Source organism: Rhinatrema bivittatum, chromosome 12 (genome assembly GCF_901001135.1).
Source record: "Rhinatrema bivittatum chromosome 12, aRhiBiv1.1, whole genome shotgun sequence".
Taxonomy (NCBI): Eukaryota; Metazoa; Chordata; class Amphibia; order Gymnophiona; family Rhinatrematidae; genus Rhinatrema; species Rhinatrema bivittatum.
In genome coordinates this window covers 17761871-17814482 of record NC_042626.1, presented here as the reverse complement: position 1 = coordinate 17814482, position 52612 = coordinate 17761871, and the positions used below count along the sequence as shown (strand labels likewise).

General features: G+C 42.4%; 2 protein-coding genes across 4 annotated transcripts; one reads left to right on the top strand and one right to left on the bottom strand.

Moving 5' to 3' along the window:
- Positions 1–5964: 5964 nt before the first annotated feature.
- Positions 5965–29665, top strand: SNRPC (small nuclear ribonucleoprotein polypeptide C). The gene is made up of 8 exons (XM_029572644.1): positions 5965–6116; positions 6350–6392; positions 10536–10644; positions 12662–12751; positions 13629–13643; positions 23156–23260; positions 27838–27864; positions 29163–29665. The coding sequence occupies exons 1-8, from the start codon at positions 6109–6111 to the stop codon at positions 29285–29287; spliced, it is 522 nt and encodes a 173-aa protein (XP_029428504.1). The 5' UTR covers positions 5965–6108; the 3' UTR covers positions 29288–29665.
- A 4691-nt stretch (positions 29666–34356) lies between these two features.
- Positions 34357–52405, bottom strand: LOC115073812. 3 transcript variants are annotated; one of them, XM_029572642.1, is made up of 8 exons: positions 52340–52405; positions 50729–50837; positions 47448–47570; positions 45927–46038; positions 42951–43088; positions 42413–42534; positions 41597–41767; positions 34357–36579 (listed from the first exon to the last, which is right to left on the bottom strand). In XM_029572642.1, the coding sequence occupies exons 2-8, from the start codon at positions 50799–50801 to the stop codon at positions 35531–35533; spliced, it is 1788 nt and encodes a 595-aa protein (XP_029428502.1). In that variant the 5' UTR covers positions 50802–50837; positions 52340–52405; the 3' UTR covers positions 34357–35530. The 3 variants fall into 3 exon arrangements, with proteins under 3 accessions (XP_029428502.1, XP_029428500.1, XP_029428503.1); XM_029572640.1 differs by having other exon boundaries at positions 50729–50842; positions 52340–52402; XM_029572643.1 differs by having other exon boundaries at positions 47448–47567; positions 50729–50842; positions 52340–52402.
- Positions 52406–52612: the final 207 nt, after the last annotated feature.

Genomic DNA, 52612 nt, shown 5'->3' with positions numbered 1-52612 from the left:
CTCCCCACCTATCCGATCTACAAGAAGCAGTTTGGTCAACTGCTAGTAAGTCCTAATGTATTGTTGAAAGAATTAGGAGCAGAGCCGAGCTTTATCTTTGCATATTCTTACTCTAAGGAGCCCTAGAGAATGCAAACTATCTACATTTCTGTATAAATATATGCTATATTTGGATGAGTGCTGTAATTTGTTGTCCTTATGTGTGCTTATTATTGGGCCAATACAGTAAAGTCCGCGGGAGGCCACTCTCCTGTGCACGAGATTCAGTATTCAAATTAGGCCCGGCAGTAAAAAGAGGCGCTAGGGACACTAGCGCATCCCTAGTGCCTCTTTTTGGACAGGAGTGGCGGCTGTCCGGGTTTGACAGCTGCCGCTCAATTTTGCCAGCATCGGTTCTCAAACCCGCTGACAGCCAAGGGTTCGGAAACCGGATGCCAGCAAAATTGAGCGTCCGGTTTTCAACCCGTGAGCCGCGGGCCGACTTCAAATTTATTTTTTTTTTAACTTTTTGTAGCTTTTGGGACCTCCGACTTAATATCGCCATGATATTAAGTCGGAGGGTGCACAGAAAAGCAGTAAAGACTGCTTTTCTGTGCACTTTCCCGGTGCTCGGAGAAATTAGCGCCTAATCGCGGGTTAATCGGCCTGTATGTTGGCATACCCAATATAGTCATCGATTTCTGCAGTTTTCATATCTAACAAGTAAATGAAGGGAGAAAAAACCCAAGTGGTCCATCTAGTCTACCCAGCAAGCTTTATTTATATCTCTCCTGCACCTCCAGGATATACATATTTAGATCCTTCAACCTCTTCTCATAAGCCTTCTGAAACAAACTCCACACCATTTTGGTCAACTTCCTCTGAACCATTTCCATCTGTCTCTAGCCTTTTTGAGAAAGTCTCCAGAACTGAACACCAAGGAGCTGTACAATAGCATTATCATCTCCTTTTTCTTACTGGTTATTCTTCTCTCTATGCAGCCCAACATCTTTCTGGCTTTAGTTATTACCTTGTCACATTGCTTTGCTGCCTTCAGATCACCACACACTGTTACCCCATGGTCCCTCTCCCAGTCCATGCACATATGTCTTTTGCTCCCCATCACATACAGCTCTTTTGGATTACTGCACCCCAGATATATGACTCTGCACTTCTTGGCATTGAATCAGCTGCCAAGTCTTTTGCTATTCTTCAGGCTTTCTTAAATCACTTTTCATTCTCTACTCCTTTAGGCGTGTCTACTCTTGCAGATCTTAATATCATCCAGAAAAAGACAAACTTTTCCTCCGCAATGTTGCTCATGCAGATATTGAACAGAACCAGTCCCAAAATTGATCCTTGAGGCACTCCACTTAAGAGTGTTCTCTCTTCAGAGTAGGTTCCATTTACCATTACACGCTGTCTCCTGTTGTCATGGCTGGTACCTGGAGGGGGGCCTAGGCCCACAGTAAAGATCCAGGTCACAAAACAATTTCTGACAGAATTTGGTAGGCCCTTACAGGTAGTGGCTGGTGGATAGGACCTGAGGCACCATGTTGTAGCTGGATGCGGAGGCATGGTCAGTCAGTCTAGGGTCAGGGCAGGCAGCAAGCAGTACAGTGTCAGGAATAAGGTTGGGTCACAAGGAGAAGCAACTCAAGGAGTACAGAGCAAAACCTGTTGCTAAGGCACCCAATGAGTGGAATGGGCTTTTATATATAGAGGCTCATCACAGACCATCAACAGCCCCACACATAAACAGCCCCACACATAAAGCTGGTCACACCCTGGATCAAATATTCATCAATTCTAATCTCACTTGCACAATAGAACCTTCCTGTACCCCAATCCCTTGGTCAGATCATTTCCTAATAGAATCTTCCTTTTCCACACACAAACAGACACACACCTCTCCATACACCTCTACCATTCAATACAGGAAAGCATGTCCTTCTGACATACTCGGCGATCAGCTATCCAAAGAACTCTCCAACCTAGACCTAGCTAATCCTGACTCAGCACTATCATCTTGGCAAAAGGTTACAGAAACAGTCGCAAACAAATGGTGTCCAATAATCTCCAAATCAATCAACCCAACAAAAAAGGGAAACCAACCTTGGTTCTGCTCGGAACTGAAACAAATGAAACAGGACTTACGCCAGAAAGAAAATAGATGGCGCAAAACACCAAACAAAACAACCCTCTCATCATACAAGGGACGCTTAAATCACTACAGGACCACCATTCTACAGAAAAAGAAGGAATACTATGCAAACAAAATACACCATTTTCAATATGATGCCCAGGCCCTTTTCGCTTACGTTTCACAAATCACTAAATCTACCTCACCACCTATTCCAGATGAACAAGCTCTCTCAAAAGCTATTGAACTCGCTTCTTACTTCCAACAGAAGATCTTAAATACCCTCGCCCTCCTTCCTACAAATACAACTCCCATCAAGTCAGGAGAGAATTCCAATTCTCTAAATAGACCCAAATTTGACTGTTTCGAATCAATCTCCACCAAAGAGATTGAATCCCTTCTAAAAAAACTGAAACCTGCTAGCCATCCGGCAGACAATATTCCATCGAGACTCCTGCTTCTAATCCCAAACTTGATCTCAGGACCTCTGACCAGCATAATAAACAGCCTCCTATCCCAAGGAAGCTACCCAGACATCCTAAAAACCGCTTCACTCAAGCCCCTCCTCAAGAAACACAATTTGGACCCAAATGTACCAGCAAATTTCAGACCCATCTCCAACCTCCCTTTCGTCGCTAAACTAACGGAGAAACTGGTAAACACACAGCTTTCTGACTACCTGGAAGACCACAAGATCTTACACCCTTCGCAATATGGTTTCCGTAAATCACGCAACACTGAAACCCTCCTCATCTCACTAACAGACCATATTATTATGGGGTTAGATAAAGGACACTCCTTCTTACTAGTCTTGTTAGATATTTCGGCGGCTTTCGACACCGTCAATCACACCATCCTGTTGGATCGCCTAGCAGATATCGGCATCTCTGGAACCGCGTACAACTGGTTCAAGTCCTTCCTCAGCAATAGGACTTACAAAGTCAAAATCAATAAAGAGTCACCCCTAACAAAATCTAATCTTGGTGTACCACAACGATCTTCTCTATCCCCAACCCTCTTCAACATATACCTCCTCCCCCTCTGCCAAATGTTAACAGATCTCAACCTAATTCATTATCTGTACGCAGACGACGTACAGATTCTAATCCCCATAACAGAATCAATCTCAAAAGCGCTCACCCATTGGAATAACTGCCTACTTTCCATCACCAATCTACTCAACAGTTTAAACTTGGTCCTTAACGCTTCTAAGACAGAGCTTCTCCTCATCTCCTCAAATGACAACAATATCCACCAACCAACACCACTCAACTCTCAAATCACATGTAATCAGGTTAGAGATCTTGGGGTGATTCTAGACAACCGACTAAATCTAAGGAAAATGGTCAATACAACAACGAAAGATTGCTTTTACAGATTACAGGTCCTAAAACGACTTAAACCTCTCTTATTCTTCCACGACTTCAGGACAGTCCTCCAAGCGCTACTGTTCGCCAAAATAGACTACTGCAGCGCCCTTCTACTAGGACTTCCTAAATCCTCTACTAAACCTCTGCAGATGATTCAAAATGCGGCAGCAAGATTGTTAACCAGTACCAGCCGCTACGATCACATATCACCAATTCTCAGGAATCTACACTGGTTACCAGTAAATTACAGAATTCTATACAAATCAATTACCTTAATCCATAAAACCATCCATCATCAACTTCAACTTGACCTGGAAATACCTTTCAAACTCTACTCTTCTATCAGACCAACTAGAGACATTTACAAAGGCACTCTTAATGTTCCCCCCACTAAAGCCACATGCCTTGCTATGACCAAAGACAGAGCCTTTTCGATAGCAGGCCCATCGATCTGGAACAGTATCCCATCAAACCTCAGACTGGAGCCATGCCTTTTATCTTTCAGAAAAAGACTTAAAACCTGGCTCTTTCAACAAGCCTTCCCTGAACCACCAGACAATCACTAGTTGGCCTTCATTCCTACCCAGTCTGGCACTCCGTTTCTCAAAGAAAATAAATGGACTCTGAGACATTCAGGTTAAAGCACCGTCCTTAAGTTTTTAACTTGTACACTCTATGGTAAAATCTCTTTTACCGGCCTATCTTCTTTCCAGCTTGTTGCAAGCTTCCAAGTTCTCTCCCCCTGTTGATTGTAACTTTGACTTATTCCTACTTATTGTTATCTTTCGTTTACTTGAATTTGTTACTCTAGTTTTTCCCTTTGTTAAACTGTAAACCGATCCGATATGGTAATTTACTATGAAGGTCGGTATAAAAAACTGTTAAATAAATAAAATAAATAAGTCAGGCCTATAAAGAAGTAGTAGAGCACCTCGATAGAGCGGATGTAGAGCAGAAGTCAGATGCTGGGAGCCATGCTGGAGGACCTCAACAGGCTGCAGGTTTCAGCATTGGGACCTGGATCGTGAGGCAGGATGTTGTAGTTGACATACATTACACCTGTTAGTCAACCATTTTGTAGTTTCCAACCTCCCCTTTGCTTCTTCTCTTATGAAGCAGGACCACAACCACTCTTCTGCCTTCTTGCGGCACAACTTCCATTTCAAGGGATCTATTAAACAGGTCTTTCAGTGGACCCACCTGCACATCTCTGAGCTCCCTTAATATCCTGGAATGTACCTCTTCCAGCCTCATGGAAAAGGAATCGTTCATGCTTTAGCCCTGCAACTAGATCTGAAGAAGCTCTCTCTTTCCACACTCAAAACTGACAATTTTAACAAGTATAAAGCCCATTTCAAAATCAAGTCTTCTCTGACATACAGAACTAATATAAAACAGCATAGACTGCAATCACTACAAAATAGCAATATGTGTAACCCCCCTGGTCCATCGGGGCCACCTTCTCAGCTCTGGGAGGTTTGGGGGGGAATTCACCCAAAGTGAGGAAAAACAAAGTTTTCTTGGGCCATGAGCAGGCTAACCTGTAGGGTCAAACTGAGCCAAGGACACACATACATGCCTTCACTACTCTGACTCTCTACAAACTGCCCTACAAAACTGGGAATCCTGTCTCTCCTCCATCAACCAACTTCTCAATGACATGCATCTAGCTCTAAATCCCATCAAGACTGAACTATTAATCATATCCAACAGGCATCCGCTCCCAGACATTCCTCCTGCATACTCATCCACCACTTTCCCCCCACACACTCGCAACTTAGGTGTCCTTATTGATAATCATCTTACCTTTAAACCCATGACTGGGATACTGCCTGGGGCCCAAAGCACCCTTAATCTATCCCTGTATAGTATGAATACTTTGGTTTCTAAATCAATTATAGTCCCCCCTAAACATAATTACCTGCTGCAGATGTTCCTGGTATACTATAAATTCTACCTGAATTCCCTGACACTTCTTTCATTGATGCTTTCTCCAGTGTGCAAGATCTGCCTGGCCACTTCCTAACATGGATACTCATTATCAAGATAACCTAAATACGCACATACAAAATATATATCTAAAAAAATGTTCTTCTAATTAATATAAAAGTTCCTTCCATGAATTATTTTCAGCCATCTATGCTGTATTCATGCTTCACAGGTATATGGGACTCTAAGGATAGGTAAGGAAAAATAGTCACTCTGCAGACCACTCCCAGGAGGGAAGGAAGGAGCGTGGATACCTCCATCCCATCACCTTAGATTCAGTGAGGAATATCGGCGACCAGCAACAACACGAACTGAAAGGTGCACCCTGCAAGGAAAGAAAGTCCTGTTTTTGAACTCGCTGTTGCTGGTGGTTGAGCTGACAAGGGTTACAGATGAACCGCCTGACATTTTAAAACAGCACAAGAAGCAAACAATATTTCCCCGTCATTAAATCCCTCTCCCGGAGGAGAATCAGAAACTGCTCCACCAAGCTTCCGCCTACCGATCAGTTTGTCCCTGCCGCACACGGTTGCAGAGTTTTTAGCACGGAAACTGGGAGTTGCGTCACTTCCGCTGGTGACAGGAAGACGGTAGCCGGGGGAGCAGTTCGACGACAGAGGGCTCATCATGCCGAAGTGAGAGAAAATATAGGACGGAGTTTGGGGTGGTAGAAGGCCGCTTGGTGGGGTTTGCTCTTGGAGTAGGGGTCTGGGTGTGCGGCGCTATCCTTCCCGGCCAGAAATATTCAGCCTGGTCTCAGTTTTCTTTTTATTAGCGCCATTTCCACGTTAAGTAGTGAACCCATGGAGGGACGCGGAGTGTGCGACTGAAGATAATCCTAAATTGTTTGGTTTTTTCTCCTCTACAGGTTTTATTGTGATTACTGTGACACCTATCTGACCCATGACTCGGTAAGTGTGGATTACCAGTAATAACCACTTAGTGATTTTAGTAAGTTAGGCGTTGGAAAAACGGTTGTTCTTTAGGATCAGCATTTAGAGTTGCAATGTCATTGTCTTTTATAGCTAGCTTCTCATAATTCTCGTAAAGAAAGCTGAGTGCTTCTCTGTTCTGCTAAGATAATTTTGTTTTTGTGCGGGAACAGTCTCAAAGTGTTGGAAAAAACATGAAGTGTACAGGGAATCTCAGTCCCTCTGCTAGCTCTGCGCTGTCCTTCCTTTTCAAACGGAAAGCCCATGAGCAGCATGAGGCCCCAAGAGGTGCTGTGCCAGAGCCACCACTGCTGGTACCAGGGCGTGCTGTGCTGGAGCTGCCGCTACTAGGGGAGGGGAGTGCAAGAAAGGTTCACGTAGGTCACCAAATATTCACTCTTGCACTAACCCTGCCTGCCCATGGGAAGAGAAAACGGGGCTGCTGCAGGGTCTGTTAATATCCAATATGTGATCTTGTAGTCCTGTATGCATTTAGTTCCTATCAGCTGTAAGTAGTCAAGAAATATACATGAACTCAACTTGCAGCCCAGCGATCTCACTCACTTACCACCCCCCCATGGTGCCATTGCTCCTTCTTTCCCCTCCCAGGTTGTGGTGCACAGAACTGAGCTGCTGTGCTTTTGCAGTCTTGCCCCACCTCCTCCTATAAGAAACCCAAGTGAAGAGCTGGCATGGCTGCAGTGGAAAACATGAGTACAGAAAGTTCACAGTCCCACATGAAATCTGAAGGTCTTGTCCTAGGTAGCACTCTGCATACCTTGCATCTCAAGCATACCACTGTTGTGTAAGCTTGCCACTCATAGTCTTGAAGGTTGGTTTTAATTCATTCTAAAAATGTTCTTTTCTGGGTGCTTTTAATGAATTGTTCTTGAGCATTTATTTTGTACTTGCCACATTATCAAAGTGATTAATTACCAAATATCTTTTTTTTTAATTTACCATATTTATTCATCTTTTACAAATATTAGAAACATTCACAACATTTGGAAATGTGATATGGAACAGATAGTACAATACAAGCATACATATATTCCCTCCAACAATCCTAAATGCCCCTCCCCCCCCCTCCCCTCACGACAGAGTCTCTTTCCATAGCAACTGAGTCATAGAGTGCAGTAAGCCGTAAGACAATAAGAAAATAAACAACGGCATGCAATTGTAACTTCCAATTCTCTTCATAAAGTTGAACAGTAGAATGTCTAAGTGGTATAAAGTTCAAACCTCTCAAACCATAACAAAGCATAATAAAAGTGTACCTGCTCAAACCTTTACAGCGAACACAGATTGGAACCCCTTCCCAAACCATACTTAGAATATATTACAATTTCTCTAGATAAGATATAAAAGGTTTTGTCATAAAGGAGGACATTCTGTTATATTTAGTAGCTGTCAAGCCAACCGATAATAGGAGTGCAATCTTTCTTTGATCTCCGAGAGCAGAGGTATGCGCTCGGATTTCCAACGTAGAGCTACGAGACTACACGCAGCAATGAATAGGTGAGCACACAAGTGCTGATGGTTCTTAGGTATGGTATCTGGATAGACATTCAATAGATGGCCGAGGGTAATACATCAACCGCCAGGAGATCGCTAAGCCAGGCAAAGTTCTCCCTCCATAAAGGAGTGATTTTGGGGCAATCCCACCAGATATGAAGGTATGTGCCTAGAGATCCACAGTTGCGCCAACAATTTATGAAGTTTATTGGAAGTGAGATACCACCTATATATCATTTTATAACAGTTTTCCTGAAGTTTGGCAGAAATCGAGCATTGCCTGGCCGTTCGAAAGATGTCTCCCCAGGTGCGCACTCCCAGTTGGGTTTGCATATTAGATTCCCAATGTTTTATGAATACACAGTGATCTACACTGTGTAAAGAATAATTGGTAGAGTTTAGATACGGAGCTTTTAAGCAAATCGCTATGCGAAAAGAAAGATTCAACCAGAGACCTGCCAGGCCGAAGGAGTCCAGCCCTTTGTATAGAGCGTATAAAATGAACACTCTGGGGGCGCTGTTGCGCAGCGAATGGAAGCAGTCGCATGATAGCAGAGCTCTGTTCCCCATAGCATATAAACCCTCCTAAAACACCGGTTTCAGGTTAATATTGAGCAACTCAGATTTTTCAAAATTAACCTTGAGGCCAGAGACGGCACTGTACTTATCAAGCTCTCACATCACCCCCTTCAAGGACGATATGGGGTCTGTTAATATTAATAACACATCATCCTCAAATAGCGAGAGTTTGTACTGAGAATTTCCAAGGGTGACACCCTTAATGTCTAAAGATTCCCGAATTCTAGTGGTGAGTGGTTCCAGGTAGAGAGCAAATAGTAGCGGGGAAAGGGGGCACCCCTGCCGAGTGCCTCTATCAATATCAAAAGCTGGACCATAACAGTTAACTTTAACCCTAGCTTTAGGCTTGTCTTACAGCCTCTGTATCCACTGGAGGAAATAAGGCCCGAATGCCGTTTTTTTGCAAGGAAAGGAAAAAAAAAAGGCCAGTGGACTAAGTCAAACGCTTTCTCGGCGTCAATAGAAAGCAACACCACCGGGTTGCCCCTCTTATGAACCCACCACATCAAATCCAGAACCTTACGGATATTGTCTGCAGCCATACGGTGTGGAACAAAACCCACCTGGTCAGTATGGACTAGGCATGGGAGACTTGTTTAGCCTTAGGGCCAAACTCTGGGCTAGTAGTTTAAGATTGACATTGATAAGGGATATTGGCCTGTAAGAGGCACATTGAGAGGTTCCCGTCCCGGCTTAGCCAACACAGTGATAACTGCTACATTGGCTTGAGGTGCAAGACACTCATCCTCTCGGAGGCTGTTTAAAAAAAAAAAAATGGGCCAGTGGTTCAGCTACTGTATGGGCACATTTTTTATAATAAATACCTGAAAGGCCATCAAGGCCTGGAGCTTTGCCCGGTTTGAGGGTTTTTATTACTGCCAGAATCTCATTCACTGTAATAAGGGCATCTAAAGTTTGTTGTTGTTCAGGGGTAAGGCTCGGTAGAGCAACATCCTGTAAATACTCAGTTATACCAGAAGGGCGAATTGAAACACCGGAAGGTCTGCATCGGCTTTCAATGATCTGTTTGTAACGCCCGACACTGCGCGTGTTTCGTTAAACAACTTCGTCAGGGGCTTGGGCATCAATAACTGTGTCTCTGTGTGAATGAAACTCCTCTTAATGCAGTATTGAAATTCGGCGGCATTTAAATTTGATGCTGCTGCACATCACAACAATAAGTGTCTTTTTCCTGTGTTTATAAGGCATTGAAACACTTTTCAATAGTGATTCGGAAAAAGTTTACATGATTTAAAAAGTTTTAAAAAAAAAGTTTTAAAAAAAAAATAAGAGATTTAAACAAGAAAAGGAAAAGAAACAAACCGGAATCTCCTTTACAAAAAAAAAATCTTTGACAAACCCAATGATTATAACAAAAATGGTTCACTTCACATTGAGATATTAAAAAACATATCTTTATAAGTGAATCTTGTTAAACACAATGCGAGCGTATGTACAAGTGTTTATGAATGAGGGTTTTGTTGATATATAATAATATTGGCAACATATAACTATATTTAGTCCCAAGATTTTCTGCACACAGCTCTGAATATTGCCCTGAACTCAGAAAGCAGTCCAAGCCCAGCCAACTCCAGTCCTCAAGAGCCACAAACATATCCACAATGAATATACAATTGAGGCAGTGCACATCTCTCAGGCATATTCACTGTAGATAGCCTGAAAATCTGGCCTGTTCATGGCTCTCAAGGACTGCAGGACTCGAGGACTGGAGTTTATGGCTCTCGAGGACTTCTGTCCTAGGCCCCGACCTCCTCTCCTTGTCAGTTGAACTTGGTTTGTGTAACAGATATATCCTACAAGAGGAAGACAAACTGGAAGTGACTCGTGGTATCTAGAGTTAAAAATCTGTTATATAATGAACCACGTGTTGGTCAGGCAGAGTCTGAGCATTTTGTCATGCTGAACTCTGTTCTCTTTGAACTAGAGAGAGAGAGAATGTCTTAATTACAATGCAGTGGGTGGTTCTTAAGGTGAAATGTACATCTTGTCTGTGTGCTTTTTTTCCAGCCATCTGTGAGGAAGACGCATTGCAGCGGGAGGAAGCACAAAGAAAATGTGAAGGATTACTACCAGAAATGGATGGAAGAGCAGGCCCAGAGCTTGATCGATAAAACAAGTAAGACCAGCTCCTGCTCCATAAAACACCATGCGTGTTCGTTTCTGCTAGAGGAGCCGAGCAGCAAAACATTTAGAACATGATGTCTGGGTAGCAGGTTCTTGTGAGCAAAATATTTTTGTGTACTCGGTGCTATCAATTGTTTTGCTCTTCTCTGACCTTCTAGTTCTGATGCATTTCTTTTGGCTGAATCAAAACAAACCACATGCAGCAGAAGTGAAAGTCGGGACCTACTGTCCATATTGGGTATTAAATAGCGAAAGTGTTATCTAATTGTTTTTGCTTTGTAATACCAAGTAAAATAGTCATCTGCCCCTTCTTATTGGAGCTGCACTTAGTACTAAATCCAAGCATACATTTTCTGCTTATGGGGATAGCTATGGTACCAGATTTCATTTTTACTAATTTCCACTTCTTTCTACCTCACCAAATAGAAACACAAAATATAGTAGCAGATAAAAACCCATCCAAAGCTACCTGTTTCTACTTGATGTCTGATTCTTCTTTGCTTCCCACCATTCTGATTTGTGCAGGTGTTTGTAAATTGATGCTGTTTTGCTCTCACCACCTCCTTTAGGGTATGGTTGTAGAATCCTAATTTGTTTTAAAAATGAACAAAACTGTGTTGTCAACCCTCAGTTTGGCAATAGTGGCATACAACTCAGATGAACAGAACAATTGAGAACAGAACAGTGCTCTAAGTAAACCAAAAGCACTTTTGTTGCTAAATCAACTCTACCATGATAATGTCACATAAAATGTCTTATAAACATAGCAATACTCAAAATCAATGCAAAGCATTTTTATTTCTAAATGAACTCCACCATATCACATAGAAAAACTTAAAAATATATTAAGCCAATCTATAACATCTCCCTGAAGAAACTCCCGATTTATAATAAGCCCCAATCTAAAAGGTATCAAAAACCCCCACAATTACCCACATAAGATGATAAAACATAGAATGATTATAAGCAAGAAAAGGACAATGAAAAGAAACAAAAAAATATCCCAAATCACTGTTGGATAACAGCTGTATCTTGTTAATTGAAAATGACTCACAAAACAAATATATAAAAAATGTATAATTCCATCAACACAATATTGTGCACAGTCTTATTTAAAAGTATTGTAGATATTTCAAATAAAGTGAAAAAAAAAAGGGGGGGGGAGGAGGAATTAAAGCATCTACTGAATTATTTCTCAAGGCGCTCAGCTGTCGTCAGTCCGGTTTGTAAAGTCCGTCCATTTGTAGCAGGACAACTCTGGTGTGTAGTTTGTTGAAGTCTTTTAATCATTCTTGCAGACCGCACTGCTGGCGTAAAATTACCTTCAGTCGCGACCGGGATGTTTTCATATGAATTTCAAAAGAACCAAAAAAAAGCCCAAAGGAGAAACCAGACGCTGCAGCATTTCAGCAGTGCACGCTGCCTGCATCAGGGGACTCAGAGTATCGATAACATTCCTCCTTCTTAGGATACAAACAGCTTACGGCTTCAATCTTGTCACTTGTCTCCCTCTGCTTGAAACCAGCTATGCAAACATTATCACTGTATTGCTGTGTTTATAAGACATTTTATGTTACATTATCATGGTAGAGTTGATTTAGCAATAAAAGTGCTTTGGGGACTTTTATCCCTTTCATCTTGCAGAGAATACATACTATCCAGTTTTGTCCCTTCTGAGACTTGATGCAGTTTGTGGTTATTGCCTCAAGGAGCCATGTTCATTATCTGCCTCTCAGCTGGTAGCAATTATTCCCCCTCTGGTGGGGAAGGAGGCCTGCAGGCAATCTTTTTCATATAATGAACAATCTGTGAGAGGTAAAAGAACAGGAAGCGGACTTCATGCAGCCAGAAATCTTTGTGTGCCATGAAGTGTGCATAGTTCTAACGATAGTTGTGTGGGAAGACTGGACTAGATCAAGGGTCAAGAGGCTAAATGGCTTCTTTTGGGTCTTGAAATAACTGCGTCGTCTTACTGTTTTGTTTTGGGTTTTTTTCCCTCCGTGATATAGCGGCTGCATTCCAGCAGGGGAAGATCCCACCATCTCCTTTCCCTGCACCACCTCCTGGGGGAGCTCTGATTCCACCTCCTCCCAATCTGCGTAAGTTTTCTTCCTCTGCTACATTTTACCACTGCTCTATGTGTTCAGAGAGTGTCAAAACAGTCTCCTTAGGCTTTGGAGACATCACTATTCATCCTTTATAACACAATATTTATAAGTGGAAAAGTATATACCATGTTGTGTACAGACATAGAGACACGTCTTGGATGCTGAAGGCATTTGATCTTTGGCCCGGTGAAGGAAGCACATCTTGAGAGGGCTTTTTTTGATAATTACCCCTGTGATGTGCATTCCCTGTATGTACCGGAACAGTCCAGACTCCTGGGTTTTGCCTCCCTTCCAGCAGATGGAGACAGAAGTTTTTACGGACTCCGTCCTATACCCCTGAGGTGCCACCCACAGTCTGTCAGTATTTCTCTGTCTCCAGCAGATGGTGGAGATGCAAAACCTTTAGTCTGGGTTAGGTGTTAGGAGTTTTGTGGTGGAACTTGATTCATTTGGTTAAAAAAAAAAAAAAAAAGCAAAGAAGTAGAGAGAGGATTTAGGTAGGAGCTGATTAAAAAGGGAAACAGGCGGATGCCTATTTAGCCTCCCAGGGGTTTGTTAGGTCCTGGTGGGACCATCCCCCCTGGTAGTAGGGCTCTAGAGCAGAGGGTTGAGAACCCTGAAACTGTCTTCTAAGAGACCTTTGTGGTATAGAGGGTTATATTTACTTTAGAAAGATAATCAAAGCGTGGTTATTTTCATGTGGCGTGAGGGGTGTTTAGCAGAATAGTTGGGATGGAGGGGAGATGATTGTGAGATTTTAAAGAGTGGGTGGGTGTTATATTAATATGTGTGCTGTTTTTTGGGGTTTTAATTGTTTATATTTTTTTCCCTTTTTTTTTGTGCTGTACATCGCTTTGGGTGACTATAGAAGCGATTCATAAACGTAAGTAAATAAAGAGGCCGATGTAATAAACTGCACTAACCTTAGTGTGAGTTTTGACTTGTGTTAGAGCGCAGATGTTTCCATGCTAAAACATGGATTAAAACGTGTGCTAGGGTTAGCATATCTACATGCAAATTCTCAGCTGTTAGTCTGCAATGCAGAAAGGTGCATTGAGGTGGGGGAGAGATTGCCTAGTGTGTGTTTGGTTTTTTTTTTCTTTTTTTTTACCATGGGAAAACTTTTAGCTTTGGGTCAGAGCAGCCGTTAAACTTCCTGCAGTAGGCAAGCAGCCCAGTCTGGTTGTGAAGGGAACAAAATAAAAATACCAGCTAGTACACTTTATTTTACAAAACGATGTATTGAAGGACATAAATGTGGATGTTTGTCCTGGGGATTATTTATTTTTTAATCATTGGCTGTGAAAGGAGGTAGCAGCAGCAGCAGTACTGGCTAACTTGTGGAAGTTAGTTGGCACACTGGCGGAGAGGAACCTGTTCCAGGGACCCCAGACTCTGCTGGTCTCTTCCCCACCGCAGCCGTGGACGCAGAGCAAGAGCTGAGTCATTACATCCCCTCTGCCCAGGGGGAGCCTGCTGAGTCCCAGCTGAGAAGCAGCCAGTTCTCTTCACCGCCTCGGGATCCAGGGCCACTCGAGACTTTTGATGGATGAGAGAGAGAGAGTGTGTGTGTGGGGGGGGGGGGGTGAGATTGTTATGTCAACGCACTGGACTGAAAAGGCTGTGCACTGTATCTGCGAGGCAGACACTTAAAATGTGCTCTAGCACTGTTTTATCCATTTGTGTGGGAAAAGATGGCAAACAAAATGCCAGAAGTAGTGGTGGTCTGGGTTTAAACTGCAGGTCATGTTGTAGTGGTAATGCAATGCAAGTTCTTAAAAATAAAGTTGAATGGTGATGAGATTCCCCCCCCCCCCCCACCCCCCCCCCACACACACTTCTCTGACGGTGGAAGAGTAATGTGGGCCTCCAAATTATAAACTGGGCAAACCAGTTGAGTTGGAGCTGATCGCTGGCTCTTTGCTACTTGCCAGATGGAATTTGAGGGTGGTTTGTTCTGGGCACTACTGAGGAGAGGGTTTTTTGTTTTTTTGAGCAGATTTGCAGTTCATTGGCATGCAAATGGCCTATAAGTGCCTTTTTTTGTTTAGTGTGTCTTTTTTTTTTTTTTTAACACTCCTGGGGCATTTGCATGTTATTAATTTACTGCATCCCATGGAGCTACGGGTTTTTACCAGGTGAAGAAAGTAAAATCTGCCCTAAAATTTTGTTCAGGTTTTAGCATGGGCTTTACTGTACTGGCCTCCGTGGGCATATAAAAAGCTAATCTTTACCATTGGTCAGTCACTATCATCTGAACATTCAAATAGTATGTATATTAATTGATCATTCTGTATGATCATGTGATACTGTTTGACCAATTAAAAGGATTGTTTTTGTAATTGTAATTACAGATGTTACCAGTAGAGAGTCAGTGACTTTATTGGAGATCTTTTAATAAAATTGAGGACCTGACTTTCTAAGGCTTTTTTTTTTTCCATTTTAGGACTATAGGACAAAAGCTTAGTAAATCAGTTCCTTGTTTTGCTGGAGGCAAATGTGTAATTTATCTTGAAATGTTGCTCACCAAGGTGCTTATAGAGATGTCACCAGATTTTGTGTTTTCATTGTTTGCTTCTGTATGACAGTACTTCTTAGCCACACTATCTGTAAGAAGGTAGATTTCTTGGCAGCAGGACATTGACTGGTACCTTGCTATATCCTTTCACTTGATGAGGGGAGAATGAACTGATTGTGTCACTGTGCTACTTAGTTGTATAAGATATATATATTTTTTAAATTCTTATCCATACTACCTTGTTTATGCTAACTCTTCACAAGCTCGGTACTCTTCCAGGTAAAGATAACAGATACCTGGACAAATTCGGACACAAGACCTTCCAAGCGGCAATGCTTAATGCAAAAATTCCCTGTACGTACCCGGATCAGTCCAGACTCCTGGGTTTTGCCTCCCCACCAGCAGATGGAGACAGAGAAAGTTGTGACAGACTCTGCCATATATACCAGAGTGCCACCCACAGTCTGCCAGTATTACTCAGTATCAAAGCAGTATGGCTCAACAAACTATATACAGGAACCATAAACAGAACCGGATCGCTAATCTCAATTGTGACCCTAACCCCCGAAAACTGGGTAACCAAGAATGATCTGCAGACCAGCATAAATCAACAGTAAATGAGCGGACTCTCCATTATGTCTATGCATTAACTGACGCAGTATCCACCGAGGGCGGGATTCTGGACTGAAAAATTATCAGGTAAGAACCAATTTTCTTTTCCCTGTATGTACCTGGATCAGTCCAGACTCCTGGGATGTACCAGAGCAGATATTTCGGACTCTGGTGTGTCCCTGCAAACGGTTCCTTCTTTTCTGACAAAAGTGGTTTCCGCTTTTCATTTGAATCAGTGGGTGGAGCTTCCGTCCTTTTCTAATCTGGATAGGTCTGATCCGTCTTCCAAGGATTTACAGAAGTTGGATGTTCGCCGGGCGTTGCTGTGTTATCTTGAAGTAACTAATAGCTTTTGGGTCTCTGATCACCTCTTCGATCTTTGGAGTGGTCCAAAGAGAGGTAACATGGCATCCAAGACCACGATTGCCCGGTGGCTGAAGGAGGCGATGCACTCTGCGTATTTACTGCATGGTAAGCCCTTGCCTGTGGGGATTCGGGCACATTCGACAAGAGCACAGGCAGCTTCCTGGGTGGAATGCCAGCAGATTTCTCCACAGGAGATTTGCCGAGCGGCCACATGGACAACATTGCATACCTTTTGCAAGACATTACCATCTGGATGTTCAGGCTCCGGATGTGGACGGTTTCGGTGCAGGCATGCTGCGAGCGGGCCTCTCCGGATCCCATCCCCGGTAGGTAAGCTCTGGTACATCCCAGGAGTCTGGACTGATCCAGGTACATACAGGGAAAAGAAAATTGGTTCTTACCTGATAATTTTTCAGTCCAGAATCCCGCCCTCGGTGGATACTGCGTCAGTTAATGCATAGACATAATGGAGAGTCCGCTCATTTACTGTTGATTTATGCTGGTCTGCAGATCATTCTTGGTTACCCAGTTTTCGGGGGTTAGGGTCACAATTGGGATTAGCGATCCGGTTCTGTTTATGGTTCCTGTATATAGTTTGAGCCATACCGCTTTGATACTGAGTAATACTGGCAGACTGGGTGGCACCTGGGTATATATGGCAGAGTCTGTCACAACTTTCTCTGTCTCCATCTGCTGGTGGGGAGGCAAAACCTAGGAGTCTGGACTGATCCGTGGTACTACAGGAATGAAAATTATCAGGTAAGAACCAATTTTCTTTTCAACACCAATTTTACATCATACAGTATTTGTACCAGTGTTTGCAATCCCTGAAGCCAAACATTTCACCTGCAGCAGGAGACCACACTCTACTTCAATCATTCCCAGATTTAGAGGAAGGCTTTCGCCACTTCCTTCAGACGACTTACGAGGCCTTTGAAACCTCAGCCCATATATCGGCTACATCTATAGTAGCCTGAAGGATAGCCAGGCTACGGGCCAGAGCGATACGTGAAGACGTATACGAGAAGCTGGCAGATCTGCCATGTAAAGGAGGCAATTTGTTTGGAGACAAACTTCGTGAGACTGAATCTCAACTTAAGGAGCAAAATGTAGCAGTCTTGTCCCTTGCTTTTCCATCAGAACAGCAGTCTTCATCAAGGAGATATTACTCTGGCTACAAGAGACCTTACTACCAACGGTTTTCCTATAGGCTATATACAACTTACCAGCCGTCTGCATATTAACCTTGCAGGCAACAGCCCCAGCAAACAGAGATCAAGGGTCATTCCAGAGGTCAACGTTGTCAAAAACAGCAGGGTACCAATCAAAAACCACAACAGAGTTTGAGCTGGGCTTGGCCACAGCTACCATAGACAGTGGGGAGGCAGATTATCCCTTTTTCTTCCATTCTTGGGAAGCGATCACATCAGATTGTTGTGTTTTAAGCATAATTTGTGAGGGCTACAGGCTAAATTTCAAAAAGAACTCAACCCTCTCGCACAATTTCCTCAACATGAGATCAGGTACAAACTCAACTTTTGCAACAGGAGGTACACTCATTGCTCCACTAACAAACATTCTAGATACTACCTCTATGCCAGCACAACCAGGGATTTTACTCCAAATACTTCTTATTCTGAAGAGAACTGGGGGTCTCCACCCAATTCTGGATTTGTTTTCCCTCAACAAAGGAATCGGAAAAAAGAAGTTCAAAATGACATCTCTCAAATCCATTCTTGCATTCCTTCAACTCAACGATTGGATGTGCTTGCTGGATCTCAAGGATGCTTACTCCTATATCCCAATGCACCACTCTTCATGGCGCTACCTGGGTTTCCAGGTCAATGCACAGCAGTACCAATACAAGGTTCTCCCTTTTGGACTCTCATCGGCCCTGAGAGTTTTCACAAAGTGTCTAGTGGTAGCTGTGGCCCACTTGAGAAGAAAGGGAATTCAAATATTTCCTTATGTGGACAATTGACATCTAGTATCCACACAAGCAGCGTCTCTCCACTTATATCCTTAGTCCATCTTCTATCACATACTCTATCCTCTAACATACATCACACTCCACATCCACTTATTAGCGATATCTTGTTTGGGGGCTCTAGGCTTCATAATAAATTACGAGAAGTCCAATCTTCAGCCCACTCAAGTTCTCCAGTTCATGGGAACAAAGATAGATACAACCCTATGCAAGGCCTTTCTTTCCACAGACAGGGCACAAACATTTTGCATTCTGGTGTTGGAGTTGGTATAGTGTATGCACCCCTTAGCACATCAGGTACTTACCCTGCTGGGACACATGGCAGCAGTGATATACGTAGTTCCACACACTCGCCTGCATATGCGCCACCTACATTAGGGTTTCAAAACACAATGGTCCCAATTCATTCAGCCAGTGTCCAAGAAGGTAGCTCTGACCCATGCTATGAAGAAAGATATAACGTGGTGCTTGTACCCACCTATCCTATCAATGGGGGGGCCCCTTTCCTCAACCCTATGCACCAGCTCATTTTGACCTCTGGTGCATCAAGGGGTTGGGGGGGGGGGGGGGGGGTTCATCTCCGACAGCTGAAGACACAAGGGATTAATGAGAAAGGACCCTTCAGATAAATGTCCTAGAGTTGAGAGCAATAAAGAATGCTGTATTCACATTCCAGGAACAGCTTCTGGGGAAGAAGGTCATGATACATACAGACAATCAGGTGGCCATGTTCTACATAAACAAAGAAGGAGGGACAGGTTCCTGGATGCTCTGCAGAGAAGCAATTCAAATTATGGAATGGGCAGAGGTACACTCTATATCATTACAAGCAACCTATCTCCCAGGAGTAGTGAATACCAAATTGGACAGGCTCAGCAGAATTTTCCATTCTTACGAGTGAGCTCTCAATCAGGAATTGGCGAATGACCTATTTGCAACATGTCAACAGGAAATTTCTGACCTTTTGTTTGCAATACCTGAGCCTGAAATCAATTGTCCAAGATGTGTTCCTCATTCCATGGGTGGGAGAACTCTTCTATGCTTATCCCCCAATTTCCATTGATATCCCGAACAATACAGAAATGCATTGCGGACATAGCAGATCTCATCGCCCAGACAATCTTGGTATGCTTATCTATTTCAGCTTTCAGTGAGTTCTTCAATCTCTCTTGGGAGTATTGCAGCTCTACTAACTCAGGAAGGGGGCAGCCTGTTGCACCTCATGCATTCTTCCCTACTGTTGATAGCATGGAGATTGAAAGGAGAGTATTGAACAACCTGCATTTGTCAACAGGGATCCAAGACATCCTAGTGTCGGCTAGGAAACCATTCAAAAGAACTATGCGTTCAGTTGGCGGCGTTACTTGATCTGGTGTAGTGCGAGTAACATAGACCCGTTTTCCTGTTCACCGGAGACACTGCTGGTCTACTTCCATACCCTCTATCAGACAGGATAGGCAACATCATCTATCAGAGTACACTTGAGTGTAGTAGCTGCATATCACCTTCCAGCCAATGATCTTCCTATTTCAAATAATCTTCTAGTTTTGTGATTCATGAAGGGGATTTTAAAATAGAGACCACCAATGGCTAAACCACCTGTTCCCTGGGACATAAACACAGTACTAGAAGCACTTATGCTTCCACCCTTTTGAGCCAATGGATAATGTCCATATGAACTATGTAATTTGGAAGGTGGTCTTTCTAGTTGCAGTGACTTCAGCAAGGCAGGTTAGTGGGCTTCAGGCCTTGGTTCACTATCCCTCATTCTTACAATTTTCCATGACAGTCACTTTACGAACACATCCGTCCTTCCTACTCAGGGCCGGCAGAAGCACTGGGTGAACTAGGTGAGGGCCTAGGGCACCAGGGTTCCAGGGACAGCAGCCACGGCAGCAAGAGAGAAGCTGCTGCCGTGGCAGCAGTAGTGGCAGCTCAACAGCTGCCAGCAGGATAATTCACCGAGTGGCCCGTCCGTCATTGCGTCACCCCTACCAGCTCGAGTCAGACTAATTTGACTCAAGCCGGTAGTTGGGTTTGGGTGAGGATGGATGGGTCGCTCGGTGAAATATCCTGCCGGCAACTGCTGAGCTGCCACTACTGCCGCAGCGGCTGTCTCTTCTCTAGTTTGACTCGAGCTGGTAGGGGGAGGTGCAATGGGGGGCAGGGGGTGGTGCAAGGTAGAAGGTTTGCCTAGGGTGCCTAATACCCTTGCACCGGCCCTGTTCCTACCAAAGGTTGTTTCACCTCTTCATCTGAATCAAGCAATCACATTACCTACCTTTTTTTTCGAAACCACATAAAAATGAGCGGGAGCGACTCCTTCACGATTGTAAGAGGGCTTTAGCCTATTACAAGAGAAGAACTCATGCAGCTAACCAAGCTTCACAAGTCTGTGTCCTTCAATCCAAAGGTCCGCTGGTAGCAAAGAGGACTTTGGCTAATTGGATATCTCGGTGCAATCAATTCTGTACTCGAAACGCTCAACCAAACTGATCACATCAAGTGAGAGCTATGGCAGCTTCAGTAGCACATTTCCACAAAGTACAGTTGCTGGATATTTGTAAAACAGCCACGTGGTTGTCTCTACATACCTTCACGTTGCACTACTGTCTTGACCAGCAAACAACTTCAGATGCCACATTCAGATCGGCAGTGTTGCAATGTACGACTGGAGCTCGAGACTGTCCACAGATTTTGCAGGTTGAGCACATGCCTAACACTTAATTCTGCAAAGGTGTCAACATCCCCCTCCCTCAACAAAGCATCATTGTATGTAAGTCAACTCTAAGCTGGGGACTCCCAGACAGCATGGCTAATTCAGCCTGCTTCTGGATGGGAGAAAGCAAGTTTGCTTACTGTAAACGGTCTAGATAGCAAGATGAATTAGCTGTGTGAGCCTGCCCACCTCCCTGGACAGCTTCTTTGACTTCATTGCATTTAATAGACTATCTTATAAACTGAGGAGGAGAAGCAATCGTGCAGGAAAAGCCGCACAGGTGCATAGTCAAACCTCTGTATTCTTTGAGAGAAGCTCTGCCCAGAGCTGCCTGGAGGTCCCAGACGGCATGGCAAATTCATCCTATCTATGGAAAACACTGTTTACAGTTAACAACCTTGCTTCTCCCATACTTCTGTATATGCATGTGCATTTGTTGCCCCATTCATTTGATTTGTTTTGGCAGTACATGAGTATTTGACGAATGGATAGTGGGTGTGTATTCTTGGCGCGTACATGTGTACACCATTCGTTTTTGTGCGACCATCCGTTTTTCAGTTACGCACGTACCGTCAAAATGAATCAAATGAATGGAGCAACGAATCTGTATTGCTATATTCAAACAGTAACCTAACTTATTAACAAAACACTAACAATTATCTTTATTTTAGTTCTAACCAAGCATGGTTGTGTATCAAACTTAAAGCAATTATAGTATTATGTAGATTAACCAAAAAGGGATTTTTTTTCTCTCATCCTTTCCTATCCTGATCTGAGGGAGTATTAGCTCCTGAAAGCTAGTCAAGAAATGTATTTAGTCCAGTAAAAAGGTATCTCCTTATTAATTGTTTGTTAATCTTATTTCCGTATCAACATATACATGCTTAATCTAAGTAAAATAAGTAAAACAAACAGCTTTAACCTTTTAGGTACCAATGTTCCACATGGGGAACATTTTTTCATATACTTTTAATTACTTGCATTTTTATACCATATTTATACCATATTTGAGTCTAGTTAACTAACATATGTAAAAAGGGGCATCAGGAAATAATTCCTTCCATGAGCAGGATCTAAAAGGTTAATAAATCAAAGTCCTTGGTCCTCTTATCCACAAGCAGAGTGGTTGGAACCAGGACTCCTAACTCTAGTGACGCCTGGGTCCAGTTTAAGTGGTCAGGTTAAAGATACGAATTTCTGGGACTTTTCAAAGAATTCAGTTAAATGAAAACTTGAGAACTTTAAACTCCTTAAACATGAAAGGTGCACTTTAGCGATTACAATGAAAAATCCCTGCAGTATTTTTATCTCTGAATTCAGTTCAGTTTCTTACTGTGCTTTAAAAAAAATGCAGGGCCTTCTGTAGCCAAAACACAATTTGTGGCTTTGTAAACCTCAAATTATTACAGCAAATACAATTCATGGTAGTCTTGCAATCAACCATAGCAAGCTAATGAAATAGTTTATCAGTATTAGAAACTCCACAGAGCAGGGATACTCTCTTGCATGTCTATACAGTGCTGCATTTGTCCAGAAAAGAAGGGAGTAGTCAAAGGGAACTCAAATGATTTCAAGAAGTGATGTCCAGTTTCAAAGACTTTTTCATCCTGTCAGCTACCTTTTGCACATCACTTGCAGGGTCTTGGTCCCTTTCTGGGTTATGCTGGCTGGAGGTAGAATGACTGCCCATGCTTCAGAGAGTGCCTGCCTCCACTGTGTTGCAGAGTAATGCACTGAGCAACTCTCCTTTGGTTGTCAGCAGCACCTTTTGTGCTGTGTTCAGCCCCAGATAATAGCCCAAGGAGTTGGGGACCCAAATCTGGGGCTCCCCTGTGGAAGTGTGCAGTGCTGTTTGCTGAGCCATAAGGATCCGATTTACTTTGTCTGAAACAATAGCTTAATTGGAAAAAAAATATGAAGCTGGGTGATCCTGCTTGCATCTTGTGTGGTTTTGGATAGAATTGCTGTGCTCTCCTCTGTCTACTGATCATAGGTGTGCAGACATCTCATAACATAAGAGATTTCTCCTACATCTGACTGTAGCATTTGGGATATTTTCCTTTGTCAAAATTGTTTGCTACCAGTGAGGGAGCTGGTTGATGGTTAAATATCCTTCCTTCAGGTTCCACGTCACTCATGAACCTTGTAAGGTTTCCTCCCCTCATTACCCAACTATATTTATTTTCTTTCTAGCTGGTCCTCCTCGGCCTGGGATGATGCCAGCACCACCTATGGCTGGTCCTCCTATGATGCCAATGATGGGCCCTCCACCTCCAGGCATGATGCCCGTTGGACATGGTAAGTACGGGTTCTCCTGAAAAGCACTAGCATTGCTAGGTTCGGTGTCTGGCAGGATGTTCCCATAGTCCTTTAAAGAGAGCATGGAAGCCAAAGGCCTGATCCGTTGACATTTTGGAAACAAAATTCATGAATGGACACCATGCTGCTTGTATGGAAACAAAGGCCTTATTTAAATTACTTTTCTCTCATTGTATGATCCTTAAAATTACCCAAAGGCTGTTGATCCCCGTATTAAGCTGAAGTCGGCACCAGATTATATTACCAGGGCAACACAGCATGATGGCCTCTGCTGGCCGCACATAATGTATGACAGTGCTCTTCAGATCAAAGATATACAACCAATTCTGAAGGGGCTGCAAGAAGGCCTGTTTTTTCAGAGTATCCAAGCTTTGCAAATTAACTGTATATAGATATAACTAGTGCACAATTATTGTGAATATTCTGGAAACTAGAAGAGTTTGTATGCCCCTAGTTTAGATCTTTGCATGCCATTGCATGGTGTTCTCTCTAATATCTGGTTCTGACCACCTACAGGGTGCTTTGAGACATTGGGTTAGAAATAGTGTTTAGACATAGGGAGTAGAGGAGGACATGCTTACATGATGTGGTGGTCTCTGGGTTTCTGATTCTACTGCAGTAAATCTTCACGAGTTCAGCACTTTCTGTAGTTCTGCAGTAATGCTGCGGATACTGTGCTTTGCAGTGCCAGCATTTGGCAGAGATGGCTTCACATGTTAAGAGAGATTGTGGGTGATTGCCAATGGCAGAAGACACATTCAAGGGGTCTGACAGGAGCTGTGGAGGGATCTCTTGACAGTTGGTGTGAATAGGGAAAGCAGAGTTGTTTACCTGTAACAGGTATTCTCCTTGAGCAGCAAACAAGCAGCCACATAATGAGTAACGTCATCCGGTGGTTCCAACTTGGGCCTTGTCTCTCTCCTACCTTAAGGTTTCAAGAGCATCTTCTGAATGCGCATGGGACTTCTGTGAGCCTCTCTATCAAGTCATTTTCAAAGTTTAGATAGGTTCATGAGGGGGGAGGGTGGGTTTGTGTGGCTGTTTTACTGTCCATGGAGGACCAACTGTTACTGGTAAGCAACTTTGGTTTCTTCATAGACAAGAAGAACAAAACAGCCACACACGGGTCCATCCAATAAATCAGCATGGAAAACGGGCTCTCAGTGTTGAGCTTTCCTAATACGCGCCCAGTTAAGGAGGCACTTGAGACAAATGTTCACCCCAGTGCCTCCTTGGCAGCGGGCACCCGGGAGAGGTGGCTGTCAGAGGATTAGGAAAATGGATGCTCAATTTTACGAGCGTCTGTTTTCCTAACCTGTACACAGCCACGGGTGTTGTTAATTGTGACCCTTTTTCTAACCTGACCGCCATCATATCTTAAAAAAATTTTTTTTTTAAATTTTCTCAATCTTTTTGTTCCTCTGACTTAACATCATGGCTCTAGGCAGGCGTTAATTTCTGAGGGTAAAAATGTGCGCATTGGGTGTACATTTCTCATTAACATGCATTTGCATGTAGTGAGCGCTATTAGTTTTGCAGGAGGTTGGATACGCTAATCCCCTTAAAGAATAAGGGGTTGTGGATGGCTGTTCAAGGCCCGCATGGGGTTTAACCATGGGTTAAACTGGGTGCTTGGCTGAGCGCACTGCATTGCATTGGCCTGACAATGTGGGACTCTTCAGCCGAGGGTTACATTAGACGGGTACGTTTTTTTCTTCGAGTGTTTGTTTGCAACCTGTCCATTGAATGCAGGAAATTGCGGTTATTCATTTTTAAAAGTTTTTGAGTACTGGTTATCCAAATTTACTATCATTACTTGACTCTTCATCTAGACATAATGCTTGGTGAAGGTGCGTATTGTTAACCTCATACCCGCTTTACAGATGTCTTGTACAAATGCTGAATCCAGATGTGCCATTGTGAGAGCAGCTACTTGTGCTTTGGTTGTGCAATCTTGCATGCTGTGGCTGGGTAGCAAAGAGAAATGCAGTGAGTTAGCCATCTAGATAATGTCTGTTTTGAACTAAATTGCCCTTTTTTGCCAGGTCATAGGCTATATGCTTTTGTTCTGTCCATATAAAATAAAAGTTCTCTTCTGCAGCCCAGTGTATGTAATGCTGGCTCTGCAACAGTGGTAAATGTTTTTGGGAAAACTATCGGGTTTTTGCTTGGTCCAGATGTAACTGCGAAACTACTTTTGGTAAGAAGTTTGGGTGAGTTCTGTGGACTAACCTATTCTTAAATATTTGGGTATAAGGAGAGTAGGTTACTAGTGCCTGTAACTCACTTTCCTGGCTGATGTTATGGCTATTTAAAAAAAAAAAAAAAAAAAGTGTGTTCCATGTAACAAATTTAATCTCTGCAGTAGTCATTGGCTTCAATGGTGTCTGTATTAATTGGCTAATATTATATTCATGACTCATTGTGGCATTGGAGCTTGTAAACAGTTTGGATCAGATGCATTCAGCAATACAAACATTTATTACAATATTTCTATTCCGCTGATAATGTCATGCTCAGTGGATTATAGTTTCACACAAAATAAAGAAATATGTTGCAGTTTTCAGACAAAATCCATATGAAAAAGCCTAAAATCATTGAACATCTGAAGCTCATCCAGTAACCTGGGACCAACAACAGATAATGTGCAATAGCGGATAGTCTGTAAACGGGCATCTTTTACCCCAGGGATCACTAACAATTTCAAACTGAATGACCGCAGTGCTCTTCTGGGTACCTAAGGAGAAAATAACTTCTTTAAATATGAGGGAACACTATCCAGCTGAGCCTTAAAAATCACTGTAAGAATTTTAAATGGAATTTGTTGCTGCACAGGAAGCCAGTGGAGCTCTATTAATAAAGGGGAAATATGATCTTTTTTTTTTTTTTTGTGGCTTTAACAATTAGTTGTGCAGCTAATTTTTGTAAAAGCTGGGGGGAGCACAGTCAGTATTGTGGGAAGCCGATAAATAGAGAATTGCAATAATCAACAGTGGTGCATCTAAAAGCCTGAACAAGGGATAAAAATCAGAGACTGCTTAAACAAAAAAACGAAGGTGGCGAAGCATTCTAAGCTTATAATAGGCAACAGAACCTTCCACAAGCGATGAGAGAAGGTTAAGTTTGTGCAGCATTTTGGCTTTTATTTTGATACACTTTTCCCTTTTAAATTCAAATTCAGTGGGGGGAGGTTTGGTTTTTGCCAAATTTTAAAGTTAAAGCATTCTGTGTCATCCAGGCAGTGACTGGCATCAAACATTCACGAGTGGAGGTTATATTGTCATGAACTGAGAAATGCAACTGAATGTGGTCAGCGGAGCGTCTAAAAGTAACTTTTCAATATTCTGAACAGTTAGAGCCATAGCTAGATAGGGCCCTGGCCATAGGCACCATCCACCATGGGATGTCACCACTCTCTCATACGATGTGGCTGAAAAGTGCCCTTGCTTCTCGAGCTCTGCTGCTGGAGGGGGGGGGGGGGAGAATATGATGAGCTTCTATGCCTGCTCTTCGTGGTCATTGTCCGTACCAACCTCTGCTCAGCGCAGGTGGCCTGTGCAGGATCCCCACCCTCTGCAGTCAGGAGCAGAGGAGTCCATGGGGCTGTGAGAATAATCATCAGAAGCAGGAAAGCACAGCTTGCTAGCTGGAAGAAGATGCATTGGCCCACGGGACCACAGAACAAGCATCAGCCTTTCTCCAACCAACACTCAGGGGCAGAAGACTCGGCATGGCCTGTGGGGTTGCAGTAAGAGCCTCCTCTTCCCCTGCAGTCAGGAGCAGCGGAGCTGTTGGCATGAAAATGCAGCATTGGTCTTCCTTCAAGAGCAACAGCAGAAGCAGCGCGCCCTGAGGTTAAAAGGAGGAAGAATCTGGGAGACCGTGAAGCTGAAAGAGAGGAGGCCGTTGCATCTGCGCCTTGTGCTTCAAGAGGGGAGAAATAGATGATAAAGACAGTATGTGTGATTGAGCCTGTGGTAGAGAGACAGCTTGTGTGTATTTGTGATTGATCATGGCAGAGAAAGAGCCTGTGTGTGGGTTTATTTCTGTGTATGTGATTGAGCGTGGCAGAGAGAGACTGCATGCATATGTGGGACTGAGCGTGGCAGAGCGTGTGTACAACTCCTCCTCCTATTCTCCCCCTGCTAATCCACAACAATCTCATGATGTCTGGAAATCAAAAGTTCCCAAGTATGGAAAGCAGGGGATTTTTTTTTTTATCCTTATTAATTTTAATCTTTGAGTGCTATTTGATCTGTCTGCTGTTTTTCCAAATGCCAATAAAATATTTCAAATGCTATGAGTTTTTAATTATTTGATGATCTGTTTGTTAGCTGTTTTGATATATTTCTTTTTATAAGTATATGGTTTTACTGTTATGATTGTTTTATATTTCTTGATTTTTTTTTTTTGTTTTTTTTTTTGTTTTTCATGAGGAATGGTGATGTTTGTTTCCTATTGTACTGCATATAGAGTCTGACTTGTTGTAGATCCTGTTCAAATTTTGTTTGCACATTTCTATTTATACTTTATGGTCTCTCTATTCTATATTTCAGACTCTGTGTTCTGCACCTATGACCGAGGTGAGGTGGTGTTCTAGTGTAGCTTCTCTGAAGGGATCTATAGAAGCTTGGCTTATTCGGTTTTCCTTATAGAAGGAGCGTTTGTATTCTAGGACCTGGTATAATATTTGCAGGGTAGGGTTGCTACTGTTTGAATGCTGTTTTAGTATAAGAGATTTACTATATTGTAATTTTAATTCAAATTACTTATGGGTTTCTTGGGGCCAAGCCCACACGAATTACCATAGGCATAATACCATATGGGGTTCACTCATCTTTTTTGCAGGGTTGGCACCACAGCAATACATGCAAATACAATATTCATCATATTGCAAGTGATATTTTTACCTCAGAAGACTGAATTTTTTTTTCATGTATTCTAAATGCATACTTTTTGTGTATGTAGGAAAGGTATGACTGGTGGTGTGTGGAGCACAAGGTTTTAAGGGGGCGGGTGGAACATGCTTGGGATTTCGTTTTGAAGTTTCTCTGTTTGCTTTATGGTTTTGAGCATGTGGGTGTACATGTGTCTAGGGATCCAAATGACCCCACATATTCAAAGAGAATCTTATATATGGTTCATTGGATATAACTGATTCTGAATCCTCTGATCTATTCATAAGATACATCTATAAAAAAATTTCCATTCTTATTATTCCAACATTAGAAACCTAACTAATTTAATATGGTGAACAATATTTGTATGAATGTATAAATATTTGTTGTGACCCTTTTGGATGCTTATAAGTTTTAATATGTATGTAACTTTGTACCCCACCTAGAACTGTAGGTAGAGTAAGTTACACATATTTATAAAGAAATAAGGCTCATGGTTTCAGGATCCCCAATATTGATTCTGAAACGGCAGAGTAAAACTAGAACATTTAACAGATACTCCCAGCGCACGGTGGTGTGTGTATGTGTTCAGGGTGAGGGTGCATTTTTTCACTTGGCCATAGATGCCAAATAACCTGGCAATGGCTCTAACAGTGCACATAAAGGGGTTCTGAAAATATTAAATAATATAGAAGTTAAAGATGGTCTTTGCAGAACATCAACAGACATGGAAAACTGAGAGGCTCAAGAATTGCTAATTTTGACCTGCTGCACCCTAAAAGACAGGAAGCAAACCATTAAAGGCCTTGCCAGCAATCCCCAAATTGGTTCATCTAGTTAATAATATTTCATGCTCGACTGAATCAAATGTAGCCTTTATTTATTTAACTTTTACAAGCGTGTCCCATCTCAGCTGTTTGTTCATCCTGTCAGTGATGATTTTGCAATGTTGTGTGTTTTTTTTCTCTCGCTCTTCACTCTAGCACCAGGGATGAGGCCTCCAATGGGCGGTCCCATGACAATGATGCCTGGACCCCCCATGATGAGACCCCCAGCCCGACCCATGATGGTGCAAGCCAGACCTGGTATGGTGCGGCCAGACAGATAAAGCAGCAAGGAAGCACCGTGCCCTCCAATCTCCCCCAGCACCACCTACCCTTTTTTTTTTTTTTTTTTGCCATACTTCCAGCAGAATGCATGTTATCCACACAGGAGAGAGTCTGATCAGCCAGAAGCCTCAGGAGAGAGGGCTTGGGGATAGTGTTGGGACAGCGGGTGTGTTATGTGCTTTGGAGGAGGTCTGTCCCTCAGCAAATCCCATCCGCTTCCTCCCGTTAACTGTTTTACTTTAGAGACTCTCAGCCATAGACTGACTCTAATTTTATTAGTCTGTTTCAGTTATTGTCTGTAATGTGGAACCCTTGTGTTAATCTGTAATATTACAGAATTGTTTTTTTTTTTTTAAATAAAAAATGGCTTGACTACTTGCTAGTTTTAATGCTGATGGAATTGCATGAAAATGTGATCCTGGGACCCAGATGAAAAGGGGATAGATTGACTTCAAGGTTCTCCAATGCATGAAATGTCACCTTCAGATGTTCATACGCCTATGAGAAGTGCAGCTTTTCGCCAATGGCCAGATCGCTTTAGCCTGGATAGTAGAGTGCGTGCAGCCTTCTCCAGGACTTCCTCTCTGAAGAGTGAAGCTGCCATAGTACTCCAGGCACCTTCACTGTGGGTGCAAAGAAACAGATCCCTCAAGCTTTTATTTAATGAAGGCTTCACCTTTATTTTTAATTTTTCTGTGTACACCAGTCTGAGGTCCTGGACATCAATTGGTATTTTTATTTTTTTAAATACTTGCTTTGCTCATCATCCCGGCCAGTGGGCTGTCCTCTCTAGATCTCATGTTCTTACCCAGGTGGGAAATGCAAGGAATGGCTGAGTATGGCGCTTGCATGAAAGGAAGGGGGGGAGGAGGGCACTATAGAATTCTCCACTTCACCCCCTCCATTTTTTTTCCCCCTTGACTAAGTGTGTGTGATCATGTTAAGGGATAATTGCATGACAGTGTTAAAAAGCTGGAGGTATACGTTATTTTTGTTTTGCACTTGCTCTGTTGGGGGTGAAGGAGTGGGATAGGTGTCTGCGTGTGTAGTGTGCATTCAGTGAGGAAGGTGGGGGGAGTGCAGTTGGGATATATGTATGTGGTGGTGTAGGCGGTATGTGTTGTGTGGGCACTTCAGTCCCCCTTGCACTCTCCAAGTTCTTCTACCCTCTCCTCCCAACCTATGTGGGAATGGTGTGTGTGTCGTCGTGAGTGGTGGATATGTAAGTAGTATTGGGAGGTGTGTGTTGAGGTTGGGAAAGAATGGCAGTGTGTTGAGGTTACAAAGAATGGCAGTGTGATTTGACCGCTGCCTTGTGGGTATATATGGTGTGTGTACACTCTCAACTTATCCCCTCTCCTCCCCTGGGTATGTGAGGGGGGGGGGGGGGAAAGTGGTTTGGTTCTGTCTGTGTGTTATGGGGTTGGTGCAATAAAATCTTGCATCTGTTAACCACTGAGTACAAATAACAGAACCCACACAGGCGAAGAGGACATTGAATCTGGCTTTTCCAAATGAGGCAAGGGTTTCTGATGGCTGGCTCTCTTCTTAACTGTCACACCACTCCTAAGTCGATAACTTTCTCCTCCAACCCCTCTCTAGGGGCTTTCTTGAGAATTCCTTCCTTGGGTCTCTACTCTTTTTGGTTTTCACCTATTCTTGTGGTATCGTCCACTTGTTTGGCTGTTCCTACCTCCATTTTCTCCACTGATGTACAGATTTTCCTTCTCTTCTGCTTCTCTGTTTTCTCCCAGCTATTCCCCAGCCTCTCTGCTGCCTTCTCATGGATAAAATTCCACTTCTCATGCTAAACATCTAAAATTGAAGAACTGTTTTGTTCTGCTATTCCTTCACTCTATTAAGTTCCTCTCCCTGGGTTTTTCATTGAATTCTATCCAAAGTCTGGAAGTTAGCTTTGATCTTAAACTTCCTGTCCAGCAACATATCAACTTCCTTTGCTCTTTCCTTTTTCCTCTATTACCAGCTCTACACTATTCACAGATTCTGGCCTTGATTCCTGCAATATTTTGCTCCATATTCCTTTTCCTGGGAGGTGACTCTTAACATGGAGCCTAGATGTGTGAACCTGTGATTGGGATGGTTTTTCCTCTATGTGCATTATTTTGCACTTGTCCACTTTAAACTGAGTGTTTTTTAGAAGCCCAGTCCCATAATCTCAAAAGGACCTGCTGTAGTTCTTCACAAGCCTCTACTACTTTAACGACTCAAAACAATTTTGTCTCATCTGTACATTTGGTCACCTCATTTGTTCCTTTGCATCATTTATGAATATGCTAAATAGCACAATTCCAGTACAGTCCCTTGGGGTGCTTCTCTAATGATCTTTCTCCATTCAAAAAAACTGTTTAGTCTTTATCCCTGTCTTGTATGCAGTTACCAAGCCACAATATGACTCTGCCTCTAGTCCCATGACTTCCCAATTTCCTGAGGAGTGTCTCGTGAGGTACTTTGTCAGATGCCTTCTGAAAATCCAAATACTCTCTATCAACCAGCTCACTTTTTTATCTGCATGTTTATTTACACCTACAAAACATCTATAAACTTGGTAAGGCAAGTTTGCAAAAATCATATCGACTCCCTCTTTAAACCATGTCTGCTTCTGTGGTCAGAAATTTTATTTTTAAGAATAGCTTCTACCATTTTGCCTGATATAACAGGCTCACCAGTCTTTAGTTTCCTGGAATTGGCAAAACATAAAAAGGTCCATATTCAGCACAGGAATGGGAATTTACACAAGTACATTTGCTATTGTTCTAGGTAAGGGCCATGCCCAACAGTTCTTAGTTGTATGTAAACTGATACGATGTGCTAACGGTATAGAAGAAACTCCAAATAATAATACATTTAGGTGGGATTTGCCTGGGTAAGTAAAGTGTACTGCTGAATTTACATGTCTACATTTGCTTGCGTAAATTCCCATTCCTGTACTGACTGTAGGCAAACTTTTTCTGTGACCAGACTTACCTGCTGACTAGCATTCAGTAGTGGCACTATCTGCTAAAATTAAGCCCACCCCTGCTCTCCCTCTACCTGGGTAAAATTTGGTGGTGAAAGTGGGGGAAATGTTCAGTTAATTGAGAAGTTACCTAGACAAACCCCCTTTGAATAGTGACCTCAAATTGAACAAGGCAGTGGGCTTTAATGAGATGTGTTCAGGTGTTAGTGAGGTGGTGAGAGTTCTGTAGAACTATCTGGTAATCAGACACCCACTACCCCTTTCATTTGAGCAATGCAGTACCATTTTTCTCCGCTGTCTCCATCCTAAAAGTTCCCTCGACACTAATGCACATCAGTGGAAACTAAGATGACATCTCATTAAATTAATATAGTTGTGTGCAAAAGTTCAGGCATCCAATCAAATTATGTTTCAATGAATCTCTTAAGTGAACAGAAGCTGATGCATAGTTCAAATTAAACATGATGACTTTCTGCAAAGTTTAATGCAAATTACTAGCTCATGCTGTAGCTAGGACGAGGAGATATAAATGATTATACATGTTCTCAGAAAGGAGTGCCTCCATATTTAAGAGCCACCAGTGGTGTTTCTTGTTACTGCAAGGTGCTAAAAGCAGAACCCAGCTGCTTGCCTGAGTGAGCATCAGACAGTGTTACTTTCTGCAACACTCCTGATCAGGTCTGAAGGCATGCTGGTTGGGAAATGCTACTTTAGACAGTCACTTTTGTGATGAGATTGTAGAAAAGGTTTCCTTCTGCTAACTCTCTCTTGCAGATTGTTGTGCAAGCAATGCTGTACTATGGACAGTTACTCCAGTGTCAGCTAAACCTTTCAGCAGGTTGTCTGCAGCAATCGGTGGGTTTTGTTTTGAAGATGACTGGTTTTTCCACCAGTTCTATCAGAAATCATTTTTGATCTTCCAGATCTTGCCCTGACCTCAACATATCTTAACAATATTTTTGATAGTTGAAATAGTTAAGGGGAAGCATTTGGAGATTTTATATATAGCTTTCCCCTGCTTTGTAAGAGTAAATTATCTTCATTTTCAAATGCTCAGACAACTGCTTAGGGAAAACCAAGGTTGTTGAAAGTAAAAAAAAAAACAAAACAAAAAAAAACCCCCCCAAAAACTGAGTATTTGTTAAACGGTGAAATTGTTTTCTAATAATAGAAGGCCTTACGAGTTGGTAAAGCAGCCCAAACATTGACCAACTTTTTTTTAATATATATAAGTAGTAATGTTCATTTGGAAGAGTGTCCAAACTTTTGCATATGCCATATTCACTTTAATTTCAATCAAATAAAGAGTAAGTTTGCATTAAACATTGCAAAAGGATGTTGCATTTAACTTTATATAAATAAAACAAAAATATCACTTATAATTGCACAACATTGTATACAAATAAACATGGTGAATAAAATAAAACTCATCCTGTCCTACATTCATTACGGTGTATAGCAGCTATAATAAATCATCAGCAGGAGAAGTTATGTAAACTTCCACACCCCTGTCAAAGAATCCCTTTGAGAGAGGGCCAGAGTCTGGTCTGGGACTTTATTCCGTCAGTATGAGCATTTTTCAGCTTCAGCTAAATTCCTTATTTCTCAAAATTTTGGACATTTAACAGGTCAAAGGGAGTGGATTAAATACAAGACTTGATTGCTGCATACCCGTGAAGGCATTTCTCACATAATGGCAGTGGGAGATATTAAATAAAAAATTGCAAAAAAGTCCCACAAGTTTATCAAACCCCAGAAGGAAGAGCACATGGCTGTGAAGGAGGAATAGACCTCAGAATTGAATTCAGATTGCAACAACATGAATAGCACTCAACAGTGAGATTATTGGTCTAAAAAACCTCCCATTTCTTTATTATTTGAACCAACGATGTTGGTAAATTTTTGAAAATTTTGTTAAAAAAAATGAGAAACATCTCAAAGTCCATGAATTCACATCTATAATGCATTAAAACTTCTCATTTTATGAAACAGTGCTGAGAAAACAGATGCTAGGAGATATTAAACACAATGGATTTAAAAAGTAAGGAAAACAAGTGATGATTTATTATAACTGCTCTACACAGTAAAAAAAAAAAAAAAAAAAAAAAAGGTGGAACCGTATGATTTCCTTTCACTCATCACAATTCATAATATACAAGGTTGTATGATTATATGAGTGATAGATTTTGTTTCATTTACATGTTTTACTCTTGGTGACATATTTAAGGTGCATAAGCTTTGTACCAAATAGAGGCTGTGTTATCTTCTAGGGATGTGCATTTATTTCTAACAAATGCAACAAATGAGACCATTTTTGGTTCATTGCAAATGGAATGAAACAAAAAGAGCCTCCAACGAAACTACAATATTACCCAAAAGGTTTTGAGGTAGTCGTGGTATTTAAAAAAAAAATAAGACGCCTCCAAGAGCCTTAGTTGGGCCTCATCCTGAGCTTTACATCGAGATGGGGCCCAGCCACACCAGGCGCAGACACCAAATTGTTGTCACTTTGCCTCTGTCCTCCAGGCCATTTTAAAGCAGTGGATCCTGGGAGCCTCTGGGCGTTGCTCCTGTCCTTTTTCAGGAAGGGCTCAGTGGGGGCTGGGGTGCGGGCTTCCCGGCCCCAGCATTTTTTTAATGGATAAGGAGGGACCTGGGCCCAGTCAAAGCCCTTTTTTGGGGGGGGAGGGGGTCTTTTCTTTAATTTTTTTTTTGGTTTAGTGAATGAACTGAATAAATTATTAAACAAGCCAGATAATCCCCCCACCTCCATAAAACAAACTGAACCAACATTTTTGGGCTGCACAGCTCTTGCATCTGTTCATGTAGAGATTCATTCAGTGTGTAAACCTTTGCACATAACTGGATAGAAAATGTCACATATTTAACAGAATAATTTGTCTTCATTGTTTCGCCAATGTTGCATTTTTTGTGGGATGTGATGCCTCTTATTAGACCAACATAACAATTAACTAAAGAAGGTGTTGTACTTGATGTTTTGAGACCCGATAGATTCCAATATTCACCTACATCATGGTCTTTGAATAATTCTTATGTTGACAATAAAAGGCATCATAACTTGCAGAGACTCTAGGTTTCTCTATGGCTGTTGGCATTCTTTCAAGCCATGATGTCATCAATACCTGCGTGGTTGTTCCAGTTTACAGAGACTGGGGGTTTGATAATTTAGTTTTATTATTTTGTCATTTAAAATGTGAATTTATATTCATTGGGGCTAAGTGGAAAAAAATGTAAGGGTTCTACGCTAACATTCTTGAGGGTCATCTGTACTCACAGTTAACTCAGATATCTGCACCCCTGTATATTCCCCTGTCACAGTTTGGATAAGGTATGTGCCATCTTGGAAGGTGAGTTCCATGAGCCCTCGCCATGGAACTCTCACAGTGCTGTGCAAACCAGACACATAAAACTTCAGGGAGAACCCTGCGTTTACTGTTACTCGGGCATTCCGATAGTCTGATTGGGTCTCCACGTGCCGGATTGGAGCTCCAGTGGTGAACTTCTTGGAGAGTGATTGGGTGACTATGCCTTCAGCGACATCGGGAATACCTGTGTGGATCTTTCCAGGGATACCATTCTCAATTGCATCAGAGTCAAACTTCCAGCTCGATTCAGACTCCACGGTGAAGGGCAGTTGACGTTCCACTTTCAAAGGTGGGCTTCCTGAAGCAGCCGCACAGTTCTCAACTTTGTTCTTGGAACTTACTCGCTGTGGATCAGTGCTCAGTACTTCCTTCTTATTAAAATCATATTCTATGTCATAAATTACTACTTTTTTGGTAGGGTTGTCATTGTCACTTGTATAGATTTTCACATAACTTCTGTTCAACACCAGTGCTGGAAGATCTATAGGGCCATATCCTTTCACTGAGGACATGGCATATACTCCCTTGCCAAATGAGTCCTGTGCATCCGCTCTCCAGAGTGAGACACTTTCCTTTCCTTTGGTGCCTTTGCTGTCCCAAACCTTGGCCCATGTCCCAGGTGCAGTGTAGGATTCATTTACACAGCGTACAATATCATGAGAAGGTTTCTTATTAGGATTATCTGTAACTACATGCCCTAAGGATGCATATCCCTCTGGGCACATAGGCAGCCAAATAGCAATGTCCCTACCCTTTGGACAGATTCTAGACCAGACATGAATGTAGTCAAATGGTGCAGCCAGGGCTCCAGGCCGTTTTGCTCTGAGCACAGCACCAGGGGGCTGTGTGTATCCTGCCACAGCAATATCTCCAAGACTGCAGCAGCCCTGACCTCGCCAGATAGAGATCTCTTTTGTGGCCTCAGTTCCTGAAATCAGAGCAAATTGAATAGGTTAAAAAGTCAACAGTACAATGTAAGATCTTCCCAGCATTCTATTATTAATTAGACATTTAAATAAAGTAAAGTAGAGTAAAGTTAGCCCAAGCCAATATTTTAATCAATAACTTATCAGCATTGATTATCTGGTAAAAAGTTAATTGATGAAATTATAATAGCAATAAATCAAAGGTATAGGGGTGGAATTTCAGCTGTGAGCAGACTATCAAAGTTAACCAGGCAAATTTGTATCTGGCAGATTGGTATGGTTAACTTTTGCTGTTCACACGAGCTTACACCTATCACTACCAGTCTAGCCACACTACACCTTGTGCACCCAACCCCCCCCCCCCTGTTCCTTCATCCTTCAGATGTCTACTTTCTACTTTTACTTTCTCTACTTCCTTGAGAATATATCCTTGATACTTGTTCAATGTTCCCATACATTTCCTAGATTATTGTTCAATGTTCCCATACATTTCCTAGATCCTATTTCCTTGATACATGTTCAAATTCCCCAAATTCCTCAGTATAATGCAAGCAACTTCCCCAAATTCCTCAGTATAATGCAAGCAACCTTGCAAGTATTTGATAACCTTCCCCTAATATACTTGAAGAATCTTTGTATACATGAAGCAATCTTGTTACTAATTTTTGTGCTGTGTATATAGTTCCCACCTCATGTATTCATATTTCCATCTTTAATTAATCTTCCCGACTGAATGTTTCCCTGTACCCTTATATTTCCATGTATAGTTAACTTGAACCTTCATATATCCTTATATAATTAATCATTATGTCATATACATTGTTCATGGCATTGCATATATTTGTTCTCCTGTTTCTTGTCAAACGCAACTTATGCATAGTTTATTGTTTACTGTTAACCGATGTGATATCATTGATGAATGTTGGTATATAAAACCATTAATAAATAAATAAACAAACAAACAAACTTTTATCTGGATATTCAGTCTGAATTTAAGGTGCTCAGATTTGGCTGCAGAGAAGGAGTGAATTTTTAAAGTCATCGGAGAAAAATCTTTTTCACTCAACGCACAATTAAGGTCAGGAATTTGTTGCCAGAAGATGTGGTTAGTGCAGTTAGTGCAGCTGGGTTCAAAAAAGGTTTGGATGGGTTCTTGGAGGAGAAGTCCATTAACTGCTATTAATCAAATTTACTTAGGGAATGGCCTCTGCTATTAATTGCATCAGTAGCATGGGATGTTCTTGGTGTTTGGGTAGTTACCAGGTTCTTGTGGCCTGGTTTGGCCTCTGTTGGAAACAGGATGCTGGGCTTGATGGACCCTTGGTCTGACCCAGCATGGCAATTTCTTATGTTCTTAATGGGTTAGTTTGAAAATTCACCCCAGAGATAATACTTGCCTTTGTGCTCTTGTCTGTGGGTCATTTATACTAAGCATTTTCCCCATACACACAAAATGGTATAATAGTGACTATATAATTTATGTTGTATGTTGATTGAATCTGTATAATTAGGTTTTAGTTTTAGTGTCCCTGAAGGACTTGTTCAATAGATTCCTGGAAACGGGCATGGTGCCGAGTGATTGGAGAAGAGCAGTCGTGGTCCCGCTTCACAACAGTCGGGCCAATCCTGTAAAGTGCGGCTGCATTTACCCTGCTCCTAAGCCGCTTTTAACTCACGTTCCGGCCGCGTTAGCCCTTCCTGCGATCCCGAATCCCCTTTAACCTACTCCTACCGCGTCCTAAATTCCCCGGGTAACCCCTTCCGCCCGCGGCATGTATATTGCATGCAAACGAGCGAATTAGCGCGATATTGCATGCAAACGAGCGAATTAGCTATTCCCCTAGCATCCCGTAACCCGCGCCCCGACTAACGCTACCTTTCCCTGCCGCTTTGTCGCGCGTTTAACCTGCAAACTTACCGCCTACCCTGACCCAGGCGGTAGAGGCAGGGGTCAGGGTAGGTGGCAAGCTTTCCCCCAGCCCCCGCTCACCTGCCCCGGCCGCGATCATGGGTGCCGGTCTCCGTGGCAGCCCCAGTCCTCTCCCCTGCTCCCGAAGCCAAAAAAAAAAGCTTTTTTTTTTTTTTTGGCTTCGGGAGGAGGGGAGAGGACTGGGGCTGCCACGGAGACCGCTTTCCCCCGTGCAAGTAAGTTGTTTCGCCGCTTGTCTCTTCTCCCCCCTCCCGGAGCAGGGCGCGAAAAGCCGCCTTGCTCCGGGAGGAGGGGGGACACTGACAGCGGCGAAGCTTTCCCCCAGCCCGGACACCGGCGAAGCCAGAAGATAGCGGCGGAGAAACGGCGAAACGACTGTCAGTGTCCCCCCTCCTCTCGGAGCAGGGCGCGAAAAGCCACCTTGCTCCGGGAGGAGGGGGGACACTGACAGCGCACAAGCAGCGATGGAGAAACGGCGAAACGACTGTCAGTGTCCCCCCCTCCTCTCGGAGCAGGGCGGAAAAGCCGCCTTGCTCCGGGAGGAGGGGGGACACTGACAGCGGCAAAACTTTCCCCCAGCCCGGACACCGGCAAAAAACTTACTTTTTTGCAGCCACGAGCACGAACACGATCTGGCCTGCCTTAGCTCCTCCCGACAAGATGGCCGCCTGCACGGGGAAAGCGTGCAATTGGCCGCTGAAGACGTGACGTCACGACATCACGTCTTGAGCGGCCAATTGTACTCTTTCCCCGTGCAGGCGGCCATCTTGTCGGGAGGAGCTATCGGAGCCAGATCTTCGCGTTCCTGCTCGTGGCTCATGGCTGCAAAATTGTAAGTTTTGCCGGTGTCCGGGCTGGGGGAAAGTTTTGCCGCTGTCAGTGTCCCCCCTCCTCCCGGAGCAAGGCGGCTTTTCGCGCCCTGCTCCGAGAGGAGGGGGGACACTGACAGTCGTTTCGCCGTTTCTCCGCCGCTGTCTTCTGGCTTCGCCGGTGTCCGGGCTGGGGGAAAGCTTCGTCGCTGTCAGTGTCCCCCTTCCTCCCGGAGCAAGGCAGCTTTTCGCGCCCTGCTCCGAGAGGAGGGGGGACACTGAAAAGTCCTTTCGCCGTTGCTTCTGCGCTGTCGCCGCCGTTGCTTCCTGGTATCTGTCATTTCAAATGACATTTGAAATGACAGATACCAGCGTGGCGTGAAGCCTTAGGCCCGCGCACCCAGGATCCTGTATAGGCGCTCTATCCAGTATCCTGGGTTGCGCGGGACTAAGGCTTTTCGGACGCGGCTTACATTTACATATAATTAGGCTTCAGGATCGCGCGGTAGGTGAGCTGCTCTGTGCGGGCGGTAACCGCGGGTGCCGTAGGCACTAACGCAGCTCTTCCTACCGCACGATACAGGATTGGCCCGAGTGGGAGCAAAGAGGAGGCTGGAAACTGCAGGCTAGTTAGCCTCACCTCGGTGGTGGGAAAATTGATGGAGACTCTGCTGAAGGAAAGGATAGTGAACTACCTACAATCCGGTGGGTTGCTGGACCCAGCAGACTCCTTCAGCTCTCCCTTCTGCAGGCCCGAACAGCTCACGCTGACAGACACCGGCCTCAGAATGAATCGCCCAGCCTTGCAGGAACAAACAACCCTGCTCTAGTTTCCTCTTCCTAACAATTTCTTTTTTTCATTTTTTTTAATTTAATAAACAATGAACAAAAAAAGGATACTTCCCTGAGCAGCAGCTGGCAAGAGGAGACGTCTGAGGTAAGAGGGAACCAGTCCCCTGGCTGTCAAAACCATGTCGGGGGACCGTGAACGTTTTTTGCTTGTTTTGAATACGTCAGCGTTACTTTGTAAGCCTGTTTAATAAACTTTGCTTTCACTTATCTGAACACCTTTATGGACTCTCATCACTGGCAAACTTTCCTTTGATGTTTGGGAATGTTTTAAATAAATACATTAAAAACTCAAATACATTTGGTCTTATGTCTTCTGAGCTTTGTAGCTATAGTGGAAGGGATCTGCTATTTGGTAGTTTTGGTAGTGTAATGGTGGTAAATAAGTGTTTTTGGTAATAAGTAGTGTGCATGCTCCATTTGGATCTTAGGATCATTTCTCACAATTCTAATGTCACTTCCAGAGTGTGCTAAAATTATGGAACATTTTGCTAACAAAATGTTTAGCAACCTGTACACTTCTTTCATGAAAGAGATGTTGCTGGGTGTAATGATGTAGTTAAACTCTGGGGGGGGGGGGGGGGGGGGAGTATAGACCCAGGGATTTAATCTGATCTCCGTAGCTGGGGTTAAGAAGGAATTTCTTTTTTACTGCTTCAGAATTGCTCACAGATGCTCAGCAGGGGTTTTGTAGTGCTTCCTTTTGGAATATCCTCGAGAACTGTTAGAAAGATTTTGGACTCAATGGACCAATGGTCTTTCGACCTAGCCAGTTCTGTAACCATATAAATCACAGCTGACTAGTATGAGTTTACAGCACAATTAACCCTTAGGAAGCCTCTGCCCTGGGCTACTGTCAGGAAGCTGCCCAGAGGCAGAGTATGGGCTGAGCATGGAAGAGAACTCCGCCAGGGAGGCAACAGATTTCCTTCCTCCATGAAATATGGAGGAAAATTATCTTTACTAGATTTTTGCATTATCAACCATGTAGGAACATTAAATCATTAGATATAATGTAAGTCCTTTTCAAAAGCTGTAAACTGACTTTAGTAGTTTCAGCACCAGGTTGAAAATTTGAAACTGAGACCCAATGCACAGCTGTACCCATGCACCTGAATCTTGTCCTGCAGCGCCCTTGCTGTTCCAGTACTGAGATCCACACACACAGATCTGTCAATGCAGCTCCCTCCCAGCCTGCTGTACCCCCTGCATTCATTAATGCAGCTTTCCTGCATGTAGTATCACTGGTTTAGATAAAGGCAAGGTTTTAGTTCTTTTCTGTTTGTTCCACGTACGTGGTTTTATACACACCGGTACAGTACCGTTGTAAGTTTAAATTTATTTTTCAACAACTCCTGTTCCATAAAATCAAAGTGATGAACACTGCATCCCACACCCATTCTACATGCACCACCATAAAGGAACACTTACCATGGTTATCCCATACCCTTTCAGTGTTTTTAGTTTCAAATAATATGAGAGCAATATCTTGAGAATCTGCATTTAGTTCTGAGAAATTGGCTTTTTGATTATCCAGTAGGTATGGGAAGTCCGAGGGGGGCTGTTTGCCTGCTGCACATAGAAAAGATCCCGTGGATAAACCTGGTGAGGAAAGAAGCACCTGGCATTAGTTTTTTCATCAGACTCGTCCTCAGAAAATATCTTAAACTGATAATGGTCTGTTTTCCCTGGAACTTTTCATTAACTGCTTATATATTATAAAACAATATTGTGTAGTGAATGAGAAACAACATGCATGTTTTTTGGGGGTTTTTTTTAATCCTAATCAACCTCTAGGGTTTTTTTTTCCCCCTTCAGAACTCACCTCCGTTCTGCTCCTTCTCATGGCAAGGTGAAAGTTAGAACAGAAAGAGTACAAAAAAGAGGCCATTCCCAGTGGTTCCCTGATGAAACCATGATGGGAATGAAAGGTGAGCTGGACCATGCTGAACCCATAGAGCAAATGATATAATTTAGGAGTCTTAGATGAATGGAATAGGGAAAACATTGACCCAAGAATAGTGCAAAACACCAGTGCCCTGAGGTCCCTCCCAGGAAAGCCAGCGTAGGTTCTGCGGCCTTAACTTCATTTCCTGCCCAGGCCGAGTGTTTCTGTGCTGATGTCACCTGCCTTGCTGCGAGGCTGATCTCATGGGAAAGAATTGGCAGTCTCTGGCTGGCACTTTACTTCTAACAGCTCTGAGTTGCAGTTGCACTAGGCAGAGGACAGGGCGCGAGATCCCCCACCTGATGATAGAGAAGAGTTGCTTTCTATGTGCCACAAACTGGTGTCCTCCTCTGTACCAAGATGTTTCCCTCTCCAAATGAGAGAAAGAACTCCAGCTGTCACCAGGTTTGACTGGACACACCTGCGAAGATTTAGAGCAAGCACTGCTTTTTACAATATGTCTACAGTTCTCTGCAAACGTTTAGGCACCCTCGGTCAAACTGTATGTTTCAAGGAATCTCTAAGGGAACAGAAACTGACATTACATAGTACAAAGTTAGAGAATGGATAAGGTCCAAAAACAAGTATTCAAAATCTATCTCTGTGAATATCCACCAAGCTAATAATACCACTCTTCCAGTTAATAAATAATAATTATGAATGGATCATTCTATATGAGCAAGATAGCACCTTATCTTTCTCAGGGTCTATGTTTGCTCCCCAGTGCAGTCATTCATCTTGAACCTCTGGGATACTCTTCCTGTATAGATCAGCATTCAGGCTGATGACTTGAACGCCTGCCGTAAAGGTTAGTACCAGGACATTACCATCACTTACCTGTACAAATCAGCACTGGGAGACTTCCTGTAGCTCCTAACAGCCACATGGCCCAAGCAAGTATAGTTTTTGGGGGGAATCATCCGGTAGATTGTAACAGGTCTATCTGCACTACTGCCTTTATCAGTCCAGATTTTCCTGAAATACATAAATGTATACATTTGTGACGTGATAGTTTACAATTGGTTCTTCTTTTCAGGAAGCTCTCTTAGTGCATTTTGTTAAGAGGGTCTCCCTCAAAGACTTTTGAACATTTGACCTCCTGGGCTCCAGCATATACAGTAGTAATAAAATCATATTGCAGTGTTTAAATCGTGCAGGCATAAAACTGTGCTTTTGATTCCCCTGTCCCATACAATGGACAGAGTTACAGAGCTAAAGCTACTATGTCAGGATGGAGAACTGTAAAATACTGTGCTGAAGAACATATTACCAGAGAAGAATTTTCTGTTCCCGTGCCTCTGCTAATTTTTTGCCATTGTTATATGTTATAAAAAGGTGTATCTGACAGGAAACATAAAATACATAGCATATACCTAAAATAAATCACATTATATTTTAAAAGAAGAGGGAGACAGAAACACGAGGAGATTATAGGGAAAGTATCCAAAGCACAAGCTTAACCTGATAATTATTACTGCCCTGACTGCAAGAGCCTGAGCCCTAGGTGGGTGGGCCATGGTTCACCCGTAGCTGTACCTCTCAATGGAGGATGACAAATAGTGCAAAGTCCCAGAATCTGGAGTGGAACCAGTTCTTTTTAATCTATTTTGCGCTTTCTAGATTTGGGCAATGAGAGATGTCTAATATACTGTCATTATAGTTTATAGAGAGGTTCCCTAAGTTTCTGTATGCTTTCTCTTAATAAAGACAATGAGAATCGTACGATCAGAAGAAGCCCTTTATTTCAATGCCCGACTCTGGCCGAGTTTCGCTCATAGAGCTGCCTCAGGGGCAATTCAATTAGCAGGACTTTCTCTTAATTACTTAACAAAATAAAACAATATTTATCATTTTCATTTTTGTTCGATTTTAAAATTTATAGCTGTTAAGGACCAGACAACCTGAGCAGCTTTCATGAATATAAATAGATATTTATATAAATTCTCCGACTCTGGAAATGTAACTCTTTCCAAAGGTGTGCTACTGCCATGTTGTAGGTTAAAATTCTGCAAGTGAGCTGTCATCGCTACCTGATGCTGCTTTCAGTGCAAGAGCTCAATGCGCCCAACTGATCTGAATTGTATTAAGAGTGTGCATTCTTTAAAAAAAAAAAATGCAATGAAACACTCACATTTCATTTCATTTAAAAACAAAGTGAACCATTCCCCTCCCAAATTCTTTTTTCTTAAGTTTCATTTGAGAAAATCAATAATAAAAAAACCTAACAGATGCAAACTCTTCCTTCCTTCTGTGCTTCCTCAGGCCCTCCCTCAGATCCTGCTTACCCTTTCTGCAGGGGTTTCTGATGTAGAAAGGGGCAGAAGCAATCCCCAGTCGTGCCTGCCCCTGGTTTATAAATGGTAATAACTGACCCTTAAGCCAGCGTCATTTTGTTTTATGGCCATACAGCGTACAACCATAAAGCAATGGTGCCAGCACCTCCCCTAAAAACATTTCCTCGCATATCCCTAAATTTTATTATTTTTGACTTCCAAATTAAGCACCAATGATAACTATGATGTAAGAAAACTACTTGGATGTTGCCCTACATTGTTCTGGGAGACCAACGATTTTTATGTTTTGTCTCCTGCTCTAATTCACAGCTTTCTCCTGTCTCTTAGAAAGCGAGGTACCATATATTTTCTTCCCAGGAAATCTATTTTCTGCTGCAGCAGAGATAAAGATTCATCCAGTTCTTGGATACAAATTTCAGCTTCATCTGTCTGAGCTGAATTATCCTGCACTGATAGGACTAGTTGCATCACTTCATTATTTATTTATTTATAATTTTTATATACCGACATTCAGTAAGAGATATCACACCGGTTTACATTCAGGTACAGTAGGTATTTCCCTATCCCCTGAGGGCTTACAATCTAAGTTTTTTTTTGTACCTGAGGCTATGGAGGGTAAAGTGACTTGCCCAGGGTTGCTAAGGGCCGTATTTAGTTGGTTACTAAGAGGGGGAAGGAGGTTAGTTCAAGTGTTGGTTTCAATATACATTGGCTATTTTAGACAGTGGTTGTATAACAGAGGGAGCATATATACAGGTTTATACACCAGTTGGTTACTAAGAGGGAGAGGATGTTAGTTCACGTGTTAGTTGCAGTATACATAGGATTTTATACAGTGGTTATATAGCAGGGGGACTATATATACAGGTTTATACAGCAGGCTTGTATGACGAGGTTTATATGAAGGGCTCTCTATATATACACCAGTGTTGTATGCTAAAGGATTATCTACAAGGGTTATCTATAAACATGCCAAAGCTTATACAAGACTTATATAAATAAATGCTGAGGTAGTGTAGCAGAGGGAAAAAACAGGATCAACTGCATTTCATTAGCTACAATCTCTAATTTATTGTCATTTTTGCAAATATTTTTCTCAGAGAGACTGTTTAATATTTTTTTGCAAGGAAGTAAAGATATCAGCTGTCACTTTAAGTTAGGGCCCATTCTTCTTGTCCAGAACCTGAGCCCTCAAATGTCTTGCTTTTCCCATCAGCACTTTCTTCCCTGATTTTTCTGGGTTTGGCTGACTATTCAGCCCTTAATGCAGGGATCAATTTTTGGCAGATTTCTTTATCCATTTGTGGAGATATTTTGTATGTTTATGCAAGATTTAAGGATGTGTCCACTGAGCTGCTGCCACCTCCCGTTAACGCATCACTGGTTTCCCACATCAAGATATTTTCACAACTCTTGTGGATATGGCCTTGTGTAGGACTGCTCAACAGATCCAGCCATCTGGATTTCTATTTAGAGTTTGTGTTACTGTGAACCGAATTTTTCAGACTGGTACAAATACCTGAAACTGTGAGGAGGTTTCACAAGCCCATCTCCCATATCCTGCACTAAGAGTGCTGAGTGATGAGGGGGAGCTTGCACTGCCACAGCTGTGTCTCCCAGAGGATAGAAACCTGCAAGAAGCAAAGGTCTGCTGTCAATTTTACCGGACATTCCTAAATCACCCATGTGTTCCTGAAGCCATGATCAACAACTTTTTGTAGGTCCACGGCCTCCTATTCTGTGCAGATGGGAAGGCCATGGTGCATCAAGCTCTCCATGTATATTATGGATAAGGTGTGAAGATTCAGCACTCATAAAAACACTCAGCAGTGCCGTAGCTTATATTTTCCAAGCAAGGACCTTGGGATTTGAATCTTAAACCTTCCACCTCCAAAATGGGACTTTACCACTCAGAACTAATAAGCGATCCCTATCTACTTTAATCAGGATGCCCTTAGCCCTTCACTTATTACTCTACCCTATCACACAGGGAATGGCATCGTCGTGATCCAAAGACATCAAGATATATACATATGAATGAGTCTGAACACTGTCAAGCCAAAGCAAAAAATGTTAAGATCTGTGTTGAAACCTATTTGAAAAAGAACAAACTGAAGTGTGCATAAATCATCTTTGGAATTACTGCCAGAATCTCTCAGTAAGATGCACTGAGGGCTGGGCATTAATAGGAGGGAGACTTTTGGTGCCAAAGGAAAGAATCTGGTAACTCTGTACAGCAGATTTCAAAGCTTAGATGTGAATCAGTAAATGAGGGTGGAAAACTACCTTCCCAGAAGTTAGGCAGCTGATTCAGGGAAGCAGAGCAACATGGAAATATAAACACATAGAGCTATGGTGTGACCTGTTTGGGTTTTAGTGCCTCTAATTTCTGATCTTGGGTTTTAAGGGATGACTTTTCTGGCGTCATTGGCACTGCAAGCTTCTGTTGGATATCTTCAACAGCTCTGAAGATGCAAACTGGATTTGGCAGTATTGCATCTTAGGCTGGCTATTATTAACTCTGAGGGCCGCAAACATGTCTGGTTTTCTTGGTATCTTAAGTATTGATGAGATATATTTTGCGATTAGTTGGTCCTATAACTAGGTTAATTTGCATGTTTTGATGGCTGGAGTGATTTAGGTTTCTGTGGTTCCTTCTCCCCCTGTCCAGCCTGCTTTGGCTCAGGGTCAGGAGACCATGCTTTTTCTAAGACCTGTGCAGAGATTTGAATGCCATATAGTAGTTAGAAAATCTATTGCAACCCATCCACCCCCATTGTCTCTTATCACAGAATATGGCTGTGTCCATAGTGTACCCATTAGGTTTAACTGTATTTTTCTACTTTCCTCTGAATCATCATTAACAATTAACTGGCTTGAAGAAGATTAAAGTCAATGGATTATATTCTTGCAGCCAAACCAATTATGTTTGTATTCAAAATTCCTGAAAAGAATTATTCCTTGAAAAAAAAAAGAATGTTCCCATTTTCTGGTTTCCTCCTTGATAGGGAGAGATTTGACAGCAGGCAGCCTTTCTCACCTTTTGGGAAGGAAATAGGCCTCCAGATTGAGACATCATGCTTGCTGTTACATCCCTTGTTGTCCCAGATGAACTCATACTGGCTGGTGTAAGTATACGCAACACTTTGCCTTTCACTGGCTTCTGTGGGAAAGCAAAAGGAAGTCAAGGGACGCATCAGACAGAGAGGGAAGAGTAGGGTGTTTGGGTGAGAGGAATCGGTCTGTTTAGAAAAATAAGATTGATATATAGAAGGCAGTTGAACAGACTATTTTCCAAGGAAGAAGAGTAGATACAAATGATTTGCTTTTGATGAAGACAAATGGTAATACCCTTCGTTTCTCTTCACATTTACTTAACAGAATAGACAAATTCTTTTAAGGAGCATAGATCGGCTTTGATGTATTAACCTGAGAAATAAATCTCATAGTAACATAGTAATGATGGCAGATAAAGACCAACTGGTCCATTTAGTCTGCCCAGTAATTTGCATATGGTGCTAACTGCCCCTCCCTAGAGGTTACCCCCATGCAGAAATGATACACCACCCCTTCCTTCATTTCCAACCTCAAGCCTTTAGGGATCTGCAGTGTTTGTCCCATGCCCTTGTGAATTCCTTCACTGTTCTCGTCTTCACCACCTCCTCCGGAAGGGCGTTCCAGGCATCCACCACCCTCCGTGAAGAAATATTTCATGATGTTGGTTCTGAGTCGTCGTCCCTGGAGTTTCATTCTGTGACCCCTAGTTCTACCATTTCCTTTCCAATGGAAAAGGTTTGAAGTTTGTGCATCGTTATCTTTGTCAGTGTTTCTTCAAAGGACAATAAATCTTGATGTACGTTGAAACAGAAGATACTATTTCATTTATAGGCCATTTTTACAAGAAAAAAAAGGACTTTTCTGGGAGGGAGCCATATAGGCTTGAAATAACACTGTCTGTTCTCTTACCAGGATCCTACAGAGTTTTGTGAGGTTAAGTTCCGAGATCCAAATAAATTATTACTAAGTTCTCAGATGCTGATCAATAGTAAAAAGGCATATGTAAGATGTTCGGAATAAATTGCTGCGGACCACCAAGGCGGCAATATTACAACAGTTTGTGTCCCACAGTGGACAATTATTGATTGACAGACAGTTGCTACCTTCTGATGGCAGTGGTGAGCAGCAGTGACAATCGTGGAGCGTAGGGTCTGAGAGGCAGCGTGTGATCCCAGGCTCCTCCTTTCTGAGCAGGAAGCCTGAGTTTGAGGAGCGGGTATGGCTACTGAAGGACCTGTGAGCATGCGCTGGCTCTCAGATGCCGAAATCTCCAGGCAGAGGGAAGGGGTGAGGTGGGTGGATTGTGGTACATTAGGAGAAGGAGGAGAGAGGAAGAGTCCGAGAGTCAGGACTGCTCAACTGTTCTTCAGTGAGAAAACATTGAAAATCTAAATAATGCACAAGTCCTTTTCCTCTCTCCTCCCCTTTTAATGTTTCCCATCTAACAACCCTTTTCTCTAAACTCTACTCACGTTATTCCTCTCCAAATTCTCCTATGTATTTTCTCTCGTCTTATTTAAGGACCACTTGTACCCTCTTTCCTGGCCCTGTGCAGGCTACGGCCGTTTCTCTCTCAGGCCCTAACCCGGCCACTGCCTTTCTCCTTCCTACCTTTCAATCACCAGGGCCTGATCAGCTTGCCGTCTTCCTAGATGTCAAAAGCCCTGATCCATCATGGTCCACGCCCTTCTCCACAAGCCCTAATCTGTCATTGATCCCCCTTCCCCCATCTTCCCCAAAAATCCTGATCTGCTGCTGCCCCCTCCTTTTCCCAAAAGCTGATCTATCACATCGGAGGCACTATTAACATCTGAAGACAGGACCTATGTGGTCTCAAAAGCTCATGTACATGATCCAGTAAAAGCTTTCATGGATTGCAGAGAACCCAGTTTATTCCAGGAGCCATAAAGCTATTAGATCACTGCGTTATATATCCCAGTCACCAGATACCAAAAGAAGTTCATCCCCAGCTTTGATTTATGGAGCAAATGTATGTTTCTGTTTGGGTCTTTGCTCACCTGAGTGCCCTTTCCATCTCCTTTTTCTTTCCTGATGTTTCTGCTTATCCTCTTCGTATGATATATATATATATTTTTATGTTAACCTCTTTGAGGACAATTGTCAAAGCCAATCCTGCTAGTAAAGCAGAGTGATACCTGTGGAATTGGGTTACTTGAAACTTGCCTTCCTGTATCTGGGTAAAGGTTACCTGCTTTTGGGGGAGATGTTCTTGGAGGCGGATTTAAACAGCATGTTTGCTTTTGTAGTTTCAAAAATAAGTGTGTTGTTTTATGTGAAAATAATACCCACACAGAAAAGAGGGGCAAAGTTCATGCAGGTATTTTTTCCATAGGCAATTTTTAAAGGAAAAGTACCTGAGGACTTTTGCTTTGAAAATTAATGCAAAGTCAGCAGGTGAAACGTCCCTGTGGGCTTTGCTCTTAGGTGACCGGAATGAAAATTGCTCCCTTTGTTCTTACATTTCTATCTTTTTGGAGAATTATGTTGGTCCCTTTCTCCTTTTCTGTTTGTTAACCTGCTTTATTCTGAGATTTGTTGCCTTCTCAGTGTTCCCTTTTATTGCTGCCCAGTTTCTATATTACTGTTTAGATCTTGGGATTATTCATTATCTTGAAGTCAACTGGCCTGAAACCCAGAACTCTAATGTTAGTATGGTTCAGTTCAGGTCAGAGTTTAATACTGAACTACATAATCCGAAGGTCACTAGACCCTACATTTTCCCATACTAAGAGGTCATAATAATTCAGGAAGAGGGGGATACCAATCAACTCTCTCATCTTGATCCTGGCCATAGAGGACATTAATGAATTGTGTAAAATCCTGGTTAAGCTCTAAACATAAATGACATTATTATTTCTTGGGAACCTAGACACCTGAATCTAGGTGATTCAGTCCTTGGTCTTTTGCTGGGACTTTGTAAACAGCCATTAGGGTAGAGCTACCAAGTGACTGTTCTGGAGGGCACTTTTTTTTTTTTTAATTCACACTCCTATGTATTGTGGTACTTGTAGTTCTGCTTTTTCCATTTGACATCAGCAGTACAGGTATGAAAATCCATCAGGAGGTATCATCAAAAAGCTAGGTCTAGCTTAAATTCTCCTTCCAGAAACTGGGTCACTAGACAGCTCTTTCAGGCACTTCACACAGGTCATGGGACAACTTTCCATCATTACTTGACTGGGCTGAACTCATGCATGAGATCATCAGCTATGAAAAAGTGAATCGGCAGGAGACTGAACTCACCTTTCTTTATTGAAATCGGTTCTGTAACTTGGAAGCAGAGGAAGAGCACAAGCCCCCAGGCCATGCCTTTCATGATTGCTCTGGCCACATACACTTTCAAACAATAGAACTGTGCTGAAAAAAACCCCAAGAGACGGTCATTGGCTTTCTTATACCACATCTGAGAAATATTAGTATAGGTAGGGTCCTGCATAATCACATCTGTTTAATTTTAACAGCCATCTTATTTTCATTTTGTGAGTAACCAAATGTCAATCTCCAATGCAAAACTGAGAATTTTTCATTCAAAAAGAGAATTTCCAATAACTGCAGAATTTGTGGTACTGTACTATTTTTGTTTTCTCAGGTCTTTGCCACTAGAGATAGCTCTTTACATATTCCTACCTTTCTAAAAGAGGCTATACCTTGATTACACAATTGCTGATTGATTCAGTGTGTACCTCACCATAATTTAGTTTAGATGTGTATACATTCCTCTTTAGTGTACACATTTTGGTGTGCCAAGATATGTTATTTGCTATACCATCCGATACTTTTTATTTTGATTTCAGGCAAAAGCAGCAATTCAGCCCTGTCCAACGAATACACCTGTTAAATATCATACCTGTGATTATTCTCTTATATTAAGTTAGAGATTCACTATTTTGTTTATTGCTCATAAAATAAGATTCATTTCTAAATGCCTTCTATTCATGATAATTTGTTAATTAAAATGGAAACAAATGGGTCTTAAAATTCTACTAATAAAAAAATTAAAAGAACAGCTGAGATTTTTAGATTGCGTGGGTTAAAAATATTATTAAAGTAAAATAAAGTAACCATTAATTGAAGCATCTCTATGTATTCTGGATATTTTTCTCTTTTTATCATTGCCCTCCTAGAAGCAAATGTAAGAAAACTCCAGTTTTGTAAACTAACTAAACTTAATGAGTTCTACATTTATCATCTTATCTGCTACCAATAAGGACTTGCCTCCAGCTTGCACTGTCCTGAACAGACAGGGCATTTTGCAATAGGAAAACTGGTGCTGGTTTCTAGTGTTTGTCCTGATGGTATAGCATGCAAGATTCAGTAATACAACACTAAAATATGACAGGTAGACCACTACCTGGCTGCTGTCAGACACCAGCACCTGCAAAGTAATGCCTAAAGAAAACATCACCTTGATTATAAAGCTGGTATTAGGATGATAATTTTCACTGATTTTCTTTTACATAATTAATTGCAGAGTTGATTAGATTGAAAAAAGGCTAGTAGTCATTCAAATCCAACTTTCTTCTGATTGCCAGATAATGCTCTCTACATAGTAGCCCAGAGGAAAGTATGAAAATACTGTGCATTTGTAGCCAATTCTGCAACAAAGGAGAAATATTCCTTCCTGACCCCAAAACATTTAATTTTATTTCACAAATCTGTGATGTCACACTAGTGTGACCTTCATTAAGAAGTCTTATCTTTCAATTACATTTCAGGTTTACTCACTGACTACCTAAGGCAAGTCAAAATACTGGGAACCACAATAATGTCCTAAATAAGTAACATCTTTAATGCAGAGGGCCGGAACCATAGACCATGCACTGCACTAGAGGAAGACAGATCATCTGTACTTACCTACACCCCAAGTTCTGCCTAGGAATAAACACAGGAGAACACGTCACTGTCCCTTGATGTCTGGAGGACATGAAACCCTCTTGGGAAATATATTGCGTTTTTTTCTGTTGGGTACATTTAACATGATAAGCTCTGTGGATTTGATTGGCTTAGAAAACTGGCACATAGGTAGGAGGGGAATGGGAATGAATGGAGGAGTTACACTGGAAGCGGTCAGCAGGTATGGGCTACCATGCCAAATGTTCTCCAGGGGGAGCCAGGACTGCAAACACT

What these genes read in the sequence shown, in the direction of transcription:
- SNRPC (XM_029572644.1), top strand. An exon ending in CCTATCTGACCCATGACTCG is followed by an intron (nt 6,393 to 10,535) that starts GTAAGTGTGGAT and finishes CTTTTTTTCCAG; the next exon opens with CCATCTGTGAGGAAGACGCA. An exon ending in GTTCTGCACCTATGACCGAG is followed by an intron (nt 27,865 to 29,162) that starts GTGAGGTGGTGT and finishes TCTTCACTCTAG; the next exon opens with CACCAGGGATGAGGCCTCCA.
- LOC115073812 (XM_029572642.1), bottom strand. Translation starts at nt 50,801, where the DNA reads ATGAAAGGCATGGCCTGGGGGCTTGTGCTCTTCCTCTGCTTCCAAGTT. An exon ending in GCCTATTTCCTTCCCAAAAG is followed by an intron (nt 46,039 to 47,447) that starts GTGAGAAAGGCT and finishes TGCTTCTTGCAG; the next exon opens with GTTTCTATCCTCTGGGAGAC. An exon ending in CAACTCTTCTCTATCATCAG is followed by an intron (nt 41,768 to 42,412) that starts GTGGGGGATCTC and finishes TTTCCTCACCAG; the next exon opens with GTTTATCCACGGGATCTTTT.